At 35.5% G+C, this 72,089-nt stretch overlaps 1 protein-coding gene across 1 annotated transcript; it reads left to right on the top strand.

The window, feature by feature from the left end:
* The first annotated feature begins 16,576 nt into the window (after positions 1-16,576).
* Positions 16,577-71,828, top strand: loxl1 (lysyl oxidase-like 1). Its single transcript, XM_088921848.1, has 7 exons — positions 16,577-16,801; positions 48,483-49,906; positions 56,565-56,673; positions 58,302-58,439; positions 69,630-69,786; positions 70,645-70,740; positions 71,652-71,828. Exons 2-7 carry the CDS (start codon positions 48,850-48,852, stop codon positions 71,769-71,771), a joined length of 1,677 nt encoding a protein of 558 aa, XP_088777974.1. The 5' UTR covers positions 16,577-16,801; positions 48,483-48,849; the 3' UTR covers positions 71,772-71,828.
* Positions 71,829-72,089: the final 261 nt, after the last annotated feature.

Raw genomic sequence — 72,089 nt, 5'->3', positions numbered from 1 at the left:
ACAAGGAGCAGTTGAAGCAGAAGGCTTACTATTTGCAGAAGAGGTATACATGCCCATTAGATTTTGTTACTCCATTTTGAATCCCAAAACATTCTCAATGAAGACTATTTAAAAGCTAAACCCGAAATGTTCCCTGTTTGAAGAGACCAGTGCATGATGGAATATCGGTACTGCAATGTTTTGTTAAAGGTTTGTTAAAGCAAAATATGTGTAAATGCATAAGAAGCCCCAAAAGATCTCTTTAATCTACATTTGACAACCCTTCAGTGAACCTCCTGCTCAGGAAGGAAGCACATGGTTTTCTGTTATTGGTATGCACACTGATACTACACTGCAGTAGGATACATCATATTACTCAATTTTTCCACAACCCCCAACCCACTACTCCTTAGAAAGAACAAAAGTGCACTGATCTCTGTTGCTCATCCAATTTTGGAGATTTGAAGACCTCTATGTAATCTGAGGTTACATAGACAAATTCAACAAATTTTCCTCTGACATTTTATTTTTTCATTTACTTCATCCCTTTCAAAGCCAGTCATGTTTTTTTTTCATATTGTCTCCATGTTTGGTGTTCTAGCCAGTACATGCATTTTTTATATGACTGATCATTTTGATCACCTTTGATTTTATTTGATCTGCATACATTATTTAATATGAAAGAGCAGGCATTTCGTAACACATACTCTTCCTTTCACACTGCATCTGATCCTGTTTTTTAAGGACATCCTTCAATTAGTGAAATGAAGGCAGATAAAACACAACAGATTTTTCCATGAATTAATTAGGGTTTCGGCAAATTATGCAGTAAAACAGAACTGATTTACCAAGCCTTAGGCTTAAGAACATGGTAGGAGTTTATAGGAAATAATGTGGAAAAAATCTCCTCTAGAAACAAAAACAAATTAATTGGTGATACCACTCTAAGAAATGTATGTCAGGTATTCTATATTCAATTTTAAGAAAAATCAGTGCTTCACAATACAGTGGTTAGGTCTACCTCTGTACAAATGACAAGAGTGTGAATCAAAGTATATAATGTTTGGTACATTGCATCACTCTAAGGTGCTGATAAGGAAGATTTATGGTATTGTCCAGCTAGCTGGCATGTGATCATGAGTAAAACAACACAAATATGACTGTTATCTCCACCATCTGTATCTTGGTTAACACTGAAGTTGATGAACTCAAAAATGAGGCACTGCATGAATAATAAAGGCATAACATAGTACACTTGGAAACTGAATGCACTGAAATATTTTGGTAGATTAAAATGGAAAATTCCTAAAAATACAAAATGATACATTAGAATTATGTACAGTGCTTGAGATGCTCATTGGTATAAACAAACATAATAGAAAAGCAGAAACATGTCTATAACAAAGCACATAATTTCTTTCAGCACAAGCAAAATTTACAGAAATGTTGTTTTTATAGTAGGTTTTATAGTAGGGTTCTAAACCCTATTATGACCGAAAGTCCTTTTCTATAATGTTAAACCTCTAGGATATTTTTATAAATAAAAATGTCTTCTGTGACTTTTTTAGAAACAGATACAAATAAATTATAAAATTGGGGAGAAAATCAAATCAATCATAGGGTGTCTTTGAAAGGATAATTGTTAAAACTTCTAGATATGCAGTCTTATTTCTTTTACTATATGCCCTGACCCTGACTTATGATTACATTAAATTATATTGAATTATATTATACTATATTAATAATAATAATAATTGGTTACATTTCTATAGCACTTTTCTGGACACTCCACTCAAAGCGCTTTACAGGTAATGGGGATCCCCTCCACCACCACCAATGCGCAGCCCCCACCTGGTTGATGCAACGGCAGCCATAGTGCGCCAGAACGCTCACCACACATCAGCTATTAGTGGGGAGGAGAGAAGAGTAATGTAGCCAATTCATAGATGGGGATTATTAGGAGGCCATGATTGGTAAGGGCCAATGGGAAATTTGGCCAGGACGCCGGGGTTACACCCCTACTCTTTTCGAGAAACACCCTGGGATTTTTAATGACCACAGAGAGTCATGACCTCAGTTTTATGTCTCATCCGAAGGACGGCGCCTGTTTACAGTATAGTGTCCCCCTCACTATACTGGGGCATTAGGACCCACATGGACCGCAGGGTGAGCGCCCCCTGCTGGCCCCACTAACACCTCTTCCAGCAGCAACTTTAGTTTTTCCCAGGAGGTCTCCCGTCCAGGTACTGACCAGGCTCACACCTGCTTAGCTTCAGTGGGCTGCCAGTTGTGAGTTTTATTATATAATATAATATATAATATATCATATATTATACTCTGAATCAATCTATCTTTGAAATAACAATACAAGTAGCACCCCAGAAACTATGCAAAAATTCTGAAATAGTTTTTTTGGTGCAAGAATACATTTCTGCTGAATTTTCACAGACATGAAAGTGTACCCAGACCATTCCCCTGAAAACTCTCTAGCTTGTAATTGCTCAGCATTTACTGCTGATGCACAGTGCATCAGTAGACAACAAAAAGACAAACTCATTTTGAATGCAGAAGTTTAACAATGTACCTTATCTATATTTTAATAGGGAGCTTTTCTTTAATGAAAAACTGAGCTGAGCTAATGATTCTGGAGGATTCTTAAACTTATCTGTGCTGGCTGTTCTGAGGTCCTTTTTGGACACTGTTAAAAGGGAACCGGGCTGAACACCCAAGACATTTTTACTTTGAGAATGCCTTAAATTAAAAAAAATGCATGTTAATTATGCAATACTACGGTAATAGCATCGTACATGACCAACTTTAGACATTCCAAAAATAAAAAGGCTGAAAAACATTTTTTCACAGCATCACATAATACAAAGGTGATTTTCAAAAAAATAAAAATCGCTTGTTTAAAATCTGTTCTTTCAGTGTTTTCAGAAAGCGTGAGACCTTGTGAAGTTTGCGTGTTTTGCATTTTCTTTGTTCTGTTTGTCTCTATTTAACAAAAAGGCAGTTTTGAATGCAAATACAGTACATGTCATTAGTGGCAGAGACCCATTTAGCCAATGTCAGCCTGGAATTTCCACCCCTTAAACATCTTGTTATATCTCTGCAGCTGAACATACAGTAGCAGGAGCCTGGTTCAGGTCTTAAATTGAAGCTAACCCCCTTGGCTTTGAGTGTGAACAGTCAAATTTCTTATATTTCTTAATGTGTCCACTCAGCAGACAAACATATGAAAAAAAACTTAAAAAACAGCAGGCAGAAATGTTGTTTTGGTCTTCAGAGGTCAGAATTTTCAATTCTAGGCCTCTGAATATCCTGGGAATAATATTCTTGTTCTAGGTGACTACTAGCTTAGATAAAAATCTGGGACAAACTGATCAATTAGAAAAAGATCTACATAATGTTTTGTGAAGACTGGACCTGGAATGAAATTTCACGCATATAATAAAAAATAATAAAAATATTGAAAATAATAACAATAAAAACCATTGCAATTGCTATAAAAACCTTTAGACACTGCTAGAGAGCCTTTATCTGCTGTTATGCAAGTTTTTTTAAAGCTCCGGTTGTCCTTTTTTGATTGATACCATGGTTTTGTGGTTTTGTTGGTAAAAAACGAATAAAATTACGAAGGAATCAAAGGTAGATATTGATTTACACCGTGGACGTTTACGACCACGCTAAGGATAGCACACGTGTGACTATATGAACGTTTCTCTATAATTTCTAAAAACAGTTTTGTGAAGCCCTGGTTGAACACTTTTCGATTGATAAAATATTTTCAGTAAAGGTTTTGTGGTTTTGGTGATGTAAAATAATGAAGTGAGACGGAACTTTTGAGGCAAGTTTTTCTTAGAACGTGGTGTATAAGCCAACGTCCAGCATTAAGAGGTTCTCCGTATTATTAGATGTCCTACACGAATAGGCACCAAGTGCTCTAAAACAGCAGAATGACACCAGTGTCACAGGATATACATCTTAAAAAATGTTGCATCTTATTTCCTCCTCAAAATTATGAATTTAGTCAGTATTTATATAGTACAATGAAAATAATCTTATTTGACTGTTTTATGTTATTATAAATTTAATTGTTCCATTGCTATTAATGCACATTTTTCAGACACATAAAAAACAGAGAAAATGTTTGTGTGTCATCTTGTGAATATGTTTCCTGTGGGACTTCACATTTTATTTTGTTTGTAGAAGCTGAGCTGGATAGAATAGCAATTACACCAGTGTCAGGAGTACTGTTGAAAACCTCACACTAACACCAGGGCCAATTTTCATTAATGTGCATTCTAACAAAAGATAGACTGTCCTCTGAGACAATGTAAGTAAAACCTTCCATAATTGTGGTCTTCATTTTTTTGCTTACCTTTTTAATTTTATATGATCCCTGTATAGTTTATGAATTTTGTTTAGAAACCTAGACAGCATTGAACGGATTCTTTTAAATGCCACAGTTGAACACCATGAAAACTTTCAGAACATCACAATTCAAAATAATCATCAGACATCTAATTGTACTGCACCTCATTCTGTTTTGGGAATCACAATAATGGGCCAAATCAAGTTAATTTGGAAGAGTGTACCTTATTAAACTTAATAACTTAAAAGGAGAATGTATGAAGTCAAGAATATGTAAAACAACATTAACATGATCTTGGAATAATTTTTGAACTTTCAATAAATTCAATTATTTAATACAGTGTTTTAATATGTTATTTTTCTGATAGACTTCAATACACAGTAATTCAAGTGCCTTACAGCATAAAGTTCTTAACCTTGGGTGTTTGTAACAGATTGCTCATGTTTGTTATTGATGGTTTCCTTCTAGCAAAGTTTGTACTTTTCCTCTATCGCAAATTACAAAATATTATAACAGATTTATACCATAAAATATGAGACACATTTTGAGATTGTCTGTGTTTTTAATCATTGGTTTCTTGAATTCCTGACATTCATACAGTCATATTAAGCTATTTCATACTGTAAATTTGTTTTATGCAATGTGCTCTAAAGACTGCAAATAATCTACAGTATTTGATTAAGAGCCAGGAAGCATTTTAAATGTGGCTTGTGCCTCTTAATTTGTAAAACATTGCCAATCTGTTTGCATTAAATCAATGCTGCTGAAGCCAAATGTTCATTGTATTGACAAAAGATGGATACGTGTTCTTATTTCTGTATAGTACTGTATATTTACCTGTGGGGCTGGTGTGTTTGCAAGGAATAATGGATTTTGTAAATAGGAGGGACCTTGGAGGATTACAGATATTTTTTATATTTGGAAATATTTTACTCTATAGTTGTTCTTAACCTGATCTGTATTCATCTGTCTTTTTACTCTATTAGCTATGTCAGTGTTGTTTGTTTCATGGTTTGTTGGATTGATAAGTTATTCCTATGTGACCTTCCCTTTCCAGTCTAGCAGAATACTGTAGAAATCGCGCTTTACTTTTCAATTAATTGCAGAGAGCTCCAGCAGGAGACGTGAGATGAGTCAAAAGAAGTCATCCCCTCTGCTCCCTTCCTTATAACATTTTTTTGGTCCCTGGAAAGAGCAGGCAAATGATATAATGAGTCAGCCATGATCAATGCTGGGATAACCACAGGGGGGAGAGAGGTTTTCAAGCTGAAGTGACTAGGTGACAAGCATTCACTGGATTATGCAAACATACGGTGCTCACATCTCTGATATTTTATGGTCTTCCTCAGTCTTAAGCCCATCTCGCACAAAAAAATGTTTGTGCATGTACAGTATGAAAACCTGACATCAGCAAAATGAACAGTGATGGTGTATAAAAATAAAGTGTATTATCAGCACCAAAACATGATATCACTGTATTTGCCTTTGTCTTAATAAATTAGGTTGGCTGAATCAAAACAGCAGCCAGCAATTATGTGAGTAAAATCATAACAGAAATCACAGTACTGAAATCAACTATCAACACTTTTTCCTCTGATGTTTTTTCTATGTAAACTTTAAAAAGTACAGAATAATAGCTGAAGGTATCTAAGCGGCATGCTGTACTGACAGTGTACTACAGTAAGTGTACTAACAGCAGATGTATGCTCTAACCTGATACATAGGAAATAATAACTTTGATTTAGTGCCTTTCCAAACCCAAAACCATTGTTCATAGTGATAAAAATTAAAAAGTGAAAAAATATAACAAAAAGTAAGAAAATAAACAGAATAAGCTATTAGGCAATCAGACGTAAGTCCTATTAAAAAGGTAAGTTTTATGTTCAGATTTGAAAAGAGTTAAAGAATTTGTCTCTTGAAGTGTCAGAAGAAGGGTACTACTCCATAACAATGGAGCAGTAACAGAAGAAGCGTGGTGACCAGAAGTCTGAGATTTAGTCTGAGGTACAGTGAGCAAATGACTAGCCTTAACTGAATGGGGCCTACAGGAGGGAATGTAAATATGAAGGAGTTCAGAGATGTATGTTGGGGCCAGGAGATGTACAGTATGTTGGAGTCCAGAGAAGAGGCAGCAAATTGGATTTTAAAGGAAGTAATCAGTTTTTAGTTGAAATAAGCCTTGTTTTGCACAGACATCACTATCATAACATGTTTTTCTTAATTCTTCAGGTCAAATAATTTGTATTTCTGTAGTTTTTGACTTTAGAAATGTATTGTACAGGTTTATTGCTTCTTGGTATGTAACATAGCCATATGTTTTTATATGTAGTGAGACTCGAATGTAAAGTACTGCTTTTTAATTTCTATTTTTTCAGTAGAATCTGACAAATGTTTGGCTCTTTAATTTTTTCCTGGCACACCCATTTTTGTAAAGCAAGATGCTGTCATCCTGTTTCTACTATAGGTGTGGGATGCTTGTGGCTGGAGAAGGACAGCCCTATTTCAATAAAAATCACAATGGTAAAAGTTGACATTCTCACTATTTGACAATATGGAAATTACACTGGGATGAGAAACGAATAAAGAGTGAATTAGCACAGGCACTGTCAAATGAACTCAACTGAATGTAAGGATGTTTTTGACAAAGTGGGGTATGCAGGAAAAATCAATATACTGGATATAAAGTACTTTCTTGCCACTTAAGTTTGAAATGTAACTGAATAATATAACCTAATCACATTTTTTTAAATGACCCAATTTAAACTAATAAATGATAAAGTATAAAGGTACAGTAAGTAATTCTATCAGGCAATAAACACATAGGGTAGCAGGTTCTACTCTGTGCCATTTGACTGTTTAAAATGCATTTTGAAAGAGTGGATACTTGCAAATTTCTTTTATCTGAACAGTAAGGGAGCTGCTCTCCTTTACTACCACTGATATACAGCTGCTTTGCTCTCCAAAAGTTTCAGCATACTAGCATGATGACAAGAGATCACCATTAAGGTGACAGTTAATTTCTGGAGCAGTTTCGTCTGCGATTAAATCTCCCAGTAGAAGCTAGAAACTGTTCGGGCCCAGTCACTGAGGTTAATTACAGTTGTGTTTGTTTGGCGAGCTTCATGAAGTAAGACAAACCTATTGATTGCTTCTTTGAAAACCTCTCACTTGAGGGAGGTTGCAGCAATGTAGTGAAGTACAGAAGAGATTAACAGTTAACTGCCTTTGTTAAATTTTTCCCTTAATGTCAATGTGATTTATACCCACATATAGCTCACTAACGTTTTTAGTCATTTATAATCATTAGGTGTGTTTTCCTCTTGATTTTATGTCTCCTCCTCCTCCATATTATTGTATCATGGGCAGACTCGCTCTTATCTTTTTCCTATTAAAGCAATGTGTTTGTTGTTCTTCTCTTAATAATAATTTCTGTTTGATACTGTTCACATTTAGCAAAGATAGTGCTTCCATTGGCAGAATCTCTTAGACTCAGGTTGTTGTTCTGGAATTAGCAATAACATCATGCAATGGGTTTACCAACCCAGTGTTATGATCAATCTACACATTGCTATAGTTCGTCAGACTTTGTGTGATTTATTTTCTCAGCCATTTGAAGTTTAATTGTGCTTCAATGCTTGGTGCAGTCCTAAATTGCAACATGTATTCATACTATACATTTTTCTTTTGTTCTTATTAATACTTGAAATGTTCTATTGATGTCTGCATTGTTAATGGTGATATTAAGATGGTGAATCCTTTATACAAATAAAGATATTTCTGCAGAGCAAATACACAGCTGAAGCTTGGCATTTCTTCAGGATACTTGCTGAAAATGGAAAAATCTCTCTTATTATCAATTAGCAACAATTTTTAAATTCATAGTAGCAGATTACAAACAACTAACCAACGTATTGGAATGTTTTTTATAGTATACCAAATAGTCAACTTAGTAAACATATTAATCAAACAACTATATCGCTAACTGAAGATAATAAGTTTTAAAAATTAACTTGATTTGGGTCTACAGAACAATTCCCAATTCCTAAACTTATTTTGAAACTAACAGTAAGTTAATGTGTATATTAAAGGAATGTTGTACCTGAGACACTTATGAAGTGTGCAATGCTGTTTATGATTGCAGAAAGTCATATATTAAAAAGAATAAGAAGATACAAAAAATGTATCAGCATTAGTTTCCCTTTTATCAAGAAATAAAAATAAGACAAAAATATTTATATAATGTATATGAAATTTATACAGTATATTAGGAAAGGAAGTTTATTTAACATGATTGTGATTTTGATTGTTGGTAAATTTGTTGGTATGGTAATTTTCAATGTTCCTTGTTAAATGTGTTTCACAGAACCAGTCAAGGGCACTGAAGTAAGACTACTGCAAGAATATTCGGACAGACAGCTTGCTTGTTACTAAGGGAACTGTTGTGCCTTTCTCTTCTGTTCTGCTTCACTACTGATCTCACGAGTGAAGCTGACAGGAAGAATTAATGGAAATCAGTCAACCCACAACCCCACCCCCCTCCTCCCAGATATCAGGGGAATTTCACACAATATGACGTGCGTCAGTGCAGGTGGAAAAACAAAAAGAATAAACCAGAGTAAGGCAGCATTTTTGAATATTGCACCTCCAACACACGTTTTTAAGTTTCACCAGTACTTCTGAAACCTTCTGTTTCTGAAAATACTGAAACAGATCATTTGCTTTCTGTTTCTGTCAATCTGCAGTATTCTCAGTATTATGTGGAATCCTAGGGAGGTGACAGCACTGTAAGATATCACTGATTCACTAAACTTCCAGACCAACCAAAAGACAATGTTATCTGATGATCAGTATTTGATTCAAGCTAAAAATGTCAAAGTATTTTCTGGACAGTCACTTTTTCAAACGTTTTAGTATATACAGTACAGTGTTTGTTTTTTTTAGTATACTGTAGGATAGACGGTTTGGGTGATGTAAGTGTTGATCACTAAATATAAATATTATGTGACAGACATGAAATTAACCTATTTGTTCTCTTACATGACAAATGTCCACTATAATAATTCAGATTCTTCTTTCACTTTTAGATAACATTTACTATCTCAACTCATTCATTCTGGAAAAATACAGCATTTAAGTGGAATTATGTCATCTCACTTGCTATGTCACTGCCCCCCAACTGAGAATGCATATCAAAGATGTCTAATTAGTCCCTGATACACAACCTTTCCTGTACTTCTCCTAATAGGCTGGTTTGACAAGGTAGCTTATCGCCACATTTTTATACTTATATTCTTCTGATAAAATGTCTTCATTCTGCTGAGTTTGATACAAGCCAGGTTCTTCTTCCATGTTCTAAGATTCAGTTACATTTAACTATTTATTTGTATGCTGCTTGTATTGATTTCTGTATTATTACTATTTTGATAGGACGAAATCAGAGCATTTGATGGTTTAAAATTCTGTAGTCTCCTGCCTTCTCTATCGGATTTGTGGAATGTGTATCTGTTTTTTTTTTCTCTATGGATTCTATCTAGGGCTTTGCAGATCCCTCTTCCAAGTCCCAGTTGTAATTTTTTTGGGAGCATTTTGACCAACATACTTCTTTTTTGATTCTCTGTAGGACTTTCAATACCTGCAACTGCTTTTTCTATGTGGCTTTTCCTCTCCAGCAGCTTTATAGATTCCCATTTCCTGGTCATTGTTTCTTTGAAACAGTTTCATACACAGTTTAGGATCCAACTGCCTTTGTCTTCATATGTCTCCGTAGAGCTTGCTGCATGCCTCGCTTTGCAGCCTTCTTCTCTAAGATTTTTTGGATTCCCAGGCTGCTGACTGTCAAATGTTTTTGATCTTTGCCATGAGCCTGATCATTGATAGAGTGAGTCTTGATCTTTAAAGTAGGATCGCAAGATACAACTCAGAGCCTCAGGCATAGATACAAAAGTTGATTTAAGTTTCAACACATGATGCTGACCATCAATGTGTCTCTCAGGCTGACGCAAGGACTGACGTGAGGTTTCAGATTCGATGCAAAGTCTTGAGCTTTGACACAAACCATCTCATCACATCAATATACTGAAACTCCCTACACTACAGCATTTCAGTTCTCTTGGTGGACCATATTTTGATTAAGATGGACAGCAGCATAGTGATCTACTTAATACCAGAACCACCAGAAGACTTCACCTGCCCATGTGAATAGTGTCTAGTGTCAGTCTGCATAGCTATGAACTCTTTAAAATCTTTGTGTGGGCTCATCTTAAAAAGTATTTGCATTAGCAAAGCATTTCCTTGAAATCTCAGGTTTTTCTTACATTTTGCTCAGGTGCTGCTGATGGCTAGCTCACCATCATTAAGCTTATTGGAAGATCACTTTCTGTTAAAATCTGAAGTCACATAAAGTTCAGGTTCTTGGCTTGTGGATTTTTGTTGTGCTTTGTTTTATAGGTCAAATGTCAGTTGTAGTATGTACAGTATGAACCACTAATAGTTAAAATAAACAGTCAACTGAATCCTAACCTGCAGACACATATTGTAAATTGACTATGGAGTCTTGAACAAGACAGTTAAATAACATCGAATGCCCAATTATATGCTAATCTCCCAAACATGAACAAAGGAAAAGTCCATTTTTAGACTGGGAATGGACAATATGGGTGCAATATACATTTCCCCTCCTAGCATTGCTAGGTAAAAATTTGGATTGAGAAGGCCTGAGTTTCTGCTGGTGGCCTTGTGCTGGCAGGAATGGATGTGGTTACCACTGCTGATTCATTCTACAGGTAGTCTCCCCAGCAACTGCCACAGCAGCAAGTCCTTCTGACTTGCACTGAGAGTGCTTTTCAACATCCTTGTCCTGATCTCACATAACTTTAGGGAGTCCCTGGGGAGGGAATTGGATGGTATGGGTGGAGGGAAGAAAATGGAATGAGTTTTCTTTATGCTGTTGTTTTGTATTATTATATAATTGCCCCTCTCAATAAAATGAAATAAACATAAATTTGGAGAGCCTTACCTGGCCTATTAGATATTAGAAAATCTAAAAATGAAAAATAACTAGAACATATTCATCCATCCATTTTCTAACTGCTTCTTCCAATTTCAGGTTTAAGGGGAAGCCAGCACCTGTCCCAGCAAGCAATGGTTGCAAAGCAGGGTACGCCCTGGATGGGACACTAGTCTATTGCAGGACAAACGGGCACAAATACAGACACAGACGTACCATTTGGCCCATTTTCCCAGAATCCAATTAACCTACCTGTATGGTTTTGGACTATGGGAGGAAACTGGAGCACCCAGAGGAATCCCACATGAACATAGTGAGAACATACAAACTTCATGCTAATAGCACTCCAGTTGGAACCCATGTGCTACGAGGCCACAATACTAACAACAGCACCACTGTTCCGCCCTCACTAGCATGTATATTTATTTAAAATTATCATCATCTGTAATTCGACTTAACAAACTTAAATTTTAAAATTGTACATTAAACTTGGTTTACTACAATGTAATTTTTTAATAGAGTGAACTTCAAATAGGTGATATAATAAGAGCAGAGAGGTATTGCACCTCAACCTACAGTACAACAATTTAAAAACAGTTGTTCAATTTTAATCTAACAGCTGTTAGCAAGTCATCTGTTAAAAAACTATATTGCAAAAGAACATTTAAAGACAGTTAACTTAATACCTTTAATATATAATTGTTTCAGACCAGCTGTTGAAGTTTTAATTAAGCTCCTAAAGGATTTAATTGTCTTAAAACTCAGTCCTTTGAACTCCCCAGCCTCAAAAGTGTGGCAACCAGAAAAGTGTTTCCAGTCATGTGTGTTGAGCTATAGAAGCTGTTAACCAAAACCACTGAAACATAATCCAGCCTCAGAGCAACCTGAAGTATAAAAAAACAAACATATAAACTGCTTAGCAATTTCAAGAAATAATATGGAGCTACAGGCATAGAATATTATGGAGTTACTCAGCTAATCCATAGGGCAAAGACCAGAATCTTTACCTATTTAATCAACTTGGATGAATCATTGTAAACATCCACGAATAAACTTCAAAAAGGTATCATTGGTACATATGTATACTTTAATAAGCTATGTATTGAACAAATATTTTTTTTCTGTTGAAGAAAGCTAGTACTTCCATCTGCAGTTGTACTGTATATCATTCCTTTTTGGACCAAAACCAGTACTCATAGACAGATGATTAAGTAAAAAACAGTTTTAAAATTGTCAGGATTGGGGAAAAAGACTCATCCATTTTAGACTGCTCTTTTTATGCCTTTTTGGAAGATTTAGGGTGAAGTCTAATTTAATGGCTGACCAATTAGATCATTTGCTTCATGATTTGAATGTTGAAATAGACATTATGCAATAAATAAGCATTCTCATTTGTGATTTTGGGAAAAAAAGATGAATGCTTTCAGGATTACATATTTTTTTCTGGAATTGTTTTTATATATGGGCGTAATTTTTATCCCTACATTGCTTTTTGAAACTATGCATTTCAGAACCATTCTTCACTGATTGATTTAAGGCACAGAATCATAAATCTGTCCCAGATGTTGGGTGCAATTTTCTAGAAATACATATGCATCATAAGCAAATTTAAGATATGTTTTTACAAACATTATAACATAAAGAATGTATTTACTGATGGGAAGTTTCATGTTTGGTTTTCACTATTCATGTTTCTATTAAATAATCACCTTAATATTGACAACACATAATTAATGCTCTTGGTTAACATGAGAAAAGCAATAGTCCATCAGTTTCCCACAATTAAACATGGGTTGCTAAACACACCTGGTACCACCCAGAACAGTATACTCATTATATTAGAATCTTTGACTATTCCAAGTTCTTGTAACTACAGCAGAGTTCCTATAAATCCAGTCCAGCTAGAACATTACGAGTGCATTATGTTACTTGTTTTTTTAATATTCCATTATAGGAATATCATTACTGTAAAAAAAAAACAATTTGCTAACAGGTCACCACAATGATATGAATATATTACTATATGATAAATATGGCCTGCTAGGTAGCAGCGAAAGAAGGAATGCTTGGTATGGCTTCACTGTTTTCTGATATGTTGGTGGGTGTTTGCCCTGTCCTTTGATATGCAAAACAAGTTGATTTGTTTGTCCTGTTTTATGGTATGTGAGTGTTATTCCTGGGAAGTAAATTACTTGCTTCAGCTGCTACTATAATACCTTCCACAGTGTTGTTAAGTAGTAGTATCGAAGAGCTCGATATGTGCTATATTTGTATGTCCCACTTCAACTATGTAAGTGAAAAGCCAAAAGCTGTTTATTTTCTGTCTTTTTCTGCTCTAAAATGTGACTGAAGCAGAGAACTCCCTTCATGCCAGAGTTATCTTCTGGGACACACATCACAATCTGATTTAATTTTCTTGACATTTAATTGCCTTACAATGATGAGGTCTTGACAGAAAGGTAGACCAAGGCTTGTTTGTGTTGCTGAAACAACAAATTGAATATGTTCCTTTGCCAGTAATGGTTTCTGTCTTTTTCTTAGCTAAAGGATAAACTAATGAGTGATTCTCCATGGTCCTTTTGAGTCGCTTGTGAGGGGAACTATACCCAATCAGTTCACTAGTGCCTTTCGTAAAAGATTCCTATCACCTGAGATTCAAACTTTAGTCCAGGATCTCTTCCCTTCATAACCTGCTGGCTGTGAATTTCCCCAATTTGAACAGCTATAAGTACTTTTTTGAAAGAGATAGCTTCTGTACTGTAACTTTGATCTGAGGGGAGAGGGGAGAACAGCATTTCTCCATTGAATTGTGTTCAGTATTTAAAAAGTGTTGTTGACAGTAACATTGAAATGTGTAGTGTACAGTTGAGTGGGGGGTAGCTGCATGGTAAGAGACAAATCATCTAGATTACACCTTTGTTTTCCTTTCCAGTAATTTTTCCATCTAGGTTTTTGGAACATTCTTTAGAGAAATCTTTCTCTGGATGCGCTTTGCATTAGCTTTTCTAATAGTTCAGGTGGGTAGCCTTTGTTCTCCCGCTACATTACCTTTGCTTACTGCCCTGTCTTTCTCACACCTGAAGAAGGCTCCATGGCCGAAACGTTGTGTTTTCTTTCTTCTTTTTTTCAGCATGGAATAAACCTATTACTTGGTCCTTTGCAGCTTTTCTAATATGCCAGTAGCACACATTCTAGTAGACCAGTTGCCTCCAAATTAATCTCTATCTTTACTAATATGTAACTGAAAGAGGAAAGAAAAAAATGCAAATGTACATTCAGTATGTGTCTAAGAAATGAAAAACTGAAAACAATTGTGTAAAATAAAAGTAAATATGTTTTACAATGTGTACTTGCCCAATTTCAAATGTAATTTTGAAAATTAATCAACACCCCAGCAACCAGTATTCAGCAGATCTTCTTTTAAGTTTTGAAACATAAGAAGTTAACAAACACACCACCACCACTGTTTGCCTAAAATAACCGGTTTAAGTTTGGAATCCATTTGTCCATCAGATCTAACCAGAACCAAAGGATTCAAAAGAACCTTGAATCATAAGAGATCCACTTATGAGATGAAGGACTTTATCAACAGAAGCTTCACCTTTCTTGTCTAATCATACCCCTTGGCAAAGTCTTCTCTGTCCATTTTATAAGTGCTTCATCCAGTTCAGGGTAATAGGGGAGCAGGAGATGGATCTCAAGGAAACAACAAGGTGCAAGGAATGGTACTCTCTGGAAGGGAAACCAGTCCAGCGCAGTACAACCACAGATGCAGAGAATGCTCACAGCAGGGCCAGTTTTCCTGAAAACCAATTAACTTACTAGTATGTCTTTCATATGAAGGATGAACCCATAGCACCCAGACGAAACCCACTAGTACAAAGGGAAACCAAACTCCACATTGATGGCACCCCAGCTCCAGAATTGAACCAGTGTGCCACTGTCCTATCTGATTTAAGAATCGGTTAGTATTTATTAGGAAAATTATTGTTTTTTTTTATTTTTGTATTGTCAAGGATCTTTGCCACAGACACCACATTCACCACACCACATCTTTGATACCTGAGTTTTTTAAAAGTTCCTAATTGGTGAGTTACCCTTCCAAACTAATTTTTTCTTCATCCTCTCCTTAATGGAGTAGCAACCATCAACAAATGATGGATGTCACAGTCAAAACTGTGGAATGTCTTATGGATTTTTAGAGTCATCATTAGAGTTGTTGAGAAAGATAATCTTTCACCTCAGATCTTTGGGTAATATCTCACTTTCTCATGATGGTGTAGTATTGAGTGCTTTTGCTTCAGTGTTCGGCCTCTGTAATACCATCAAGAAGGACTCAAAGTGTAATACCATTAAGAAAAAGTCAAAAGATTATGCAATGGTGAGTACTAACATACTTTATAAATTACATTTGTAAATGAAAATTTAAATAAATAATTCGACACACCCTTTGTGAGAGTGTGAGATAGTGTTCTTGACATGATGGTCAGGATCCACGGTAGTCTGACAGGGCTGGTCTGGATCAAGAGATTGGTTCGGGATATTTGTGTCTTTTGGCAGATTTATGAGATTTCAGAAATTTCATTGATGTGACATTCCTCTTGCATTTGTTCAGTGTCTCTGTTCAGCATAACAGTTTGATGTTTATCTTCTGAACTATTGTTGATAAAGGTGCCAGCCTGTGCCAGTCTGTTTTGTTAATTTATCTAAATTCGTTTTTTTCGGTGTTTTATTAAAACTGTTATTATTGTTCTTTTTTGTATGTGAGAAAGTAAGACGGTGACAAATGGAATTCAAGCTTGGGCCACTTTCCCTGGAGAGATAACTGTTTTTCTCCAATGTATCCGATATGCTGCATTTATTAAATAGATATTTCTATAAAAGTGTATTTATATATATTTTTTATTTCCCAAATAATTTATACTGGCATAAAATAAGATTTGTACTGTGGCTGGATATACGTGCTACAATATGAATATGATATGGATGCAAAGATACAGGTAGTTCTGTTGTTAGTTGTAAATAGGACAGATTTTCCATAATAAAAAATAGATTACTTTTCGTAAAAGTTTGCTTGGAAGTTTTCCAGGCTCTTACAAAAATATGTGTCTTTCCAAAGCAAGCGGGAACACAAACCCTGTGGGAAGCACTGAAGTGGATTATTGGCTGCTTGTTCTGCAGCAGAGGATGGTAGCTGGTCATCAGCAGGGACAGAAGAAAAGAGAAGGGAGATAAACAGGGTGAAATCCAAAAATCAAGCAGGGAGCTGGCTGGCAGTCAAGCACTGCAAAATCAAATAAAAAATGGCTTCAGCAGCTATATTTAGCATCTAAATAAACAGAGAAATGGAAAACAAAAGCAGAAAATGGAGTTTCAGTGTTCTTTAATTGGATTTTAAGCCTGTTGTGAACACAAGGGATAACAATCTCCTGGCATTGAATGTGAGTACAATTGATACAGCCTGAACGGGTTACTGATCTGTGCAAATGAACTCATTCTGTGTTATCAGCTACCCCGTCACCATAGCCAGTCTATCAAATGAGCCTTACTTGATCATGATAAAGAAAACAGAGAATAAAAATTAATTTATAACTTGGAAATTGTGCAGAATAGTCACATGCTGATGGAGCATGTCTCTCATTTCTACAGCATTGATCTTGGTTCACCATGCTTTGCTTTCCCTGAAAATAGCATAAATGCTATCTGCTGTACTCAGCAGAGAAGATTGGATTTATTAATTTGTATAGTAGGTTCTATCATAAAGCAGGCATCTTCTGTGTTAGTGCATATAAAGTAGACTGTTCCAAATGCATCTCACCCTGCCAGTTCTAGATACAGTCGCCACTTGGAAGGGAATTATACTTGAAAGATGAAAAGAATGTTATATAGTATTTGTAGTGCTTTCCATTGGCGTACACAGGAAACGGTGGGTCTACCAAACCCTTTTGTATATTGTGTGTGTACTCTTGCTTTTTAATTCAAGAGTTTCCCTTGAATTATATCCCTTTAAATGTGTCTAAAAGTCAATTATGTGATTGAGAGGAAATTACAAAACTACTTTACTTTTTCCAACAATTCAGGACCAAGCTTTATTGGTCTATACTGTGATTTCCCTTGGATTGGTCTATCCACTTTTTTTTCTAGAGACTATACAGAGGCTTCTATCACCATACCACTGGTTTAATATGTTATGTTAGGTTAGGTTATGAAGGAGGCTACAGCTTTGCATCATCATTATTTACGTAGGTGATGTTATTATCCTAAGCTAGTTACTCTATACTGTACATTTGAAGTATAGTACTTGAATTGTACCGGTTACATGCGCAGCACATTTAAGGCACATTCAGACTGTCCCATCAGTTATGCTTATCCCACTCACAGTGCTCACAATGCTTAGCAGTATACATAGCCCATTGAGTTAAGTAGTGCAGCTGGTTAGGTCTTTCACAAAATAGCTAGCAAAGACAGAGGCTAGGTAAAAAACATAAGTATGTTGTTATTACACCTACATAAGAACATATAAAAGACTACAGATATGTACTGTATGTTTCCTATAATTGGCTCAACCAGTAGAGGGAACTCACCTGGTGTAGTTCTGTGATTAGAATATTGCGCTAGTCCAAATTTGAGTCATATCACCATACTGTGGCTGAGATTCCACAAATGGCAGCACATGACTGACACAATGCCATCTAGGTAGGATTATTATTAATCAGCCAGAGTTCTTTTGGATTTCCAGAAAGCATCTACTCATGTGCCGTTATAGCGGCCTATAGTGACATCGGTCAAGAGATGAATTGCTTTCCAATCAAAGCTAACTCTCTTGTCAAGAGTTGTGGAACTTGAAATGCCAAATGATGAATGATGTTGCAGGCAGGAACGTTGGAGGAGCATGCATGTCATTGTCATGTGTCCCGTTTCTAATTCTCTCCCCAATCAGGAATCCTTGCTGGAGAGATACAGTACATGTTAAAGAACAGTTGGTAATTCCTGATTGGGAGGGTATATGATAAAAAAGAGAGGTTATGAGCTAGGACGCCATTTGTTCCCTCATTTTTATACTGTTATCAATGGCTCAAAGATCCCCATCAAAACAGTTCTTGAATGTTCCAAATAACTCAACATGACTTGGCAGTTTTTTAGTGTAAGTTACTGTTACCTAAAAGCTAGTAGCAGTTCAATGTTGATCTCTTGATACAATAAAATTATTAGGGTCTGTAATAAAGTATCATTTACTCCTACAGATTTTGTTTAATCTGCCTTGCAATAAGAAAAATCTTGTTGTTTATTTAGTAATGGGAATATATTGCTTCTGAAACCCTTCCCTCAAGAATTATCCAAAATACATATAAATGATGATACAGTAAAAAGGCTTTTAATCAGGAGGGTTTCTAACATTTTTCAGAGATACTTATGTTTGCCATTGAGGGACATTAGCCTTCCACAGTGGCCTTTCTCTCCAGAACAGACTTCTGGAGCAGATTTATTAAACTGAAATGCTGTCACTTAGCAATGCAAATCTGGGAGAAAATGTCGTTATAAGCTACAGCCAAATGCATTAGAAACCCACAAATACTATTTCAGCTTGACAGCCAAATACTTGCTGGCTTCAGATTAAGGAAGAGAAAATATGAATATTTGGGGACTCATTAAACAGAAATAGTATTCTCTTTGCTATTTTGCAGATTTTACTGTACAGATTTACTTTGCCTGTGCAAGCAATACAAATCCAGAACAATTCTATTGTCAAAATTCAAGGTAAAGAAAAACTGGAACAGATACCAAACAGCATTCTGTTGTAGCTAAATTTTCAAACTGAGAGCAGGAAATATTTTAATTATAGTCTTCAATAGCCTTATCTGAGCTGTGGCTTTCATTCAATTGTATTTCTGGCCAAATATCTTGCAGTCCTTTATTTCTGACAATTTGTACAATGTAGTTTCCAAAAAATATCAATTTACTACATTATTAAAACACTATTTATGTTAAGGTTTGTCCACAATCTTTTATTTTAACTTTCATTCCATTGTGTTTTCTTATGGTACCATGTTTTGTATGTTTTTGCATAATTGTTTATTTAAAGTACACATGCTAAAAGAATTGAATTTAAGTTATGAAAAATAAGCAAAATTGAGATCAGTCTCTACTGCCATTTGTATGACAAATACTCATCTATTTTTTAGTGTTTGTACATTTCAGGATTATGTTTGTGTGCTTTGCTGTGCCCACTCTCACAAGGTCTGTATCTAGCACCGCCAATGAGTTTATAACCAGCTTGGCTTCATTACAGAGGCCAACAGCTTAATCTATGTTCCCTCTAGCGCAGATAATGCAGAAATATTTTTCCAGGTATAAGTGTGGTACATGAGTATAGAAAATAATATAATGTTAGAAAGTACTAGCATCACTATGGGGGAGTAAATATTTGTTACAACACCCAAACATCCTCCAATGACACCAGACTTTTTGGATTCCCAGTGATTGTCATGAGAGAGCTCAGGACCCCATAAAAAAGAAATATTGAAATACTCTGCTTTCCATCTTAGAAATATGTTTTTAAATAAAAAATAAATCTAGAAATATGCATCCTAGTATATATCCCTAAAAAGGCAAAGCTCAGATATTTGCTAGCTTTCATCAAGCTATGTTTCAGTAATAAATTAATAATGCATCCCTTTAAACCTATTGTGAAGTATTACCATTGTTAATTAATCATTCAGCAGTAATTTTATTATTCTGTGAAGAATATGAAATGCAGCGTCGTCAAATATTTTGCAAATCTACTAAGCCACTAAAAATATTTAACAAGCTCCATGAATTTAAAAATGTCTTGCAATAGCAACAGTTATTTGTAGCCTTTAGTCACACTACAGGTGCAACACCCATGCCATCTACTGGACAATGTAAAGACATTTTGTATTTTTAAAAGACTTTGTAAAGTTTCAAGTCTCAATTATCTCTCCAGTATTGATTTATTATTAAATTGTTGAATTATTGTTCTTTATAGAATTCCTGTTTCAATTATAAAGTATTCTGACTGACAGTCTTTGTTTTATCCCTGTAATAAGTATTGTACACCCTCAGAGAAATTTACAAGATGAAGTACTAGTCTTAGTTATAATGACATTTTTCATTTTTAAATATTTGTGCTGGAATAGTAGGTTAACACTTCACATTATACCTTAACTGATGTCAAATGCAACGAGTACAAAAATGTACAAAAAGAAACTAACTGAAAAGGAATAACACATGTTGGAAACCTATCATTCACGTATAGCCTTAATAGAAGCAAAGAAATTACGTGTTTTTAATTTAAAAAAAATATTGCAAAAAAATACCTTTAAAAATTAAATCCATGGGGAGGATATCCATCAACAATAGGTTGATAAATGAAAATAATAATGAATCTGAGACACTCACAATAAAATGCTAATGTAGTTTATAATGCATGTTTGAGAGAAAGACTACCCACTACTCCCACCAATCACCCTCTCATTGTGGTGTACATTTTAGGCTATTCCAGCATTCTTTGCCATATAAATCAAACATATTAGTTGCTGAGTTTTTTCATATGTCCTAAAATTTGAAATGAAGCCTGGTGCATAAATTGTTGAGTATTGTAAAATTGGTTACATTATACTGTATATAGTCATTTCTAACATTATGATTCATGTAAAGAAAACATATTATTTGAATAGCCCTGTAAGTTATACCCCATCTACAGTATTAGTGCTCCAGAAAAGGTTGACTATCTGTGTTGAATTTGGTACCCTGTAACATTAATGGACCCACTTGATATATATTTCCTCTTATAAGCTACCACACGTTAACGTTTCAGGAACGTAAACCTTGCAGTTGGCAAAGGATTACTTAAGTCTGACTTTAATTATAACCAGCTATGTTGTCCCTGCATCGTCTGTAAGTTTGATTTTTTTTTTTATGCCCACGACCGGAATATGTTTGATAATTATCTTTTGGAACAGGTGGACGATGCATCTCCCTATGTTGTTTTGACAAATGGAGCAATTAAATCAATGGTTTCACACTGTACCAATGTGCAGTGTTGGCTTCCAACCATCAATAAATATTTGGCAAGCCCTTCTGTTTTTCTCAGAATGTTCCCAAGGTAAGAGTAATGGTGCACTGCCTGAAATACCCTGCTTGTGGTACAGAACACCAGGATTCCAAATAGTTCATGTTGTGTTGATAGTATATCATGACAAGGTTTTCTAAAGGCAGACAAGTGACTTAAGTATCAGTTCAGATCATCTAGAATATTGAATGTGTTTATTTTAGAAATTAGCACAACCATGTGCTAATAACAGGATCAGAAAACAAGATCTTGTTTTACTTCCATAAGTATGAATTAATGCAATTCAAATAATGAATTTTGTTCATTAAGTTAGTTCTTGTCAAAGTAATGTGAAATCTGAAAGCAAACACTTTCAATTATTCATAGATACACTAATATCAATTTTCAAGAACATTTTAGGAGTATACGTGAGGTCAGTCATACTATAGACTCTTGAGACTATAATTTTATCTCTAATTTGACGTGATTGGGAATGCAGTGTGTAAATTTATTAGCATTAGTGATTATGATGGGGTCGTGCTTGACATTGCGGAAACAAACATCTGAATGTGCTACAATAACAGTCTTTCAGTAGCTTGAAAATTGTTTGATCTCTCTGGAGCACAACCATTTGTGACAACATTGTGTATGTTTTGTGTATAATGAGACCAGATTGAAATTTTCCTTAAAAGGTCGCATGGAAAAACCATGGAATAGAAAGGACAGGTCATTTTAACCTGTCTTACAAACTCACAGTCCACCGCTGCTTAAAATATTTAAAATGTGATTGGTTTTTATATGGAAAAAAAACTCTATACTGTAGGTACTGTACTGTATCTTTGTAAAAAAAAATATTTACTGATATCTGAATAGTTCTTGGAAACTTCACTGCTGAATCAAAAATGATTCTTGGATACAATGCTACCTGTCACGATCGTCATCCCTCCTCTAGAGGGCGCTCTAACCCTTTTGTGTTTTAGTTTCATTATCACGTACACCTGTCCCTGGATTCACCGTTATGAATTAAACCCGGTGCTCAGGAAGCTCAGGGCTCTGCATTGGAACACGGACACCCGGAGGCCCGTTAAGCATCAAGTTGCCCTACGTCCGCAGCTTGAAGGCATAGACTTCCGATCAGAGCCTGGCTTCGTCATTCTGTTTTTAGTTCCCTGTTCCTGTTCCTGTTCCGGATTCCATTCCAGATATTAATCTTGTCTCATCTTGGATGGATCACCAAGCTTTGGATTTTGAACTGCGCCCGGATTTCCCCCTTGGACTGTTTTGGACTTGTTTGCCTGTGCTTCCCCCTTGCACCTGTTCACCATCGTCACGCCCCCCTGTCTGTCATCCCATCCTGATCCTCATCGTGTTGTCCCTGTACCCCTTCTCCAGTCACTTCCCAATCATACTGTCTGCATAAGGTCCTTAATACGCACTACATGGGAGTCAGGACCGGGTCCCGTGACAGCTACCATTTTTGGTTCCTAAGAAATAATGGTACAAACATTGGTACATCTTGCTGAATAAACCAAAAATGTAGCTACCTAAATCAGTCAGCTGCAATGTGAAAAAATATGACCTACAGAACTGTTGATGGAGCAACTTAAGACATGATTAGACTGCTGTTGGAATAGTGAATTGTTAAAACATGGGGAGCAATCAAATATTTTTGGATGTAATTTCCCACTGTTGTAGTGGTTATAGATATAATCGTCAAAACACTTTAAAATGCTCCACAAAAGTAAGACAAAGTAATGTTTGTGGCCTGCTGTGTTATTCTGTTGTGAATTTGCTTTCTAGTAATGTATCTGCTGTGGTGTTCCAGGCAAATAAATGTTTTGGATATCTATTAAGATTTTATATACAACTTATATTCCTCTATTTACAAAAAAGTACAGTTGCATATTACCTTAAGTAACACTGTACTCCTTTAATATTTTATAAATAACATTATATTAATCTTGTTTGAGGTCAGTGGCATCCCTACCAAGAGTCTTAAGAAACAATGTGCATTATATGCCATGGTGCAACTATGAATCTATGCAAAATAGATATATTGTATAATAGTAGTGACCACACAATTATAAAATTGTCCTAGAAAACATTTACAGTAGCATAAATGCTAAGAAACTTTTAGACAGTATGGAAAATTTTTTGGAATGATTCTTCATGTTTTACATAAATCTGCAAAAGTCTGATTTTGGCTTCCTAAATAATAATAATAATATTATACACTAACTCTTCTTTTCAAGCTGTTTCTTACATGATCAATGTAATGTCCTGTACTGAAATAATAATTATTATTATTATAGTTTATTTAATTATACAATTGTTCAGCTCATAAAAAACCTTCCTTTTGATATGTTATTTTGATAAGTAACTTCAAATCTCCAATAGTTTAAGATGCATATAGTTACAAAAATAACTGGTCCTTAGCTGAACTAAAACTATGCTTAAAGCAGTAATTGAGATCTCTGCTGGAAGAAAATCAAAAGACACTGGAAACCTGAGGACCAGCTCAGAGAAGGCTGGCATTAAATAATAGTTCTGTTGTTTAAAGGGGAAGGGGTCCTTCCCTTAGTGCAGCTGTCTTTTCTCTGAAAGTGGGCACAGTCACCCTAGAGTTGCCATGGCTCAAACACCTGTCACTTTCATTCACTGTCCCCTTTTTGCCACTACACCATACATTTTATGTTAAAATAAAGAGGAGCTAGGAACTCTTGCGTAACATTTTGGTGAGCACAGTCTTTCCATTTCCAAATATATTAAATATACAGTATATTTAAGCTGTAACTTGTTCTGTTCTTTACACTATGAAATGCTTAGCACCAAAAATAATTTATTTGAAGTGTGCCAGTGAATTTCGAAAGTTAATGAAGCATGTCTGTACTCCTGAACAAATGAAGCCTTTTGTATGAGTAACATCAGTCTTTGTAATATGCTTCCAAGAACACCTGCAGATCATTTAGCTCAGAGATTGTGGGCATATCGCCAATGTATAAACAAAGAGATTATTAACTTGTAAAGTGAAGTCCCACTGGCAACATAACATGAAAAACAACCAACCTTTTTTGAAGACTTGCGCACCTTTCATTTTTAATCACATTATGGCACAGTTTTGAGAAAACCTTATGCAAATAGAAGAAAAAAAAACAGGTTTGTATTTTTATTCATTAATTAATTTTCATGTATATCTATTTTTGTTATTTTGTATTTTTAATTAATAGAATCCCAAACTGCCTGTACCAAAAATGTTAACAAAAAGTAGAAAGGTGAGATGCGGTATTCTTTTGTCATTGAAATTCTGACAGTGTAAATAACTAGAATTAGTCGCATGGCTGGCATTGGCCCAGAAGAATGCACCCATTCTTGAAAAGATAACTCTGGACATTCCATTCATTCATTGTAATGTAAATATTTACTGCAAAACACATCCAATGTGATCAGTAAAGACTATTACATTTCAGAATTAGTCGTTGAAGTTTTTTAGTAGGATGTATATATTCCTCTATGGTACCAATAATTATTCAGGAATATTTTAAGATAAAGATGAATTCCCCCATTGATAATAATTTATTGTTTAAATAACCATGGGGAAAAAGCACATTGTATGCCTGTAATGAAGGACAATTACATTGACAGATGTGCCATTATTATTTAAGGGGGTGGTGATGATTTCCAATTAGATTTGCTCTGACTTGAAGGTCAGTATACACTGCACTGCCTTTTCTTGGAAACCAGAAAGTTCATTAATTGTGTTTATGGAAAACATCTGGTTTCAAGCACAGTTTCTTTAAAACTTTTATACACAGTGCAAATGAGTGGAAAATTAACAATCTCAGAAAGTTTTTCTTGTCAAAAGGATTGCGTTCTGTTTCAATAAAAGAGGTGGGTTGGTGACATTATAGAGACTGCTTTATGACTGTAGCTCAGACCATTTGGATGCCAGATCCAATCCTATTGCTCTGATCTTTTGGTCCCATAATAGTTAGTTGGGTTTTTTTGCTTTTGTTTCAATTAAATAGGAAAGTTTAGAAAATACTGCCATTTAATATCCATTTAAATGCTGTTTTTTTGTCCCAGATCCTGTAGTTCTTCTTTGTCTGTGTATGCCCAGCCACGGACTGGCATCCCAGCCAGGATGTATCCTGCCTTGCGCCCTTTGCTTGCCACAATAGGCTGCGACTCCCCCACAACCCTGTATTGGATAAAACAGATGGATGAGGCAATTCTATGATATGATAATTATTTACCTTTCCTGTGATAAAAAGAGTAAATTGCTCACTGTATTTCTGCACAGGAGTGTTCTTGTTTTTGTATCATTTTTTAAGAGACTGACTCCTATAATATATAAAGTAGATAAGCATACCTAAAACACACAAAGACCTTGTGGTACTTTTAAAACATTTTCATACATTTTTATTTTAACTTAGATAAGAAACTTCCCTTGTATCCACATTCCCACTGCTTTAAAACGTCATTGTAGCGTGGAACAGAAATGACAGCACTGAGATCTGCTGTAATAATATAAAACTGAGTGGTGTGCGATTTATTGTGAAGCTCAGATGACATCTTTTAGGCATTATCTGGTTTCTAATGACAAGAATGCACGCAGCATTTTTATATTCTGTATCTACTAATAAATAAAGGTCACTTAAGATCAGGTCTCTTATCTTTCTGCTTGAAAAACTCCCCAACAGCTCTGCCTTTAGGGGTGAGAATGAGTAGTAATAGTTAATGGGGTCTGATAAAGACTTGAGAAATCTGCATTAGAAGAACAATATGTCCTTCTTGCTATTGATTTTTTTTTCTTGAAGGGCACATTGAAGAAGTGAATAAAAAGTCACTAACTATAGAATACAAATGACCACACACATGTATATCTATTGTTCCATACAAATGCTACCTGGGTTTTATTGATACTCTTTATGCCGGTTGCTCTAAGGGCTGATTACATTAATTCACATCATGTCTGGATATAGGAGGGAAACTGGTAATATACAGTTTTTTAATATACAGATAAGACTTCTAAGAAAATAAGTAAGCCACAGAATACGTTTATAGCATAAGCTAGTGTGGCATTGGCAGCATTTATTTTTCATTTTTTGGCTATATGGTGAGATAGTGTAAAGATTTCTGATATGTGCTATGAGGACAGTCTTTTACAGGGTTTAATGTACACAGAAATATCATAAATTTCAGTATGGTATTAACATGGATTAGCATTTGGGATAAATTCTCACTAATAGTAAAATAAAAAAAACATATCAAGCCTCAATCATTCAATGAAAATTCCTATTTGAAAAGGGAAGTACGAAGTGGCGCATACTGTATGTCAAGAGCATGAAAGCAATATTTGGAACTCCTAGAAAACAAAGTGTACACTCTTCTAAAGAGAAAAACACTAGCCATTAACACACAATTTACTGTTTTGTGCAACAGTGACCTGGAGTAATGGTAACCAAATCATACAAAAAATAATGTGGACCAGTGACACATTTTACAGACAAATAAAATCACATGTGAAGACCACCACATTCTATATAATTAGAATTGTAATGTGTTTATAAGAAAAGCCCCTGAGACCGGCCTCTAGTGGTATTTCATAGGCATTACAGCCCCTGTCTTCAAGCTCCACTTGATAAAATGTTATTTTGGCTAAACACATTTTACTTTGCCTTCTAAAAAGGCCAGGGATGATGACCTAGTCAGTTGATTGAATGGTGTTTCAAGCAATGAGAATATTGCAAGCAGTCACACTCTTCTGCGTTTAATCACTCAATCAAGTCAAACAAGAAGGTCTAAAGTCTAATTATGTGCAGATGTAGCTCAACAGTCACATATTGTTACAGTATTGTTTTTATTAATATCAAAAAACATGTGCTGCATGCGAGTTATCTGTATAAATATGCAGTGAACCGCTTACTTTTTAATCTACTAGCAGATGTTATGATGAAGACTTGTCAGTATTTATGAACCAGTGATAGGTGAGTCATTATTTGCATGTCAGTGACCAAAAGCGTGTTTTGTTTTAGATATGAGAGACAAAATGACCTTTTTTGTTTTTTTAATAATGTTTCAGATTTTAAGAAAGTTAAAAAGGTATGTGCCTGGAGGCTTAGCAATAACATGATATTTTGTTGTTGTTGGCTTTTATTTAGAAAATATTTGCATGGGTTTCTCATTAGGTCAATATTCTTTTCCAGCATGAAGTTTGATTCAGCCTAGAGGTTCTTCAGTTGTTTAGAGGTGCTTAGAAATGTACCCACACAGCACCATATCACAGACCCAACTGGCACCAGTGCTACTAGTGATGAACAGTGACCATGTGTTTGCCATCAAAAGTGAAAAGGGACTTTCATGCAATGGTAATTGCTTCTTGCACAGAGTCGCAGAATTCACAGGTGGCTTAGTGGCCTTAATTACACAGTAGGCACAAAAGTACACACAGACACACAGTGTCTGTACACACAGAAGACACAGTGTGGAGGAGGCACATGAAAGTATACAGATAAAAGTATGCAAAATATAGATCCTACACCTGCAAGAAAGCAAAATATGGTGAGGGAAATCTTAGGGAAATTTCATTATTTTCTCAGAGGAGGTGAGATGTACTCCATGCTACATGCTAGTCCACTTCTCTCTGACACCTTTGACACATTCACCCCGGAAATACCCTCTTTGTTGTGGCTACTTTTCAAAATAAAAGGCAAAAAAGAATTGCACTTGAAGCTTTGTGATTCTTCTGCACTCAGAACTCTCACAGGGTTCTTGTAAATGCTTCAAAACTGCTAGACACCAACACTAGATTGTTTTTTAATAACTCCTACACTGATATTTTTGAAAATTGATCTCTGTATATAAATGCAACGTAACTAGGAAACTCAGACTGGGTAACATATCTCTGACATTACTCTATCAGTGCCCATATTGTAGTCTAGGTATAATACCGTTAACCACAGTTTTATTCTTTCATGAAAAATACATTTCACAAGATTTATGTTCTTCTGCAGTGTAAGAAATGTACATTTATGTATCATCATTTCAGAGAAATGCAGAGCTGTGGAGAATTTCTTAGGTTTGATAAATAGTGGTTCAGCTTTCAACAAAATAACAACTCTGGGATTTAGAACTTACATCAGTTCAACATTATGTTACAACTTAAATTCAGTTTTATTGCCTTGCGCTAAAGCCATTTTCCTGTTTTATTAGTCCTTTTACAATTTGCTTTTAAAACAGAAGGGGTGTGAATTGCAAGTTGTGTGTCCTTAAAGGAATTATTTTGATTGATACTGGGTATACAGTGGAAGATAGTTAATTACATCGCTGATTGATTTATGACATTTTAAGAGAGTTTTATAGAATATATTGGAACTAGAAGTGTAATTGGATTTTATATTCTGAATTTAAATTGTGCTCTCTGCTAAACTGTGCAGATTGCAGTAAAATTATATAAATGCTGTATCTGGAAGAGATGATTTTTGCAAATTACTCTACGGAAGAAATAGGAATACTTAGACTGTGGAGTGGAAGAAATATAAGATACATGCTACACAAATTGATATATAGCCAAGATATCTGTGCACAACATTTAAAAAATGATTCCATACTAATACAAAATCCCTGGGTACTGTTTTAACCTGCCTGCCTTAACCAAAAGGGCAAAGGAACCACACAAAACATCAGATAACAAATATCAAACACATTTTTGGCTTTGCCATTAGTTTAAACAGAATCTTTCCCTTTCCTGTTTATTGTACAAGAGGACAAATCAGCATACTCTCCTTCATCACCTGTATTAATATAGAATGTTAATAAAAGAGGTTATATATTAAATCTTATACTGTATATATTTAAACAGAGAGCTTATATATTATATATTGACATAATGTATGGAAGCTGTTCAAATGCTAAAGCAGAGAAAACTACTGGATTTCTTTTTTCATTTTCTCATTCACTTCTGAGTTGCTGTATCTTAGTTTTTGTTTTAGTTTAAATTCCCATTTATTGAAGGCCCATAGAGTAGGATTTTTCAAGGCTCAATGATCTTTGCTTAGACTCTTGACATCTGACCTTTAAAGGCATTTGTGTGGATTTCAGAACCACATTCTAAATTCAACATAGACCTAGAATGCCTAAAATGCATTTAACCTCAAATGATCGCATTTAACCCACAGGCTGTATTCTAGGTGGTGAAACCTTTAGAGGTTTACTACATTAAAAAGCAAATTCAAAACAAAATCCTGTTATTACAGATACCCTGTAGTAAAACTTAAGTATATCTAACCATAATTCAAAACATTCCTTTAGAAAACATCCTGTATGATTTTGGCAAAGAAAGGATCTTGCTTTGCAAGTAAAAAATAAAATATCATGATAATGTTTTACTGTGTCCCTCATTGCAGAATTAAAGACGCAATAACTGTATTAAAACATATGCTAATTTTACTATAATATACTATATGTGTTTATAGTAGAAATTGTCCTGAACTGTATGGTATCCCTGATACTTTTATTCCAATTTTATTAGAAGAATGTTCTGCTATTTTAAAAGTTTGATGTACATTATAAATTGGAGAAAAGTACATTATAAAACTATCTAATTCTGCTGAATTATGTCTTGCCTTATTGTACTGTGCCTTTGAAAATGCCGCAACCGGTCATGCATATGAACACACACAAAAGTCTTATTTGTGCAAAAGCACTAAAATACTTGCTTTGTTATTTTGTTTGTCATGGTCTCCAACCATTGCTTGTGTCCGCACATGCACACCGCTACTGGCAAACATCAGAAGAACTCAGACCTAGGTGATTAAAAACTTGTTATATATACTGTAAATATTATGTTTTGAAAGGAACAATAACTATATAAATTGTATTAGTACTTTGTGTCAATAAAGCAGAATAGCACAGTTATACATTGGCATGCATGGGATCATACGTTTTGGTCTGCAGGATTGCAGCTGAATCCCATCACAATATGTATGGTTGATCCCTTGAAGGTGGTTTTATTGACACATTACTGTACCATACATATATAACAAGTTTGAAGGTTAGCCCACACAAGCCCAGTGGGGTCCATTTCCAAGTGACCAAGCAGTGATGTAGTTGGATGCCTTATTCTTTGGTGTGAGGCGTGATTTCAGCTACAGTAAATGTATTATCATTAATGCCCTGTAGATAAAGTTTCTTCTAGAGTGATTTCCACGTCTATGCCATTGTCCAAAGACACGTGTGCATCCTTGCACAACAAAGATATTATTCACATTTTTATTTGTTACATCACATTTCTGTTCCATTTTGGAAAATATTTGTTCTGTAAGTAATCTGTTGTCTTGTTCAACATGAAAATTAAAAAACCTTGTTATTCCTTTGGTCCCCATTGACTTATGCATAACTATCTGCTTAGCAGTTTACAAAGATACACTTAGTGTTTCTGACACATAACACTGTATGGGGTTAAAGCATACTTTGTTCAAAAAGTTGAAAGCCATGTGTTTAGAATGGGCTCACAACTTTTTTTCAGAACAAAGTGTTCCTTTCCAAGGCGGAAAATCCCCAAGCATATTTGGGTGCTCTTTCATCTGAGCTAACTCTGAAAATGAAGGATTGTCTCCAGGACATAAGCACATCAATCAATGCACAAGTCAGCAGACCTCAGTCCTCAAGAGCTTATAAAGCCTTATAACTTTTAACACAATAGAGCACAATGTAAGCACAAAGAAAACATCAAAAATAAAGAATGAAATAGGTTATCTACTGTATTATCAATGTGTTAGGTTTTAGTTTCCAATCCATGTAATTACATTCCTTTTAGGATTCACTGTTCATAATCAATGTTTTCTTCAAATTTTCACATTTTTGCTTTTAACCTTTTTCTTTATTTAACCTGAAATTGTTTTGCTTCTAATGCAGGACTCTTCCCAAGAGAAAAAAAAAGATTAACAAAAAATACATATATTGGGTGTCTATTTCTAGCATTTAAATTAATGGACCTATATTCTGAAAGCCTAAAAGTATCCTATTACTGCAATAACTTCTCCAGGATGTACAATGTATGTACTTGAAAATATAGACTGGAACTTTTTCAACTTACTGTAGTAGTATTGAATGTGGCATGTTAAATCTTCCTTTTTCCAACAGCAACTGACTATTATTAGACTTCACAAACCATTTTATAAAAACTGAGAATTGATAATAAAAACTAAAAAAAAAGCTGTCATCTCTGTGGTACACAAATATATTTTTTATGTCAAATATACTTTGACAACAAAAGCAAACAAAGGGTTTTTAGCTTCCTCCTATGTGGTATTCAGTATTAGCCAGCAGGTGTCTAGATCTAGACTGTGAATTATCACTTTGCCTTTTTTCCTTCAGCAAATCAGAAAGATGTTCTTAAAAAGAGCAAACCATGTAAATTTGCCAACATAAGAATTGCTATGTGATTTTTGTCATTATGCTAGACGCAACTGTGAATTTATTGTGTGTATACATGATGAGTTTGTTTCCACCTGATTTCAGAAATTGTGTTGCTTTGTCTGCTGTTTCCATGGTAGTGTTTGTTTGAGTGTGAAAAAAAATTTGATCAGAATGCCATTCTGAATATGTGTTCGTAACATCAGTGAGGAACAGCTGTGCCTTTGTGATTTCGTTAGGTTCAAAGAACTCAATCTCTTGAAAAACGCTAATGAATACTAAATACAGTATTCGTTTGTTTTTTTTCTTTAAGGTGGCAAAATAGTTATCCCACCATTATTTCCAATAAAAAATGTCCCCTGCAGCTCAACGTCTTACAAGGCAAGCTTATTTTACAAGAAAATGCCAATTACAGAGTCAATTCAGGCCATTGAGTCCAGGGAAATGGACATACAGTACATCCCTGCTTGAAATAACCCCACACATACTCAGCAGTTTCTGTTTTGCACAGTACAGCAAATGAGTCTGATTCAGTTTTTCCATCCAAATCCAAGGAGGGGGTGAAAGTGAGTGCGGCACACACAGCTCGGATCTGAAACTAATTAGGAGGCAGGATTTCTGCCACCTAAAGAAAAGCATTACCTAAAAATCAGACAAACGGAAAAATCTAAATATTGCTTTGTGTGCATCGTTAATATCTGAAAGAGTGTCCTTGTCTATAAGCAACTCCCTTTGTATGAGGCATTTCTTTGTCCACCTCCGAACTCTGCTCTCCCCTGCTGTGAAGTTGGCAGTTGAACAACATTAGGTCACTCAGTCTTCCAGCTTTAAGCTGCCTTCTTTCCTCTCACGTGCATCCACACCGCATGAATGTAGCTGGTTAATTTGGGATGGGTTATTTTCACAGTAGATTTCATTCAATGCCTTGGCAGAAAGTATACCAGATTTAATTTTTAAGATAAGTGCTCCTTAAAATTCTTCCTGATTTTTTTTCTCAAGCTCAAAAATACAAATGGATGTTAAGAAATGCAACTGAAATTGAAGAAATGAGTCAGACAAAGGCTAATGTTACAAATTAAAATACCAATGTGCTTATAGGTCCTTATGTATTTGCCCAGAGTTTTCTGTATTACGTGGCAGATTGTTAAAACTACCTGCTACAATTTGAAAAAACTCCTGATCGATAAGTAATAAAATCCAATGCACCCACCTTTTTTAAATGTGAAAGTTTTTCATGTACAGTATTTGCTCTGAACAATTAAGGCTTGCAATTTTATGCTTTGTCTGTCTAATACTCAAAGGAGCTAAACATTTGTGAACCAGATGGGGCCTTTTATTATTCCACTCCAAGACAAGACCATTTGCTTAGAGGTAATTTTGAGGTACTTTGGGAATACAATATTGTTTTAGACCCATCTATATTGTAAACAAAATATATTTCTCAGTTAAGTGTGTGAGATCTTGATTCAGCAATTAAACATTCATTGTAATAGCAAAATAAAATGGAAAAAAGTGAAGAATCATTTATCTTCTTAGTCTTAACAGTAGCACCTTGATTCAGTGTACCACATTCATGTAAACAGTGTGAGGCAGTGTACATTTATATTCATCCAGTCACATTGTATAGTAGTATTACAACTCTATAGAATGTCATTACATATAATTTTCAAGATCATTTCATTTTAAATATTCTAACCTATGCTCATATTAAAACAAAGTTTCATCCACTTGCAAGTGTGAATTTCATATCCAGTAGCTAATGGATTTTATAGGAGAATGGAGAAAGCAGTCTCTACCAAGAACTGGGTTTGTAATTTGTATTGTGAAGGCTTGTTTAAGTTTTGAGTCAATTAGGGGCTAGTGTCTCATAGCACTTGAGAGAACCTGGTGCAAACATTGTTTTAAAAGGTCAGTTTGACAGTTGGATAGCTATACATCTTATAATTAAAGGAAGTAATGGGTTTATTCCATGCTTTAAAGAGAAGGAAACAACGTTTCAGCTGTGGAGCATTCTTCGGATGTGAGATCTTCTCCCACATTGCATTTCCTTTCTTCTCTTTTCAGCATGGAATAAACCTTTACTTGTTCCTTTGCCATCTACGTATGCTACCCACCTAAACTATCTTATAATCAATACTGACAGTGACAGACAGAAGTTTGAGCTCACCTTTATACTACTATTTTTTCTGTGCAAACCACTTTAAATCACATTAATATTGACAGAAATACGTTTTACTGCATTAAGAAAGCTGCCTTGCTTCTGTCATTTGCCCAGTTTGTTTCAGCTCCCCTGCAAACCTGTATTAGATAAAAGGATTAGAAAATGGATGGTTAAATGGACTATGTTGTAGAGTAGACTAAGCCAACTCAAAGCATCTGGAAATCACAACTGATATCATAGGTTGATTAGAATTTCAAAAAGCAGTTTTGATCACAAAAACTCCATGTTCCACTTTAAGAGAAGAATGAGTTGCTGTACATTTATCAGTATGCATACATGACAGTAATGGAAGTAGAAGTAAAAGTTAAGAGTAGCAATTTGGTTAAAAACTTCTAATACAAATAGCTAAATTCCACCTTAAAGGCAAACAGTTTGGCCTAAAATGATCAACCCTGTAGTTGGGCTGGTGTTGTAATTTCCTCCCGGTTTCTACAGGTATTTTACTTACTATTACTACCTTAATTTCTTTACTTAACTTGCATCATATACTTAATTACCTAACTTATTTTGTGAATACAAGTGTTTTTACTTAATTGGTTAATTTCCCAATTTGCTTGCCTTAATTGCTTAGTTATTACTGTACTTCACTAACTTACCCTTATACTTATTTACTTACTGTATGTATGTTTCTTACTTAACTTACTGTACATACTTTAGTAATCCAACTTGGTAAGTAGGTAAACAAGTTACCACCTTAACAAGTAACCATCTTACCTTACTTATTATACTTTACTTACCTTATTTGGTAACTTCCTTACTAACTTGCTCTACTTAATTTACTTCTTTACCTTTCTTGCTTACCTTACTAACTTACCTATTTGGTTGGTTACTTTTGTACTTACTTACCATCTTACCTTACTTAATTGCTTGCTTACTAATCGTGCATACATTCTCTTTCCTTACCTTTCTTGTGTTACTTGGTTGACTTTAACTAACATACTTACTGTAGCTACACTTCTTAACTTATTTTATTTACTTTCTTTATCCACTTATATTACCAAAAAGCAGTCCTTCATAGAGATTAGTCACATTTTAAGTTTCTCTTCTAACACAGAAGAGCTCTTCAGTCCTCTATTCCACTGAGAGGAACAGAACAGACAAATTCCTGACCAACTCCCAAATTCTCCATTTCTCTTCCTGTCCTATTCCTACTCTGGGACCTCCTGACACCCACTACAAAGAACACAAACTAATCCAGGAAACAAGTACATTAGAGACAAAATTCTAAATTCTCTTTGAAGCGATCTGTCTTTTCTAAAGCCAATCCATAGCAAAAACACAAGTCTTCATTGTCTGTTTCTAATACTGGTTGGCATTGCTGGCTGGATGGTGTCAGCAGCAACAACAACAATGTTGAGATTGTTATTTTTGTTAAAGCACAGTTAAACACTCCTGTGCTATAAACTCTGTACAATCCAGGCCACTAATACTTCCCCTCCATGAACTGCAGGAGCTTAGACACAGCTTCTTACCCTCCACACTTGACTGCTGTTGTAATGACTGCTGCTACTCCTGAGGAATTTCCCAATGAAGCATAGGGCCAATCAGATTATCCGTTTTCTGCCAGTGGAATGGAAGTCCAATCAGTCAATCAAGACAGGTGTGTCCAATTTACTGCAGAGAATGAAAAGTTTTCAACAAAACCTCAGCTAACTCTACTACACTTACTCATTCTACATCCTTTATTTGCTTATCTTACTTGCTTTCTTGATTACTTATTTTACTCTTAGCACTCATTTTACTTTCCTTGCTTGCTTACTTACTTCCTTACTTTATTTACTTAATTACTTTACTTACGTGCCATATTTTCTTTACTTACTTATTTACTTCCTTGCTTACTATCTTACTTTGCTTATTTACTTTACTTATGTACAGTACCTTACTTACATACTTACTTTTCCTACTTTTCTTATTTTACTTTACTTTACTTGCTTGCTTTTGTCACAGATAGGTGGCCCCTAAAAATCATACTTATTTTAGTTTTGTGCATGGCTACACCACCTAACAATTATAATGGGTACTAGGCCCCTTATTAACTTTCCACAGGTTCTTTTCATCTTCCAGACTCACCAGTGCATCCATAGACCAGATAATTATCATATATAAGATCCCATTTATTTCAGTCTATCATTCCACCCATTAAACATAATACAATCCATTCACCAGAGTCACTTACTGACAGAACAGCACAAAGAAACCTCATGGAGCTCAGTTACCAAAATATGCCCCAGACAAAAAGTCCAGCCGCAGTTTTCTCTGAAACCAGTCCCAGTCTGCGACCTGGTGTCCAGAACCAAGCAACCGTCACACCAAGGAACAGGAATGAAACTCTGTGCAGTCCTTCAGGGGCTCTTAGGAACTTCTCCAGTCTTATCCTTCCCGAACAACATGTTTTCCTGCTCACCCTCCACCCAGATTTATCTAAGTCTTTCTCAGCTGCTCCCTGTGGAATCCATGGTGTCTGCATCCTCTCCTGGGTCCAACTGCACAGTCTGTCCCACAAAACTCTTCTTCTAAAAAGATCCCCTTTCTGTACTAACTGGGGCTTTTTATCCCTTTGAAACAAAAGCCTCCTTACTCTTCCCCCAGGGGAAGGATGCTTTGGTGTTTCCCCCAGGAAGTGCATTTTTCGATCTGTTCCTGTTCTCAGGCCTTACTCTCAATCACAGGTTCAGTCAAACCAGTTTGGCAACCTAGTGTCTATGTCAAGAGGAACTTTAATTAGTACAGGAACTCCAAAAATAGGGCACCAGACTGAATGAACACCAATCTGTCACTGGCCCGTCAAGGCAATCCATGTTCATACAGCCTTCAACACCTGGTGTCCAACACCCAAACTTTCCAATCTGTGACACCTACTTACTTTACTTACTTAACTTGCTTACTTACTTCCTTTACATGGTTGCTTACTTTGCTTTCTTACTTAGTTTACTTACTTTAATTACTTATCTTATTTAAATTAACAAGTTACTTACTTTACTTAGTTCAGGTGGGTAGTTGCATAAGCTTGCGTAGGCTGCAAAGAAAAAAGTAATAGGTTTATTCCATGCTGAAAAGAGAAGAATGAAAACACAACGTTTCGACTGTGGAGCCTTCTTCGCTTACACCTGAAGAAGGCTCCACAACAAAAACGTTGTATTTTCTTTCTTCTCTTTTCAGCCTGGAATAAACCTATTGCTTGTTCACTTACTTTACTTGCTCACTTTACTTACTTATTTGCTTACTTTCTTCAGCACTTCAGTGGTGAGTGAAGTGGGGCCCCTGCTATATGCAAAGAGCTTTGCATTCCTTTCAGATGAAAAGCACCGTATAAATGCAGTTAAGCATTATTGTTATTTGACAGATCTTTTGCATGCAGACAATAAATTAGTGCCATATGCACTTGACTGCTCCAAAACAAAAAAAGGATGGAAAAATCATCTTTAACACTGTTTGAACTGAAAAAAGTCTTTGATCACTTTGATAACACTTCAGATAGTATACAAAATAATACACTTTTCTGCTGTACACACATTAATAAACTTACGTTTTCTTGTGGCTAGAATTAGATTGTTTCAGTGTTTGTGACCCATATAGTCTTAAAAGTGGCAGTGCCTTAATACTTTAACAAGATGGATTCATTAATATGTTATGGTGTAAGATTCTTTGTTTCATTTCATGTTTTTTAAACCTTGGTTTTGAAAACTAAGTGGAGCTCAGCAAAGGTCAGGTCTGTGAAGTTAAAAGCACATCAACACAAATGAGATCAAATTAAATTAACATTAGATGGGTGACACATCAAAGCACACAGTTCAGCAGGGCAGATTATTTTATAGATGCTCACATTCCTGAATTTATTATTATTCCTAATTAAAATGTTCCTTTGCTGACGGAAATAACATATTAAGACTCAATCATTTTTGGCAACCGTTTACAATAACACAGCTGTGTTGTACTTTTTTGTAGTAATCTCAAAAATCTGAAACTTCACCACTTTGAAGAAACAACCATATATTACGACCTCTCCTCCTCTCCACTTAGATCCAAATCACAAGATGTATGGGAACAAACATGTTAATGAACAAAAACAACGAATAAAACAGGAGATTTCATGTTGTTTAATCTTTCTTCTGACAGTCATGAATGATTTACTGACTAAATAGCTAATTTATGGCTTTCTTTGGTAAGGCTAAAAATTATCTGAACAAGCTTTGGTTCTTTTTCAAGAGTACCACAAAATAGACTGACATACTGTAGATGGTAAAACCTGAAATCAGTACTGAGACAAGTAACTGTCTTTAATCTTTATGAGACAGCAGGCTAATCACCCAGCCTGATCTCCTCAAACTCAGAGCTTAAGCAAGTCTGGGCTTGGTCATCACCAGGATGGCAGACCACGAGGAAAAATCAGGTTGATGTTGTACTGTAAGCGGTGTACTGTAGGTGGACCCATAGAGGGCACTCTTCCAAAACCTATGCCTGAGTATGATGTTCAGGAATACTGCACTGTAGGGGGTGTTATTCTTTAAGATATTAGGATATTAAACTGAGGCCCTAATAACTTGTGGTCATTAAAAGGTCTTATGGTACTGTTCATAGGAGTAGGAGTGTTAATCTTTGGTAGCGAGGCTCTTCACCCAGGATTGCGCTACACTTCGGTGGAACATGAAAAGTATCTGAAAAGTGCATTTAGATGCAATGAGATGAAAAAACGCTGTTAAATGCAATTAATTATTCCAAAGAACAGAGTAATCTCACAGAAGACATTCAGGGAATTTAATATTAGACATTGTAGGATGCGAAAAGTCACACTGCAGTTCAGTGAACGTATTTTAATTTGTGATGAAAAAGGCCATTTCCAAAAAATACTGAAGACACAAAAGGTGTATCCCCCACAGTGTTCTGAGTTCCAGCAGTGTTACAGAGAGTTCTATAGTCAGAGTACAGTAATGGGTACAACATGTTATTACCATGAATGAGTGTTTATGGATGGCCATTACCTATATATTGGAACCATAGAAAATGCTTCCAGTTTCAGCACTATAGCTATTTTTTGAAATTGTTATCTCAAACTGTCCGTTATTTCTGACATGTCACATACAGCAGTTGTCTGTTTAAAATATAAGTCAGAGGTAATGACTACAAGTTACAGTCAGATTTTTACACAAAACCCCCAAATTAACAAATGGCTCAGTGATACGTATACATATATTCAGGTTTCATTTAAGTTGTTTCACATTGTACCTGTAGCTATGGCCAGGGTTTTCATTCTCAATAACTATTAAAGGGATCTGTACAGACACTCCAACTGACAGTGTTTCTTATGAATGTTACTTTTAAATTTGTCCAAAACAATTCCAGGTCGCTAGTACAAATTTGGAATTTGTGTAATAAAATCCTGACATTCTGTTATCACAAGGATATTTTCTCCTTCCACCACATTAATGAATAAATGAAAAAAAATTGTAATCTTTGGCTATCAGAAAATGTATACTGAACAGGATTTACATAATTGAGAATGTGTCTAAGAAATGTTCTTTATCTACGTCTGGAAAGAAAACTTTGCATGGCTTTGCTGTACCAGAGAGAAGCCATATTTTACAAGGAGGTGGAAATTGAACCCAGATGGTGTAACAGCAGCCCTTACAGGGGTACTGCATACACCTTCATATCACATTCATTCACTCAATCAGTGAGTAGAGTGTAAACAGGGAAACTATTTACTGCAAAACAACAGGTCTTTCAGATCAATGGCTTCTTTCATTGGTAACCAGGAAATAACTTTGGAGTGTTATTTCCAAAGCCACCCCCCCCGCATCCTCAATAACAAAATGTGTGTTGTATTCTTTTTCTTTAAAAATTTCAATTGAAAAGGACGGGATAATGTTTTGGGAGGCCTGTGCCATGATTAATTTCACTGAGAAGAATTAGACTTGACCAGTTGAATTTAAAAATTAACTGACAGCCTTTAAAAAGATATCAAATGCAGTTGGCTGCATTTCTAATGCCTTTCAGTATACGTAAATGATTCATAATCTTTAATTTTTAAAAGATACACGCAGAACATACATTACAGCATATGTAAGAAACCTTTCAAATATTTTAGTATGCAGTCTGTGTTGGTCCTAATGCCCCAGTATATTGATGGGGACACTATACTGTAAAACAGGCGCCGTCCTTCGGGTGAGATGTAAAACCGAGGTCCTGACTCTCTGTGGTCCCAGGGCGTTTCTCAAAAAGAGTAGGGGTGTAACCCCGGCATCCTGGCCAAATTTCCCATTGGCCCTTACCAATCATGGCCTCCTAATAATCCCCCTCTATGAATTGACTTAATCACTCTGCTCTCCTCCCCACTAATAGCTGATGTGTGGTGAGCGTTCTGGCGCACTTTGGCTGCCGGCGCATCATCCAGGTGGGGCTGCACATTGGTGGTGGTGGAGGGGATCCCCATTACCTGTAAAGCGCTTTGAGTGGAGTGTCCAGAAAAGCACTATATAAGTGTAAGCAATTATTATTAAAGGTCAAAGGACATTAAAGGACATAAGGTTACAAAGGACATGCCAAAAACCTTTAATAAGTTCCTTCTTTGCTTGAAAAGTAATTGATATTGTCACGCCCTCTGCAGCCAGAGGTCTCTCCTACTCTGTCGTGTCCCTAGTTTCCATCTGGGGCTATATTTTTCCAGGTCACTCATTCCTTTTTGCTCAGCATTGATGTTCGGATGTCCTGAGACCCGCCTAGCACCAGGTCGCCCCACGTCCATTGCCTGAGGGCATAGGTTTCTATACGACTCCTGAACTGCTGAGCCCAGGCTAACCCCTGTCCCACCGCTACACATACTGTATGGGTCTTTTTCAGCTCTCCTGCCATTCCAAGGTTCGTGACATCCGTGACAGATATTTGAAAAGTATGTGCCTCCCTGACTAAATATGATGGTCTACAAAAAAAGATCCATGAAATATACACGTCTGCCATGACAATTGATTATATTGTTTGACTAAATTATTGCAATCTTCTTCCTTCTGCAGCACAACAAGTTTTTCTGTGAAGATTTCTAACATCTAAAACTGAAAAAGATGCACAATATAGCAATATAGCAATATATCTTGAAATGTTATGCAAGAGGCCACCATTAACTCATTCCCCTGTTTGGTGATGTTTGAGTGATTTACCCTTTATTCTTTGATGTTTTTGGTTTATCTTTAGTGTATCATTTGCATAACAGTTTGTTCTCCTTTCTCATTTCTGTGTTCTTTGGAGATAAAAGATAAGAGATTGAAGTAAGACACTGGGGAACCAGGGAGGAAAGATGGCTCTTCCAAAGACAAATGCTAATGACAATCCTTAGCAGAAAGAATTAAAGGGCTGGAATGACAAAATCACCCCCGCATACTTCATATGTGAACAAGACTTTATCTCAGATTTCTCTGCATAAATAGGTCTTCATTTAAAAAGGTTCAGTTAGATTCAGGAGACAGTTTGGAATCCCATGTCTTTCTCTCTTTTTTCTTTTTCTCCAAAGAATTAGATAGATAGACAAGACTTTATTGATCCCGAAGGGAAATTGATGTGTTACAGCAGTGGTTCTCAAACTGTGGTACGCGTACCAGCAGTGGTACGCGGAGCGCCGCCAGCTGGTACGCCATATGACCCTGGAACTTTGTTGTGTGCACTGAAAAATCGGGATGGGTTTTCATATTTTCTATTTTAATATGTGTCGAATACGCAGCCTACGTAGTACGATACAGCGCACGCTAATACTTGAGTGGACACAAGAGATACTCTGTAATTCTATACCACTCTATAGGAATGTGTGCTACGGACGCAAGTGACCGATTGTATTTAAAACAAAAGCTATCTCCAGCAAATAGGGAGGTAGGAGAATGTGTGTGATTTTGGAACAGTGCCAATGTTGTAAACACAGGAATGCATAGAAATACGTGCTACGAACACTGGTAATCTTGTGAGCACAGGAAAGTGTGATAGATAACAGAAAAATATTTAAGAACTGTTCTAAGTTAATTTGAGAAAAATACACCGAGCGTCTCTGTGTTTCGCTCCCAGGCGCATGAAATAAAATCTTAAAATAAATACGGAAATAAAAACGGAAATGCGGAAACATGCAAGCTTGCGGATTGCTAAAGCAGATAAGCCCCACTATTTTTGAAGAACCTTATTTACTGTTGGCAAAAGAGCTGACACGTATTATGTGTGGAGAAAAAGCTGCTAAACAGCTCGACTTGCTGCCCCCCCGAAAGACACAGTCACTCATAGAATTGTTGATATGGCGGATGATATTAAAAGTACGTTGATAGAGCGCGTTAAGATGAGCAGATGTTTTTTCACTGCAATTAGATGAGTCTGTAGTCAATTTGACAATTTGCTCGTTCTGTAAGCTGCTACCAACAAGTACTACAAGAGAGCACATATTTCAGCTTCTGAATGAATTTAACGAAGAGAATGGCATCAACTGGATAAAATGTGTCAGAGTTTGTACAGACGATGCTAGAGCAATGACAAGCAGACATAGCGGTGTAGTTGCACGAATTAGAGAGGTTGCTCCAGAAATTAATGGACGCATTGCAACATTCACAGCGAGACCTTTGCCGTGAAGAAAATGCCTGATCTTGTCTAAAAATCTGTTAGACTCTGTTGTGAATTGTTTCAAGGCTTGAAAAATTAATTCACATGCTTTGCTCGACTAAACAGGCTCACCCCTCTCACTGAAATGGTGCTTTTTTATTATTTTTATTTGTTGTTGTTACTGTTTTTTTCTGTAAAACGCTTTCAGAAGCCACCTTTAAAGGCGCTATATCAAATAAAGTTTATTATTATAATATTTATTATATGTATGTGTGAGTGTGTGTGCACCCGCGCTCATGTTGGTCATTGAGAATTTCTGGGGTTCCTATGAGATGATGACTTGTAGGTGGTACTTGGATGCTTTGGTTGGATTAGGGGTGGTACTTGGTCCAAAAAATTTGAGAACCACTGTGTTACAGCAGTCCAGACCAAGACAAGCAAAAATAGACATCAAAATAGACGAAAAATTATACAAAATAAATAAATAAAAATAAATACATAGGTGTGTGCAAAATATGATGATCATAGTCACTGTAAAAACAATAGAATATGTGCAAAATATGCATAGGTTTATACAGATTGATTGTCCAAAAGTATAATGAAGCAACATTCTGTCCATAGACGAGCAAATGTAGGGCTAACAGTCCTAGCCTAGGGCAGCCTTATACACCCTGACAGCCCCCGGTAGGAAAGACCTGCTGAAACATTCCCTTGAACACCGTAGCTGGAGCAGCCTGTTGCTAAAAATTCTGCATGCTCATCCTAGCTGGGAGTCAGTTACAACGTGGAGCTGGAGCTGACCATTATAGCTAACAGTAGGCCTGGAGCCCTTCAATTATTTCTACTTCAGATATTTAAATCTCTACCTCATCTGTAGCTCATCAAAGTTTACTGCAAAGACTAGAGGCCTCTATAGGATTTTTGAGTCTTACCTTCCTTGGGAGAGGAGTCTAATGTTAGGTTGTACTAAGGGGGGTTAGCGGGGAAGGGGAAACTTGTGTTTTGTTATTTCACTGGTACAAAATAAAGAAAACAATAAAATCTCCTCTTTTCTCAATTTCTGACCACCTGTTCAGCTTGTAACATATATGCTTTGGTTTCTATACAAGTTGGAAACAATAAAAGAGATTTGCAACATTTAATTTAAGAATCTTAAGCTGACCAATTATTATCACGATTATCATTACCATTATTATCATTCACACCCAAAGAAGGCTCCACAGTCAAAATGTTGTGTTTCTTTTCTTCTCTTTTCAGCATAGAATAAACCTTTACTTGTTCAATTATTATTTAATGTTAAGTCTTCCTTTTTTTTCTTACATTCTCTAGTTAACAGTTTAGCTTCTTAGGTGCATTTTCGAAAGACATGTTTCCTAGAAAATAACTAAAGCACAGAAATTAATATTAAATAGTCCATTCCACTTTGGTACATTATTTTGAAAATACCAGTTCCTTCATTGTTTTATTGAATTATACAAAATCCCACAACTTTTGATTTTGAAAAAAAAAATGGAGATGAACCTCTGCTGGAATGAAAAGACTGCTATCTAATTTCTTCTGATTTTCATGGCTCTCAGAAATTATTTATAATTCTTTCTTGTGTATGCTTTTCCATATATAACTAAAATAATCCACTGCATAAATAATGCTCACCACATAAACATTATGAAGCACAATTGTTAAAAAGGTTTGTGCCTCACTGTTAAAGCAAATTTCAAGGGGAGGCGGGTTTTGTGTCAAACCTTACATAGGATATCTTGCCAGTTGGAAACTGGAGAATCTGGTCTCAAGTTTAAAGTGATCATGCTGGAGAAATAGCTTTTTATAGGTCTACTTTTTAATGTTTTAACCTAAGCAAATAATGTTTTTCCTACTAAATAACACAATTGGTTGTTTTTGGCTGAAACCTTGACAGTGTCCTCTCCCATGAACAAAATGGTGTGATGGCAAACATGATACAATTGAAGTGCTCTCCTGTCCACAGCAAGCCAAATACTAACAAATAGTGAACCATTACATTTTATTGCACAGTATTTATTTTTGTGATGTAATATTTAATGTTTTCCAACTTGATAGACAAGACAAAGGAGAAAACTGAGATTGCAGCCAAGCCTAACAGAACATTTGGCTGTGCACAATAAAATGCAGTTTTTCAGAAGAAAAACAGAATTATCATCTCAGACAATAATAAGTTACAAGAGATAGAGACTTTTTCAAACATCCCACTATAAAGTTACTGAGGAACAAATATTTTGTTTTAAGACACAAAAATGTGTACAGAAATTTGGAAAATCTTGGAAATTCTTTGAATCCTAATGATCAACATTGCTGTCATAAACAAAAAAATCCAATAAAATATTGGACACTTTATATAATATCACTTAAGAGTTCTCATAAAAAAGTGATTCTAAACAGTATACATTTATACAGTACAAATGTCAGTAAACATCATGTGCTCACAATATTATGCTCTCTTCTCAACTGTCACATTATAATGACTCTGTGAAATGCACCTTTTTTATGAAAACAAATTTCCCATACAGAGATGCCTTCGATGCTTCACTGCTTTGTTTTGCAGGATTTTTAAATGGACGTTCTTAACTGAAGCTCATTAGGAATGATGACAACCAAGCATCTTTCATCTGTGCTGATCTAAATCATAATCATTCCCGACACAATGTCTCTGATTTATACTGTATGTAACAAGAGCAAACCTCTCTCTCTTTCACATTTCATCTGATGCATTCCTCCTCCTCCCCATCTCCACCTGTGTAGCTCTCCCTTGGTTAACTCCTCATTCTGCATGGAGGTCCCAGCCTCCTCATCCTGTGGTCAGGGGACCCAGCTAAATGGGTTAAGATAAATTTCACTAGGCCTTAATACTCTAAACATTCTCAAACACATCTAATCCTAGGGTGTTATTTATCCTAAAATTGTATTTTACATTACTTCAAGTCTATTGGAGGATGTCTGTGGGAACTTTCCAGTTTCACAAGGGAGCTCAACTTGATTGCAGATTACAGCCTCTAGCAGTGAAAGGATATGACATAAGTCCACTGGAGCAGCCAGCTCCAGACACAACTGCATAAAAATAGCACACAAAGTGTAAGATTGTTCTCAGGTCCAAAGCATATTGATTCATGCAGCAGATTTGACAAGCCTCCTGCACAAATAACAACCTCTGTGCAGAATTTCTTAATAACTGTTGAGAGTTAGAAGATATATTGGGTTTGTTTTACTAAAGGAGCTTTTGTAAAAGTTTTTATTTTACAAAAAATAAATAAACTTGCTGTGGGGTATAAGAGCATTGTTAAAACTTGAAGTTTCTGCTTCTCATTACTGCTGACCACTCCTCTTTTTGCATTGGTATGACAGATGTGCCAACTCGGATTATGAAGATATTGAAATAAAATATTTCAATTAGATAATAAGTATTGCAGTATTGCAGTTACTTCTTTGTAAGTTAAAATGGTGGCATGAAACCCATTTTTAATACAATGTAATTGTTAGGTAATCTACATGCTTTCTCTTTATGTCTGTTTGTTTTCTCACTACTTACTTCCTGCTTTGCTTGTTGACAGTGCCCCATGTTTTCTTTAGAAACCTAGGAGGCCACCAACACATGAAAGCTGAAGGAAATGTAATTACAAATAACTACCAAGCTGTCATATTGATTTGCTTGCAAAATGCAAGAAATCTGTCTGGCAAGGTGTATGCAAAGGTTAATAAAGAAGCAAGCAGATGCACTGAAATCACTAACATTTTCATTATGAAGTGTTAGTCTGCAATTACTTACCATTGGGTGCTTATATTCAGCTTGGGAGCTAATAATTGAAATCACTGAAGCCTGTTTCCTTATTAGTTATGGTCTAATTTATAGACAGACAGTTTAATTATATTTAATTAAGATTTCACAGGAGGTAGACCATGTAGAAATATTCAGCGAAACATCAAAACATTAACAGCTAAGAAAAAGACAAAAAGGGTTTTTTCAATCCTTTTGTACACTTAATTACTTTTTTAATGAATAGAAAACAACAATACAACAGAAAAACAATTTCAAATACTTGTTCTTTGCACAATGTCGGCTTTTATTGCAGATGATCATATATAATACATTCCACGTTTCATGCAAGTTTACTGTTTATAAAAGAAGGAGTTAGGCTCACCAGCCTCCATCTTCTTCAGCTTATAGTAGATATAGTTTGTAAGTACCATAAGTGAGTCATCTTGATTTTTCATTTTGGCCCCATAGTTGCACACGGCTATGAGAAGAGATAAGTTTTCTTCTTTTATTTTTGACACTTTTTACATGCAAAGTGTGTAATACATGGCAACTGTATTATCAGTTGATTGCATCTGAAACAGAATGACCATTTGATTGGATATTTTTTATTTTGCACCTTTATGCCCATAGTATTTTTCACTGAGGCTTTGAATTTTGTACCAATTTATTTGAAAATTTCTACATAAGGGCTTCATAATGCCTTCATGACTTCTACACAAGACATTACAATCACAGACAAAATGCTTCATAGGGACATGCGCAAATGACAATGTGCATAAGAGGTCATGACATTTGTTTTAGCATTGCATTGCAAAAAGCACTATATAAAATTTTAAAACAATTGTCAAGACTTATTATAAGAATTCTAATAAGAAACTTTCTACCAAAGTGTCTAAGCTTTCTGTGCACCATAACATCATTAGTCCGATGGACTGTTTTACTTGGCGCATTAGCTAGTCCAAATATTCGTCTCCGAGTAATTTTTTTATTACTTATGTACTGTATTGTGCCACATCTATTCTCTGCAGTGGGCATTCAGAAAGCCTCTGACCCAGTTTCAGCATTAGCTAACCTCTGTATTCCATTCTTGAAATACAGAACTACCTCTTCACCGCCACTCTCTTCCACTTCATCTGCCAAGTTAAGGAAATGCTGTTAGATAGAACTGAGAAACGTTTTGACTATTTTCAGTATGTGCCCTGGTTGTGTGCTAGAATGATAAAAAGTTATTGATTCTGTTACTGTTTATTTTAAAACATTTGTGCTGGAGATTTTTGTTTACTACACTAAAGTCCTGTTTTTCTGGTATATTTTGTATATGAGCAATTGGTTTATTTGAAGTCTGGTATGAACAAGAACTACAATCTAAAACTTCTAAATATATTTTTAGCTTGGTTCTAAATACATTTAGAACTTGGTTCATGTATATTTTATCTCTGTGGATGAAGAGTAAAGTATGCTTTAACCAAATGCTTCTGGTATTATTATAGTGTTTCTCTTGTTGAAACTAACACCATTAATTATCAAATGAGCATGGAATGAAGCAGGTTCGCCTATGAAATAATGCACCAGTTTATGTTTGTGTGTCATAATTTAATTACTGAAACTGTGTGCAGATGAACAGTATGAAATGAATTTCTCATGATTCAAGTTGTTTCTGTACTTGATTGCATGACACTGGATCTGGCTTTCCTGTGAACTATTTGAAAAGACCTTTATAATTTCTGCCCATAAAAATGTGATGTTATAATTCATCACATTTTTTCTCTGGAGAGAATTTAATCACATGTCATACAAGTGGTGCTGTATTTTCTGAAAAAAAAGGGCTTTTTCATCACATTGAGAAGATAAAGAATTTGATCCAGGCATTATACTCCTCCTTTAATGTGGGGTGAATTCAGAATAATAAAAAGAAAGATCAAAATGTAATAACCTGTGCAACAGTATTAATTCTCCAGTGTTATGTTACTTTTCACAATGACTCTTGTGTTTCTGCCCAGCAACAACTCTAGCACTAGGGCCATGTGGTATAACTAAAAACTTCTGTGTGGGTTTTTTTCACAGCCTGTTGCAAGCAATCAGAGAAGCAAATAGAACCCCACAGCCAAGAAGAGCAGGCACTCCTACGAAGAGGGCTCAGAGCAATGCTTGAACAACGAACAGAACTTCAAGGCAGCAAGGAAGCAAAGGGATTTTCTCTTAAAACCAAAGCTTCAACCAGCTCCCTTCTTCAAAACATATTTTTTGCTGCACAAAAATGCCTAGAAGGGGTACTTTGGATCCAGGAGTGAGCTACGCCAAAGAATTCTAGAACTACAAATGGACAGGAACTATAATTAATATTTTTCATTGAATTCACTCAAACTCTTGTCTTTTATAAATATAAGGTTTTTTTCTTACTTATTCAAGGTGTTTGTGCAAAGCATAGAATATGATCAGTGCTGTCCCATTTTTGGTTCTGAGAACCCTGCTTGGTCTAAGCTGGATGTTAGGGGTCCAGGGGCAGGAGGACAACAATCCCTGGAGACAGGTGATTCAGTGGGAGAATAACGGACGAGTGTTCAGCCTCCTAAACAGTGGCTCAGAATACCTCCCAGCTGGCCAAGAACAGGACAGGAACCCCACGGTTATATTGGCAGACTCAGTACGCAGTTCACGGAGGACACAGGGGAATTTGCGCAGACAAGCACCTTCAAGGGGCGCATCTGAAACTGTCCGAGGGCAAACCAGGCATCCTTTTGGTTTTGGGCAAGTGCCTGAGAATTGGCGACAGGCAGCAGCTGGGGCTGATAGCAGCAGTTCCACTCGATTCCATTCTTCTAGTAGTAGGTTCAGGCAAGCTGGATCTTCATCATCATCATCATCTTCTTCTTCTTTCAACATACCATCTTACCCTCAGTTTCCTTTTGCACAACAGCCATCTTACCCTGTACCTTATGACCCAAACCCTGTGAACATTCCTGTCCCTGGTCGAGGCTATGACTCCTCATATTACAGAGAAAATGGATACACCAATGGTGGCACAGGTGGTTTTACAGGTGGAGGATTACATCCTTTTCCACCACGTCCACGTTATGAAGATTATGGTGAGGAAACACACCGTTTCCAATCTCAAGGAAATTACCCATCTCAAGGGAGGCCCTATGTGCCCAACTCTGCCTCTCCACAACAGCCCCAGCAGTCGATCTCTGATGGTTTGGACCGTCGCTATACACACAGCCTTTACAACGAAGACACTGCAGCCCAAGAAACAGGCCAGGGTACAGGCAACTCTGCTCCTTCTCAAGAAAGGACCAATCCAGCTGCTTACTCTCCTGTCCACAGTCCACAGTATGAACAATTCCCACCTTTCCGGAGTGTGAATCCACAGCCGCCTCTTGTCCATCCCGTTCCTCCTGTAAGAAGCCCAAATTCTCCAAACACAGGGCTGGAAAACCCTCAGATCCCCAATTTGAGTCTGGGGAGTGTTTACCGACCAGAGCAAAGAGGTAAGAGCACAGAGAAAATGTCCCCTTAAATCAAACTTACCAAAAACAAAGATGTACACATGGGACAACTTAACCTTATTGTTTTTTTTGTAATATAAAACAAAGTTTCATTTGGAAATTGTGGACAATAGACATATTGCAAGCACAATTATTCATTTTCTATGGTCATTTGTGTGACTCGGTCTAGACAGCAGCAAGCAGTAAGGGACCATTCTTTGATCTCATTGTCTCTTTTTCAGATATATTAACACACATGTGCTGTAAATGTGTCTGATTTAATTCATGTTGTAAATGGAAGCAGTGTAAAGTGAATGCATGTGTCTTGTCACATCTAACCTCATGTTAGCCAAAGGAAGAAAAAGGGGCGGAAAAATATTTATGTTACTGCAGTCAGACTCAATTTCCTGGAAAGGGAAGGTTCTTTACAATGAAAGACGATTTTTTTACTGCAATGGCCATTGTTTTAAATAGTTTCATACTCATTTTATTATACATGTGAGTCTCACAATAAATAACATTTCAACCAAGGCCTTGACTGTTACAATAAGTTTGTAAATGAATATCACCACGTTCATTTGAGGAGAAAAATAAGTTAATTTATTCATATGGTTGCATTTTTTATTAAAGAAACAAATGATTCATGTTTCTTTAATATATAAATTCCACACTGAAAACTGAGAAGAAAAAATATGTTGGCTGATGCAAGCTCTCTTCTCCTTAAATGTACCCTCATTTAATAATTAAACAAAAAGTTACTAAAAAGTGTAATGATTTAACGTTTTATACTGATTTATATAAAATCCCTTCTTTTTAAAGGGGTTTGTCTCACAAGCTTTTCTTTAGATTACACATCTATGTTAGAATTATTGTTACCAGTGGAAGTATCTTTGTAACTTTAGGCATTTTGCAGCTGTGGGGAAACGCAGTAGAAAATAACAGTAGAAGCAGTACACCTGTGTACAATACAGTACAACTCAAGGTCAGGCAATGCCTGAAAGGAAGTACAATATGTCACAAAAATCGGTGAAATATAGTTGGCAATCTGCTATGGATAGCCCTTCACTGATAACTCTTTGTTAAAGCATTGTTTTAAGTACTTAACTGAAATGAACATGCAAATTTAGAATTTACCAACTAAGTGAAATGGAAGAAGAAATCCCATGAATGACATTTACATCACTATCAATGCATGCACTGACATGATACATTTACCGACTCATGGAATGGATGCTTTTGATGGCAACTGTTAGGTTATTTTAGCTCATAGTATACCACAGCATCTTTGGGATACAATGAGCTACCCATATAGCCACCACCATGTCTTAATAGATAGGATAGTTGCATTTCTTTTTTTTTGAAGTAACAAAAGTAAAACAATCAACAGTTTAAAGAACCAGAATCGTGATTATGCAAAAAAACTAAACATTTAAATCAGGTACTGTATAAGTTTTCCTTACACAGTTTATTAGTCCTAACAATTTCAATTTGGTATATATTGTGACCAAATTTTTGTATATGAAACCTGGGTGGATTTCAATGAGTAGGGATGTTGTAGTGGATAGTCTCTGTGACTTGAATGACTCAAGTTGTATGACGTTTTGAATAAAATGAATATATTTTAACTTCAGAAAAAGTGCAATCCATGAGAAAATGTAGGTATAGAATTCATGTCACAAATAGAAGCTTTTAATTTAATGTGAACACACATTTTTTTAAAAATCCCTGTATAATTGATAAGCTGTGTAATATTCATGTTTCTTGTAGAAACACCAAATATTTTAGGACCCAGTAACATTACATAGAAAAGCCTATTTTATGTACAATGCAAATGCAGGCCCCCACCAAGTGTCGTAACTTCTGTCATTTTAAAGTTTCCACCACTACTGTAATTATGTAGCCTCAGGTCAATGATTTTTGCCATAAGTTAAATCTGCCTTATCTTGCACCTATATATTTATGTTATTTTCAACAACAAATAATACAATTAATTACAATAATAAAAATTAGATTTTTAGTTGTGTGCACTTACCAATATGTATGTTCTTAATAAAAAGCAAAATAGAATTAAGACATGTTAAAAATCAAATAAATCAGAAAATAGGGAGTTGAAAGCAAAAGAGCAACCTCTATATGTGATAAATAGCTCTTTGTTCTGTTTGTGTTACCCAACCACTTAAAACGGAAATCTGTAGTTCCTCCAGATTAAGAGGGCAGAAAACAAAGTTTCACCAGGATGGGAAAAACAAGTTGCCAAGAAAACCACAGCATTTCCTACAGTCATGTCGAATGCTTACATGAAATGCTGCTTGGCTCTCCACTCCTGAAAGAAGGTGACAGAAAAGATAATGACTTAGTAAAGAGATCCTGAAAAGTTCAGCTTATTTTCCAGGAAGAGAAATGGACAATCGGTGTATTAGATGTGCTGTTCTTCTGAACCAAGAAGACGCCATGAAATTCTTTCATTATACTTGAACATAAACACAGCTTTGCCCTCTGTGCTTAACAAGCAGTAGTTTAATTCCTAGAAAGTGTACTTTCTATGTACATTAGTTTACAGATTTTAAAGTATTAGATGTGCTGTTCTTCTGAACCAAGAAGACGCCATGAAATTCTTTCATTATACTTGAACATAAACACAGCTTTGCCCTCTGTGCTTAACAAGCAGTAGTTTAATTCCTAGAAAGTGTACTTTCTATGTACATTAGTTTACAGATTTTAAAGTGACTAATACTTTTTACAATTTCTATTTGTATTGCACAATTTAGAAAAAAGTAATGGAATTAAGCTTTTACACACTAAGACATGAGATTCTCTTATTCCTCTGCATCCAGTGGGTTCTCATGCTAAAGAACCTTAAATCATGGTACCAGGGATGTGCCATTTACAGACATCATACACCATATGGAAAGACAACCCCTTCTGTCCCTCACAACAAAATACTAAGAAAAGTCTTCATAACTTGTTCCATTGTCAGTGCTTATGGTGAGTCATATAATCAAAGTGAGGCTGTTCTGCTATGTTGAAAGACTAGAGGTGGTGATCTTAGCTGTAGATACACAAGGATTGCACTAGCTAGAAAGGCAGACTTTGTTGTGGTTAAATTCTCTTATATGTTTTTGGTACAATGTGAGGTCCATTCCTTTTTTAGCTCCTGATAAGTTTTCTCAAGGAGTCTGGGATAAGTTAAATGAAAAAAAAAGTTGTTTTAAAGCAGTTAAGAAATTTAAATTGGAAAGGGTTTTTGGAACCAGAAAGTCAACAGAAACTTAGTCAGATGCAATGGGTTTTATATTATGCTTATCTTGAGATTCACTGGGAGGGTTTTTTTCAAAAGCAGTATAGTTCTTAGTCCTGCAGAAATTTGTGCACATGTGCAAAGATTTATTTTTAAAAAGCCTCTTCCAAATTTTAAATGTAGTAATTGGTGTTATAGTCAAGGCTTCAAATACCTAAATAGGTTTAAATAAAACTGTTAAAATAATAGTTTGAGCTTCTTAAAATAGAACATAAAATGTGGTTCTGGTGATAAAAGGTTATATACATCTTGACAAAACTATTTTATTTACACACTGTTTACCAAATGGTGTGACAGTGGTGCAGTGGTTAGCATTACTGCCTCACAGCACTGGAGCCTTGGGTTTAATTCCTGGGGTGCTCTCTGTATGAAGTTTGTATGTTATCCCCATATTCATGTGGTGCTCCGGTTACCTCTCACAGTCACAAGACATACTGGTAGGTTAAGTGACATCCAGGAAAACTGAACTGTCATCCCATCCAGAGTGAATCCTGCCTTGCGCTTGTTGCTTGCCAAGATAGGCTCTGGCTAACCTGCGACCTTGTTTTGGATAATGTAGGTAGAAAATTGATTAATTAATAAGTGGACAGTTTACCAAATGGCAACAAACTTTAATTACAGCTGTAAATACTGTAAATGTCTGCTCAAACCTTAAAAAATCAAATCAAAAGAATTAAAAATAAGAAATATTGCAAACACATAGAAAGCTGTTATATACTGTACATAATAGGAATTATATACTGTAGACCTACTGTGAAATATTTTTTTAATTCAAAGTAAATTTATTCTAGAGTAATTCCAGCCTAGAATATGCACCATAGTAGAATCGAAAACAAAGAAAACCACTTATTACAACATGACATTAATTACCATTTTTAATATCATGAAACCTGTAGATTAAGGAACATCTGGTTGTTGTTAGCCTTTGACTAAGGGTAGTTGGTCAGTGACTGTAAATAGGATAGCTAGGTTAGCAATTCTACTATTAGAATGATCCATTTCATTCTTGCACTAGCTCCATCCTGTTTTCAGCGTAACTACATCACAGAATTTGAGCAATTCAAAAAATATGCATCATTTCTGCTACACTGCTTTACTGTCTGCCTGCCAGTTGGTTGCAATTATTAATGTTTTTTTCTATTTTAACGGGATATTACTTGCTTCAGCGTAAGCTGTTTGACCAACAATTTACCTTACTGTTACTGCCTGATCTTGTGCTCATCATTAAGTCCAAGACTTTAAGCCTAAAGATTCCATAAGGGCAGTTCATCAGAACATACTGCACTTTCTGCTGTTTTCAAGAATGTTGGTCTGCAGCCCAGTCTTTATAAGAAAGGAAGTGAGGTCATTTTAAGTTTTAATTGTGCCCCTGAGCTTATTTCTTTTTCCTCTCCTTGCTATAGTAAAACCATACTTGATCCTGAATAGCAAAAGTATTTGAAAATGGTATGAATTTAGTGGAAACTATAGTATTATATTTATACTTATAGGATTTAATGCAGTTATTTTAATGGTTTACAGTGTTCAGTGTGTTTGCTGAAATGCATTTCTGAAAAGCATGTGCTTTGAAACATTTGGTACTTGATTTAATCTACTTATGTTAAAATATAAAAACTCATTTTCAAAGAGGCCTTATATTCATAATGTAATACTACAAAATAAAGGTTTGGGTATACAACTTTCAGATTGATTACAGTGTCTGTGTTTGCATTAGCTGCCTAGTTATTGGATTAAACTCAAACACTGCAATAATATACATTTATTTACTATTTTTTCACCCAAGAATAACAGAGCATCGTTCGTAAAATGGAAAAACAAGAAAATATTTTGCAATACAGGATTTGGAAGTTTTGTGAATAAAAATATAAAGCTACCAAGGTGATAGGAAACAGTTATACATGTTAATTCTCTGTTGTGTTATTACAATATCCCTCCACCTACCCTTTCTCTATTAAAACAGACTTTCTGTAGAAATAATATACTCTTGATGACATCATCCTTTCATTAGCTGACTAAATAAACATAACAGTACTGGACGTTCCTTTAATTAAAGGCCAGTAATTAGAACTATTTATCTGAATTCTGTAAGATTCTGTAAAATGAGGTTGAAGCTAATTTGTCTTCTGTAAAAGCTCATTTTTGTGTGAAACCATTTAAAACACAAATAGAATCAACATAAGCCTTCAAAGAGGATTTGTTTATTGCCATTGTTAATTCTTTTTCGTATTGATACACTTTCAAAATAACATGGAATACTTCATCAAGACTTTAAAACACTCATGCACATATAGTTTGGTATTCTGGACTTAAATCTTATTGTTAATTATATATTTTTCTAAATCAAGGCATTTCTTGTTTTTTTTTTGTAGGTTTCAAAATAAAATTCACCTAATTAGGTATTCCAACAAAGATGCTTAATTATATTGTACTTGTTATGTTCCTAAAATGTAAATCCACACAAGTTCTATAAGAAAACCGTTACAAACAGGAAAAAATCAAATTAATACATATCACTCATGCTATAGCATATAATCATCAAACATACATACAATTCAGAAAAACAAGATAAATAAATAATATAACTTTGTTGTCTATCAAAATCTGGGTATTAATTTTATCATGCTAAAAGACAGCTTTATTATGAAAGAGAGACAAAGATAGGACAAAGATAGTTCTGCTATTTTCTTCAACTGAAAACATTTGAACACCTAAATTCAGGCTTCAAGGAAGACCTTAACATTAAAATGCTTCTTCCGTTTCACTGTGATCTTGGGTCACAATCAGTTGATGACAATCTGGAATTCAATGCAATTAGTCACTACTGATTAAAGAAGAGATTGTTTTCACTTTCAGGCTTTGTGAATGATTCAGATGGTGTGCGTTCATCAGATATTACCATATTACCTCTTCATAAAGAATTTTCCAACTTTAAATGGATGTGTGCTTTATAAGGATAATATCTGAATTGCAGTGTTTCAATATTAGCATTCAATTTTTCCATTTTCAGAGGGAGAGAAATGTATGCCTTAGTATTATAATATATCAAGATTTAAGTGTTTTCAGTAGTGTTTGTATATACTGTACTGTATATATGATGTATTGGCATACAACAGTTAAAAAATAAACTAAAATATAAACCAAGAAAGATAACATTTCTCGTTCTCTGTATGGTGTGGTGTTTGCAGTTAGTGGGTTCTATATGTGAAACAAAAATGATTAATTCCTTATTTTCTTAGTTTTGCTCCATACTGTACATGATCATCTTTAGGAGTATGCAACTGTCTAAATTCTGTTTTCATCAGATAATTAAAGGTTAAAAGATGGAAATGGATTCACTGATAATCTTCCATGGTCTTTTTCTAGGGTTACCAGATCTGATTCCTGACCCAAACTATGTGCAGGCTTCCACTTACATCCAGCGGGCCCACCTCTACTCCCTGCGCTGTGCGGCTGAGGAAAAGTGCCTTGCCAGGTAAGCCTTTGGTTCATACGCGTCTTACAAAAAATTGTAACATAACATCTTTTTATCTCTGTTTAACTCCCAATTTCATAAAATTTCATAATACCCCCTTCAAATAGTACTTTCTCGCTGTAGCCCACAGATTGTTATTTCCTCTGCAGGAAATTATCTTTTACTCCGATGAACCTAATAACTGGGTTCATTCTCTTGACACTGTGCATGACATAGGAAGAGACTAAGTATAAGAGTTCTTCATCTAACTGGCTATGCTGTGCTGTTCTACAGCTGTCACGGTGGTACAATGAACAAAGTTAGTTCCAACATATTTTCCATTTGCTAATAGGAAGACATTGTAGTCATGGCTGGAAATTTTCCTACTTATCAAAATATGTACTATTTTAGTAAAGTGAGACACAAGGGGCACCTTTACATTCCTCTGTATATTCAATATTAATTTTCACCATTGGTAACCTTTGTTTCATTATGCGCCAGTAACTAGTGCTTTCATAGTAGTACAGTTATTTAATCTTCTTACTCTGCTTTGTCAACACAAGCTAATTAACAAGAGTTTTGGTCAGTCAGGTATAGTGTCATTCATATTTGAAATGTTATTGCTGCAGCCAACTGACCAGTGGATACAACTTTATACAGCTTTTTTCATAACTATTATAAATAATAATCATGGACAGATGTATTTCATGGTAATCATGGACAGATGGCTTGATATAATTTATAATTCCATGCAAAGTCAACAACTGTTACAAGATAAATGAGTGTTGTTCTAGTCACTAGGTGCCCCTCTGGTGTGTGCTAATTTTTTTGTTTTACATTAGCAATAACAAGTGATATTATTCTTTCTTTTTCAGTACAATGTGTTTGCTGCTGTTGGCAAAATTTCAAAATTCACTAAACAAGTTGGCCTCTGTACACATGAGGTTTTACTGTTGGTGTTAAATGCATCATTAATTGTAAAATAAAAGTCAGCCCTGTTAACAACACTGTGATACCATTAATTTTTGAACTCACATGGAAACATTTATTATTTGTTTTCTTTTTTAGAATTTGACATTACATTTTAAAAATCGTAAACACACCACAATGATATCCCACAAATAAAGAGTGTGAATCACTGTGGCTGAGTCACTAAAAAAGTCTCAGCACAGTAACAGCTCAAAAGGAAAAACATCAGTAAACAGTGTTATTTAAGAAAATGTTACTTCAACAGCCATTCGAATTAAACAGGATGGGAAGCTTTGTTCTGGTAAAATGTCCTAGACACAGCTTGGCAAACTGTGATGTAAGCCTGTTGATCCAGCTTCAAACCTCTTTTACCAAGGATTTCTACCAAAGCTGTTTTTTGTAACACGGGTTTTGTTTCACTCTTGTTTTGTGCGAACAAATGCCTCTAAGCAGGTGACTACTGAGTTATATTTAAGATCTCTGATAACAATAACACTGAACATGAAAGACCACTGTTTCATATGTGTAACTCATCATTTTATCATCTAAAACATTTCCATTGTCACCTTAAATTGTCTTTCTAACAAACTAGAAAAGGTCTTTTAAAAGGCATTTTACGGAATCCCTTCATTCAACTCATTTTTGCCATACAGATGTTTATCTATTCTGTCCCCTTGCAGCTCTGCCTATGGTTCTGACGCATCAGACTATGACATCAGGGTTCTTCTGCGATTCCCTCAAAGGGTTAAAAACCAGGGAACAGCAGACTTCCTGCCCAACAGGCCACGCCACACTTGGGAGTGGCACAGCTGTCACCAGTGAGTATTGTACAGTACATCAGCATTATTGCACTTTTTTGGATGGTGACCTCACACCTGAAGAAGGCTCCATGGCTGAAACGTTGTGTTTTCTTTCTTCTTTTTTTTCAGAATGGAATAAACCTATTACTTGTTCCTTTATGTACTCAAAATCTCCCTTTCAATAATGTAGTGCTTGAAAGTATTTGAAACAAACATTATTTGATTCTGAAATGACTACAATTTAGTATCTGTATGTTAAAAAGTCATTTTCAGACTTCTTTATGCTACGTGTTGTAAAAGGAATTATAAGAAAACAAATTGGAGCATATTATTATTCCAGTTAAAACTCGTTCAATTTCACTTCCCAGGCAGGTCACATTTAAATTAGTCTCAGATTACCACTGTCTTGACAATGGGACGTGTGTTACAAACACCTTAATTCTTCAAATTACTATGTGTAATGGGCTCTGTCTTCCTTACTATTTGCAAGCTGTGATCAAAAAAGGAACATTAAGTACCACTTAACCCTAAAAGATGACTATTTTCTCCTGAAAATTATTTCAAGGCTGAGAATAATTAAGTAATTTTTTAAAGGGAAACTTAGTACACAGTTTAATCTTGTTCTATTATGAGATTCTAGTCCAATTATGAAAGCCTAACACATTTTCTTCAATTTAGCATGCACATACTATTCAATCTAGTTGGAAACTTTAGAGAATGTTTGTGAGTTTCCAGTTTAAAATCTTTGGACCTCATAGACTGCATCAAACTTGTGTGTTGTTTGGGATGTAATATCATTTGTGAACCTCACTCAATTCTTTATACTTGAACTGGACTTGCATCCCCAATGGCATCATTAGCTTTAGGATATAATGCCTTGGATTTCTAGTGCAGCTCGGAGGATTTTGCTTTCCTAATCACTGTGGTATGTTAACTGACCATTAACAGATTAGAAACATTTCAGAATGACGTCAATAGGAATTGCTTCATTTGGTCTCTTAGGAGTTTGCTAGCTTGCATGAGGACTGGAATTAATCAAGAGTGAAACTACATAAATTATCTTTCAGTGTTTCTTCCACATACTTTATGAAGTTTGTCTTTATATTCAGATGTTATATGCTTATAAATGATAGCTTCAATAAAACCCTTCTAGTAGCCTCACAGTAAATCTGACCACTGGCCATTTATAAGAATCTCATCTTTGCACATTTGTACATCACATTACATCACATTGAATTATGCCTGTACTCATAGATTTGTATCTGTGTATATTCAGTGTTTATACCAGTAGCAGTACTAAGTTTTGTTTTAAGACCATGATTGAATAAAACAAAAAAGATCAGCATAATACATTTTTATTACCTAATGCTAACTCTTAGCATTACTTGAGAATAAAAGAGATTTGGATTAATTGACTAGTGAAGAATAACAGATATTCAATTGTGTCATCATTTTGTGAATACAGACTATCCTGATGTACTTATTAACATAAGAATTTAGCCAAAACTCAATGTATTTAGTGAAAGTAATAACTAAGTAGCTGAGTTATATTACATAATAATACTGTAGATATTATCAGGAAATGACACATTATGTTTAACAGAAATGTAGTGGAAATGGGGAACAGACATGTTTCAGTAATCTAAGTGGAAAGCACACTCATGAGACTACTAAAGTAGATGCGTAATGCATGTATATCTAACACGCTGTATAAGCAGGACTAAGTACAATGGACATTTGCCAATGTACATTTTCTACACCTTGTGACTAAAGTTAGAAAAGTCCTGAGAGCCATGCTTCAATTTGTAATTTACAGCCACCAAATCAGAAATGAGCCATTTCTGATTTTCATTCAAATTTAGAATAACCTTTTATTTATCTTTAGCCCCAGTTTTAATTTGAAAGTGGCAACTGTTATTCTATTCAGCAGGATGCTGTGTTCCTTGATACCAGCATGGGGCTGATGGAAAACATGCACACTTTCCTACAGAGCACATTCCATAAAAACCATCTGCAATATTTCACACTGCACGTCTCACGGTACCTACAGAGGCATTAACATTGATTGTCCAGCTTTCACTGACAACACCATAAATTGGTTTGTAATTTGATTAAATAGACAATTTTTGATTTTTATTCTTAAAATCATTATTAATAATACCTTGTTAATAAATACACAAAAGATACTACATTAAGTGACACAGAAGAGTGAATTCATAGAGCTTTTATCTTATTATTAATCTGACATTCCTTACATCTTACTGGATGACAGAATACACTTAAGTATTTGTGTAAATAAATCATGTTTATGGTTTAATTTAGCGTTGCAATGCACTGTACATGAATGTCTGGAATCGAAAGGTATTTGATTATTTCTAAGATAAGTACTTTTCAGCACACACATTTTCTCATCTTTTAGATGAAAATGTATTTTAAGCACAATTTAAGGATTTTTACTTGCCTCTACTTTGTAAGGTTGGTTATTCAATTACAATCCAATGTTTTGTACACCAACTACTTAATGGCATTTGACCTAAGAAGTCAGAGGCCACCATTTGTTATTTGTGCAGGTGCTTTGTGGGGTTTTTTAGCTTCCTGATGTCTGGGTGGCAGTTTATGGAGTGCAAATGTCAGGGCCCTGCTAAATATTTTTTTTGTCAAGACCGCATTCTCTGATGTTACATTCCCAGTAAATATGCCATTAGCTAACTCTCGTGCTCAGAACGAATTTTAACTGGCAGAAATTAGTCATAAAAATTAGATAGAGGCATTGGAATGCTTTCTATGTCCGGCTAAGAAGCCATTTTTTAACTCTCATTCAGACTTCCAGTCTCGCCTGTTGAAACGTGGGTGGTATCCAACCAAGGCTGAGCATAAAGCACTTCTGAATAGTACTCAAGACAGGACTAGTCATGCATCCAGTCTCTAAGCAAATGTTCTCTTCAAGAAAGAAATCTACAATTCCTCAGCCGTTTGAACCAGATCCCTGCATTCTCTATGAATTGAGAATATGTACTTTTCTAAAATAAGTAAGATAATGGTGTTCAAAAACCCATAGGCTAAATTACCCTTCATGTTATATCTACTGGTCTATGAAACAGCTGCACAGTGGATTTTTGCTCCAGCAATTCAATTGGAGCCACCTGGGTATGAGAAATCCGATTTCCTGGAATTAGTGGACCAGTGCATTCCAGCCTTGAATGTACACATTCAGATGAACATTTCTTGTACTTTATAGGACAAATAAAAATGTCAAGACATTCATAGTTTTTAATATAAACTTACCAAGCTAGTAGTTGATGCTATACTGGCCACCTGAGGACATTAAGTTAGCCTCTTCTGTAATTGCTCTGTCTGTGCAATCCAGTTCACCTCGGCTTTATGCAGTTTGTTCACTCAGTCACTAAGGGAAAGTACAGACTCCAAAAGAGTTGTTCAAAACCTACTCAAGGTCAGTCAAATGTCCAGGTCAAATACATATTTTTGATTCAGACACTATGATACTTTTGTTCAATTTATTCCTTTTTTTACTCAGGACCTACCTGGTCCATAATATAAACTTGATATTTACAACCCAACCTGGAGATTCCTGTGTCAGGGTACCTGGAAAAATGGGGCTCATTGGCATACTGTACATACTGTATATTTGTAGCTTTCTATATAATAATCTTAATTTACATATAATAAAGATGCAATATAATAATAAAGGTGGGTAGCTGCGTCAGCATGCGTAGGCTGCAAAGGAACAAGTAATAGGTTTATTCCATGCTGAAAAAAAGAAGAAAGAGAACACAACGTTTCGGCCGTGGAGCCTTCTTCAGGTGTGAGAGAGACAGGGCAGTAGGCAAAGGTAAAGTGGTAAAGGTAAAAACACTTTACCTTTGCCTACTGCCCTGTCTCTCTCACACCTGAAGAAGGCTCCACGGCCGAAACGTTGTGTTCTCTTTCTTCTTTTTTTCAGCATGGAATAAACCTATTACTTGTTCCTTTGCATATCATAATAAAGATACATAAAATCTGAAATTGTTTAAATACAAGAAGAAAAAATGAAAAAATACAAAATTATATTATCTAATTCCTAGCATGATTAAATTCCTGTGATTTATAATCATTTAATAACAAACAGAAGAAAACATTTTTGTAGTAAATGTTGCAACATAAATGTTATCTGGAATGAGTCATTTTAGCTGTCCATTTTTTAGTTCTTTAATGTTACTGATGCCTTTCAATAAATCTTTTCTGGACATTTAACTAATTATTCTTATTAAATAAAGAGTGTCTGCCAACCAAATGGCCATGAATGGCTGTGTGCTTTAGATTATTGCTCTATAACATTTAAATTTTCCATGGACAATTTATTCTGCTTCTATTGTACAAAATTGAATTAAGTTAAAATGTTTTTTTCCACAGAAAATCTGGATTATAGTAACAAAAAATACAGTCATCACAGATGTCATTACCAATTACAGAACAAATGGTTGCTTTGTGTCATATAAGGGCAGAAGGAATGGTTTTTGTTTTGACGGTGTCACGCTTGGCTTGGCAGATAAAAAGATCAAATAACATCTTTTTATTTTAAACCAGTTAAAGAAGAAAAAAGAAAGAAAGAAAATCAACTTATATAAGTACTAAAAACCTATTTCAAATGAACTGTGTTCTATTCTGCAGTCCTTGTTCAATCTATTACTAACACTTCACAAAGTTCCAGGGCTTTGGAAAATATAATGTATTGTACCAGTCCCTACAAAATCCTTCCCCATACCTCTGAAGACTTAATTCAGGAAAAGATAGAACAGGCCTGGACATACTCCCTTACGTCCTTAGCAATTGTTGGTCACCAGAAGTCTCTGGAGATAAAATCCAATGTACGTCGGATTCCAGGGTGTCTGGCGAAACGGGAGTCATGTCCCCATTGAAGAACCAAAGATCTAACCGGGGTTGAGACGAATAATTTATCCGGGGGGCACTGAGGAGGTACCATCTGACCAGCCAAGACGCTTCTATTTCTTCAATGTCCCATCTTACGGCTGCCAGGAACTTACCAGGTGGAATGATGGGATCAGGAACCAGTTCAGTCTCAGGAGGGTTGTGGATGCGAGAAAGAGCATCTGCTTTGACGTTCTTGGAGCCTGGAGTGTAGCTGATAAGGAAGTGGAATATGGTGAAGAAGGGACCATCTAGCTTGGCGGGGACATAGACGTTTGGCAGATTGCAAATACGCTAGGTTTTTGTGATCTGTGTAGATCAGAAACGGATGATGACCTCCCTCCAGCCAGTGCCTCTGTTCCTCCAAAGCTAACTTGATTGCCAGAAGTTTGCGGTTACCTACATCATAGTTCATCTCTGCACAAGATAACCTTTTAGAAAAGAAGGCACAGGGGTGAAGAAGCTGTCTTTCCCCATGGCGTTGTGAGAGAACAGCTCCAACACCGTGACCGGATGCATTGACCTCGACAATAAAAGGGAAAGAGGGATCAAGGTGATCCGCTTGAGGGGCCATTTACCTTGTCTTGGTCCTTTGCGAGTCAAAAGAGTTATAGGAGCAACCACAGAGCTGAAGTTTCAAAAAACCATAAACCTCCTGTAAAAAAATGAGCAAAACCAAGAAACCGTTGTATGTGCTTAAGGTTCTTAGGTGTGGGCCAATCTGTAATTGCAGTGACAGAGTCAATTTCTATACCTTCAGGAGAGATTATGTAACCTAAAAAATGGATCTTGGAAGCTTGGAATATACGTACATTTCTCCAGTTTGACATGTAGTTTATTCTGTATGAGCCGAGAGAGTACTTCTCTAACATGGAGTACATGATCCTGGAAATTACTGGAAAAAATTAAAATGTCATCCAAGTATACCAAGAAAAATGTTTGTATTAAAGAAAAATATCATTAATAAAGGTTTAAAAAATCGATGGGGCATTTACTAAACCAAAAGGCATGACCAAGTACTCATAATGTCCATGGGTTGTCATGAATGCGCTTTTCCACTTGTCCCCTTCATGAATGCGGATTAAATTTAGGCCCTCAGTAGATTCAATTTGGTGAAAATTTTGGCTCCGTGCACGGACTCAAGTGCTGCTGTGATATACTTATGGAGGGAAATGTGTGGCATCCTCTCTAAACATTGATTTTGGATTAAAAAACAAAACCTCTTCAGCTGTCACCTTTTAGCTCCCTGATGCACCACGTAGAGGCTTAGGACATCCTTTTTATCACAGGCTAACCATATGATGAATAACTCCAAAGGATTTTAAGACTTTTCATCTGGGACTTTTACTATTTTTAGTACTATTTTTAGGAATAGTGCACTATATAGTTTGATTAATTGTGTCGGTGTACTGCATGATGTGTGTTTTGAAGTAATTGTCATGTGTGTATATAGTAATTTGTATGATCTTTTAGGTCTAGGAGCTGTGCTGGCAATTTTCCCCTTGGGGATTAGTAAAGTGTATTGTATCATATCATATTGTATAAGGTAATTGATTGGGTGAATTTTGAAAAACTTAGATAATTAGTCCATGTAGGTATAAGCAAATGTGGGGTGTTCTTTTTTCATTTAATCTCAATATATATTAAATCTTGCAACGTTAAATGTTGCTTAAGGAAAAGTCAGTCACTCTATGAGGAACAGTAAGAGTCACTCACAGCCATATTAAGACACTGATTAATAGATTTATAAGGACTGGTTTATACTGTAAAATGTTACCATTATTTTACATATTGCTCTTAATTCAATATAGGTATATGGTAGCACCCTTGATAATTAGGAAATCCCTGGTTAAATTGACTAATAAGAAATAATTGGTATCTTTTAAACACAAGCTGGAGCACGCAAACACTCATATTACTTAAAACTATTTTACAAGTCAACTAGATAGCTTGTTGTCATATTTGCCCTTTAAAACAAATAAAACCTAATGACTATAAAATCTTACAGACCTAGTTAAAAATGATCATTTGGCAGAGGTGTAAAATAGTTTGAAATCATGTTCTTTTCATGATTATCAACATGCTTTATAAGCACAGAGACTTGCTGAAATTATTAAACCCAAGCAGATGGATTTCAGGGCATTAATTAAGCTTCCGTACACCATTAGAAAGCCAATGGGTTGCTTCATCCTTGTATTATTATTATTGCTATTAATTAAGAAGTACTCTTCACTAGTGGTTTGCATGTTTAGTTTGCTGGAGGAAAGAAAGAGATGGTGAACAGTAAAAATATAATCTACAGTATACTGTATGCATCTATATTTTGTTTAAAAGCAATACAACAGGTATTTTGAGAAGTCACCTGAGCAATCGTTGTACTAAAAACAGATTTGCATTTGTAATATTTCGAGTAATTAGCAATAAAGCACTGATAGTGATTTTGCTTAATTTTGTTTATGTGTCAAAAACAAACTCTAAGTTTCATCTTTAGAGTTATTCATGCAGTCTGCTTTAAATTGACAAGGTTAACAAGGTCGTTTCACAGGTCATAGTTGTGGTATGGTGATCATTTAGCTGAGCAAATAAACCATCTCTTTAACAAAAGTATCAAATTGATTTTGATATCAAATTGTTTTCTTATTGCTTTTTTATTTAATGCCTGTGGTTTTGTGTTAGTAATTTGTTCACAAAGTCATGTCTTTGTGAAAATCATAATTGAGAGTGAAGCAGATTTAAGTCTCTTAACACAATTATTTTTCTAACATTGTGAAATGGGTCATAACAATTTAATTTGCTCATTTTCCACGATTCATCTTGTCGTTAGCTTTTGTTTACCTGGAACAATATTAGAATTAACAAGGATAGAGTGAGCCTCACGGTGTGAATCAATTTCATAAAAATATATTGAAGGTTTAGATTTGTCGAACAAATGGTAATTACTTTGACATTAATTGACACACATCAAGAAGATCAGGATTTAAAAAATATACCTTTTCAACAAATTAATCATGCCCAAATGGGATCTGCCAAATGCATTAAAATCTTTTAATAATGAATTCATAATGGAATATAAAATAAAGGAAACATTAAAAGTCAAATGTTACATAGGGTTTAAATACTTACATCTTTATAAGTGCAGTATGTACTTCTTAATTATAATAATTTAGATATAAATTTAGTCTCTCCTTTTTTACTTACTTTAGAGTAAAATGCTTGCAGTCCCTGGAAAGAAGTTATTGAATTGAATTGAATTGAAAAGTTACAAGGTGCGATATTTATAATAATAATAATAATTGCTTACACTTATATAGCGCTTTTCTGGACACTCCACTCAAAGCGCTTTACAGGTAATGGGGATCCCCTCCACCACCACCAATGTGCAGCCCCACCTGGATGATGCGACAGCAGCCATAGTGCACCAGAACACTCACCACACACCAGCTCTCAGTGGGGAGGAGAGCAGAGTAATGAAGCCAATTCAGAGAAGCCAATTATTTCCTGGATTCTTCTACCTAAATGATGTAGACAGGCTGGTGTACAGCAGGGTCCCAATCTTGGTGTCTCATTACAGTGAACTATTGTGAATAGCCAAATTCACATATAAGCAAGTCCACCCCTGTTCCTCTGCATAATGTATTACAGTATGTACAGTATGGTTACAAAACAAGCCATCCTTCCTTATATGATAATTAAAGTACTAATGCATTGGCTTTAAGTTAATTTAAAATATTGCTGATCAACTTAAACAAACAACACTAATCACAAATTTAGAGTAATCGCTATAATAATAATAATAATTAATAATTGCTTAGACTTATATAGCTAATGGTAATGGGGATTCCCCTCCACCACTACCAGTGTGCAGCCCCACCTGGATGATGCAACGGCAGCCATAGTGCATCACAACGCTCACCACACACCAGCTATCAGTGGGGAGGAGAACAGAGTGATGGAGCCAATTCATAGACAGGGATTATAAGGAGGCCTTGATTGGAAAGGGCCAATGGGACATTTGGCCAGGACGTTGGGGTTACACTCCTACTCTTTTCAAGAAACGCCCTGGGATTTTTAATGACCACAGAGAGTTTTACGTTTTATCCGAAGTTTTATCCGAAGGACGGCACCTTTTTACAGTATAGTGTCCCCATCACTACACTGGGGCATTAGGACCCACATAGGCCGCAGGGTGAGTGCCCCCTGCTGGCCACACTAACACCTCTTCCAGCAACAACCTTAGGTTTTCCAGGAGGTCTCCCATCCAGGTACTGACCAGGCTCAGACCTGCTTAGCTTCAGTGGGTTGCCAGTTGTGAGTTAAAAGGTTATATGGCTAAATAAACATCATGAATTCCTACGCTGGGTCCAACCTGCAATTTCTCTCTCTGCCTCCATGTGTAGCACACCCCACTGTAAAGAAAAGGGCAACAAGACTGTTAGAGAGCCTGTAAAGTCATCTCTGACCTATCATTCCCCACACTGCAGACACAACTGGAAGTGTTCGCTACAATACAAAAACATGACCACGCTGAGATGAGGATGCTGGGTAGTGGCTAACTAGGTAGGGGGCAGGGAGAAGCTCACTCAATAGCTGGATTCATTTTATGATTCAAGTCTGTTGTGCAGATATTTTGTGCTTACCCTTTGGCTCGGTTTCATCCCGCTCTGCTTTGCTTCCATGCAAGACCTCCTCAGTCAGACCAAATAGAGAATAAGCGAATTTGTGAATGTTAAATTTGCAGGTATTGAGATCCTGCTGGATATAGAAGTAATTTGTGTACATAACCCCTCTAGTCATAATAATAATAAAAATAATAATAATGTGAGTCTCCACGGTCACATATTACTTGCATACTGTATGATAAGGTGTGTGCGTCTTTAACATTATAATAAATAATTATAATAATTGCTTAAATTTGAATAATGCTTTTCTTCTAAAGGATCCACGTGTTTTGCATACAGTGCCTTGAAAATGTCTTCAGATCCTTGCAAGTTGTCACATGAGTTGCTTTAAGATTGCAGTCTTGTCATTTTATTGTAGCAATTAAAAATTATGTACACGGCCTTCTCCACATATTCAAAGCAGAAAACAAAAAGAGGTAAACAGATAATTAATTTGAAAGAAAAATTGAAAAGTCATGATTGCACAAGTATTCAAACACTTTGCTCTGTCAAACCTAATTAATTTAGATTACAAAATTACCTTAATGAGCAAAACAATCAGTTGAGTGGCCTCTGTCTGCATGCAATTACAGTAGTTCACATGACTTCAGAATAAATACTCCTACCTGTGTACGGTCCTTCACTCAGATAGTTAATTTCAAGCAAGTATTCAACTATGCAGATCAAGGAACTTTCAAAACAACTCAGGGATAGAGTTTTATAAAGACACAGATCAGGAGAATGGTATAAAAACATTTCAAAGATCCTTAATATCTATTTGAATTCGACCATCTAAATAGTAAAAAGTCAGGCACTGCCTACATCAGGCTGCCCCTCCACACTGAGCAGTCAGGGAAGGAGGAAACTGGTTAAGGATGCCACTACATGACCAACAGTCATTCACATTTTGAAAGAATTGCAAAGTTCAGTGGCTGGGATGGGAGAAAATGTCCATAGATCAACAATATCCTGGTCACTCCACAAAACGGACGTGGTCCGACGCAATAAAATTAAAACATTTTGATCTAAGTGCAAAGTGTTACACCTGTCACAAACCCAACATAGCACATTACTCAGTCAACACTCACCCTGTAGTAAAGAGTATGTTATCATTCTGATGTAAATCTGCCGAGAAACTTGTGGAAACTGATGGAACAAAATACAAGCAAATCTAAAGACTTAAAACTGGGACAAAATTTTGCCCTTCAGCAGCATAATGATCCAATTCACAAAGCAAAAAACTACAATGGAGTGGTTTAAAAATCAAGAAAATCACTGTCCTTCAGTGGCACATTGAGTCCTGACTTGAATCCTGTTGAGAAATTGTAGAAAGGCTTGAAAGCTGCTGTCCAATTAGCAATTCCCAAGCAAATTGAGGGAGCATAAATAATTGTGCCAAGAATAATGGGTAAAACTTACACCGGGCCAGTGAGCAAATCTGGTAGAGACTTACCTAGAAAGAGTTCCAGCTTTAATTGCTGCCTGATGTGCACCTCCACTTGTCCCAGCTCAATCATTTTTGTTTTGGTATAACAGGATTTATTCAGCCACTTCTTAGGTTATTCTAATATGGGTCAAAAGTTCTTTTTTTTTTGGAGATCTGTGAGCTATGTTCTTTCAACAGGCACTACCACAGTATGGGTGAGTTCAGCCATTACGACCTATTGGATGTCTCAACTGGACGCAAGGTGGCAGAGGGCCACAAAGCTAGTTTCTGCCTTGAAGACACCACATGTGACTTTGGTCACTTGAAACGCTATGCCTGTACATCTCACACCCAGGTACAGTATCACTGTGGTAGAGTTTTGAAAAAAAATCAATAAAACCTACATTAGCTTGTTTTTGTATATCACTGATTATGGACTTTTGAATTGTATTCAAAACTTTTATATAATAAAAATATGGATTTTATTATTGAATTATGGGTTTTTAGAACAGATAATCCTTCTTGGCTGTTGTTAAGCTGAAGCTATTTCAATACTACACTCATTTAGCTATTGTTTCATGTATATATTAGTATATATTGAAAAGGTAAAGAAGGTGCATTTTTACCATGAATTTATCTGTGTGAAAATGTGAAAATGCTTAAAAAGAAAGTTAAAAGATGGTTAAAACATTATAAGGATGTGGTTTACAGAAAATATAATGTGTGATATAAAAAAGAATAGTATTTAAGTTCTTATCTATATACAGTACTGTACTTGTACACAATTAATAGATACAATCTGAAGCAAATCAATCAGTTTGATTTGTCAGAATTCCACTTCCCTACAAGATTAAGATAAATGGTGCTGTATAACATTGTAAAATAAGAAACTTTAGAACATTTTAGAACATTTTGCAATCATTTGTAAAATAAAAAATGATCGTGGTATAGTATTTAATCATGGTGTCATTGTATCATTGTATCTGTATCATTTACAGCTGAAACTCATCTTATTTTTCTTCTCCTGCTGTGATCAAGAATTTCAATAAACAAATTCTAACTCATGCTTTTGGAATAATAAGCAAATATTTTTAAACAAGCAGGGAATTTATTAAGACTGCATTAATAAATTATACTTAATAATTATTAAGTATTAATTTATTGAGATATAAATTGTTTTCTACATTAGAGGCTGTCTCTTGCTCTTGTGTAGGGTCTAAGTCCTGGTTGCTATGATACATATAATGCTGACATTGATTGCCAATGGATTGACATCACAGATGTTCAACCAGGAAACTATATTCTCAAGGTAAGAATAAAACCCCTTTTGTCATTTATACAGACAAAATTCTGTGGTTATTGTCTATTGAAATGTTAACCATTTTTTAGGTTTTGTTTTTATAATAATAGTTTTATGAGAGTAAATCCTGACAGATCTACTGTACAAATAATAACCTTTTAGATTTATGAATGTGTCAAGATAATCAAATTACATTAATGACAAGGAACAGCTAAAGGTAATTAAATTAGTTGGATTAGCTAAGGCTCCACAGCCTAAATGTGTTTCTTTTCTTCCATTTTCAGCATGGAATAAACCTTTACTTGTTCCTTTGCAGCCTACGCATGCTGACACAGCTACCTACTTGGACTGATATTTCATATAGATAAATTAATTTCATATAAATAGCCCTTGGATCAATTTACTACTAATTTCCAAACAGACTAATTGGGTCAAATGGCCTCCTCTTGTTTGTAAACTTACCTATGTTCTTATTTTGCCAGCCCATGCATAGTTTATAGAATATTCTGATATTATGAGGATTTTAGATTACTACATTACAAGATTTGTTTCAACTTGTCCATCTCAGCTCATTAATACTCAGCTGTATTAATAAAAAGTTGTTATAGTAGTTAAAAACACTAATGAAGACTTTGAATTGTTGAAATTCAGAAGATAAATATTGTCATTTCTGATTGTGTTCTGAGTGTGTCAAAACATGTAAGACTTTTGCACAACAATGTATGTATAAAATACGTAACAGAGAAAATGAGAAAATTCAAATTCTTTTTGGAGGATTTGGACTATTAAATTTAGGGGTTGTATTGTTATTTACCTTGAAAAGAAGGATACACAGAAAAATATTAAACTTTTCCTTGGGTATATGCTTCAAAATACATAAAGTATACTTATTTATTTAAACAGTGCTGTTTGTCCCACAGCTACAAGTGAACCCCAAGTATTCCATACTGGAGTCAGATTTCACAAACAACGTGGTGAGATGCAATATCCATTACACTGGACGTTTTGTCTCAACGACAAACTGCAAAATTTCCCAGTAAGTATTGCTGCTTCCAAGATTTTGTCTGAAATATGGGAATCAAAGAGAAGACAAAAAGAAGTTGTTGACGTGATTAATATTCTTCTGCAAGCTTGAATGCACTTAAACTTGTCAGAACTATTACCACCTCAAAGCCTGATCCGACTGCTGCTCACAAGAGCACCCAACTTAAGAACTGGATCTCTTTGCAGTAAATATCTTTTAAAAAATCTTAGGCAAAAATGCCTATAAAAATCTTTAGTTTATGAAAATGTAAGTAGTCTAGCAGGAAAATGTAATTACTAACCTGTTTCCAATGTTTGGTAACTACAGTAGTTAT

The sequence above is a fragment of the Atractosteus spatula genome, chromosome 7 (assembly GCF_055471065.1).
Source record: "Atractosteus spatula isolate fAtrSpa1 chromosome 7, fAtrSpa1.hap1, whole genome shotgun sequence".
Classification (NCBI taxonomy): domain Eukaryota; kingdom Metazoa; phylum Chordata; class Actinopteri; order Semionotiformes; family Lepisosteidae; genus Atractosteus; species Atractosteus spatula.
This window is presented reverse-complemented; position numbering and strand designations above follow the sequence as displayed.

Excerpts from the sequence above, each read along its gene's own strand:
- loxl1 (XM_088921848.1), top strand. The coding sequence starts at position 48,850 with ATGATCAGTGCTGTCCCATTTTTGGTTCTGAGAACCCTGCTTGGTCTA. Across the intron at positions 49,907-56,564 it reads TTACCGACCAGAGCAAAGAG|GGTTACCAGATCTGATTCCT; the intron begins GTAAGAGCACAG and ends GTCTTTTTCTAG. Across the intron at positions 69,787-70,644 it reads CCTGTACATCTCACACCCAG|GGTCTAAGTCCTGGTTGCTA; the intron begins GTACAGTATCAC and ends GCTCTTGTGTAG.